The sequence below is a fragment of the Triticum urartu genome, chromosome 7 (assembly GCF_003073215.2).
Source record: "Triticum urartu cultivar G1812 chromosome 7, Tu2.1, whole genome shotgun sequence".
Taxonomy (NCBI): domain Eukaryota; kingdom Viridiplantae; phylum Streptophyta; class Magnoliopsida; order Poales; family Poaceae; genus Triticum; species Triticum urartu.
This window is the reverse complement of record NC_053028.1, coordinates 624,092,535-624,164,623: the sequence shown is the minus strand read 5'-3', so window position 1 is coordinate 624,164,623 and position 72,089 is coordinate 624,092,535. Positions and strand designations below refer to the sequence as shown.

At 45.0% G+C, this 72,089-nt stretch overlaps 1 protein-coding gene and 2 pseudogenes across 1 annotated transcript; all 3 read right to left on the bottom strand.

Annotated features, from left to right (window-relative positions):
• Window positions 1-39,360: 39,360 nt before the first annotated feature.
• LOC125522582 lies at window positions 39,361-41,727 on the bottom strand. The gene has a single exon (XM_048687632.1). It carries the CDS (start codon window positions 41,648-41,650, stop codon window positions 41,171-41,173), a length of 480 nt encoding a protein of 159 aa, XP_048543589.1. The 5' UTR covers window positions 41,651-41,727; the 3' UTR covers window positions 39,361-41,170.
• Window positions 41,728-48,062: 6,335 nt separating this feature from the next.
• LOC125519220 lies at window positions 48,063-51,013 on the bottom strand (annotated as a pseudogene).
• Window positions 51,014-61,961: 10,948 nt separating this feature from the next.
• LOC125519219 lies at window positions 61,962-64,591 on the bottom strand (annotated as a pseudogene).
• Between the last annotated feature and the right edge of the window lie 7,498 nt (window positions 64,592-72,089).

Below are 72,089 nucleotides of genomic sequence, written 5' to 3'. Positions count from 1 at the left end.
AAGCACGAAATGATGAACTATGCTTGAAAATTGGTTCAAACATTGATGTTCATACTAAAGATCTTTCCACCTTGAAAAAGGATAAGGACTCTTGGGGAGAGTTGATAAATGATAAAAGTAAGCTTGTGAAGTCTCATCCTTGAGACGCTCAAGCTTACTTATCTTGAAACTCTAGCCAAGGCTTACTCTTCTCCTATTATCAATGTTGATGCTTTTACTACTAACTCTATAGTGATCTAGCATCTATTCTTGAGGAGAATCACTTTCTCAAGGCTCAAATCGATAAAGGTATCATGACATGTGCTCAAGGACAAAGAACCTTAATGAGGTTTTGAGCCAACACAATGAGGTGTTTGCCAAAGAGGGGCCCGGGTTTGATCCAAGCACAAGCAAGAAGAAGCCGTCTTCTCAAAAGTGTGCCACCCCTCTAAAAGAAACATTTGTGCGACAAGAGCATAAGGAGAAAGGTAAGGTTGTTAGTGGGAAGGCCACAAGGGGCATGCCCACTCTCAACAAACCAAAAGAGTTCATGCCTCCATCCTATGTACTTCATAAGACTAAGGATGGAGAAGTTTATGCAAAATTTGTTGGTCATCGGAATGCATTCTGATTCTATGCTATTTGGGTCCCTAAGACTCTTGTGACTAACTTGAGAGGTCCCATTGCAAAATGGGTGCCTCTAACCAAGTCATAATTGTGTGCAGGTTGCTTTCTTTGGTGGAGTAAAATGGGTAATTGATAGTGGATGTACCAATCATATGACCGGAGATAGTGAATTGCTCTATGATGTCTACTACACAACCTTCTTCTTGTAGACGTTGTTGGGCCTCCAAGTGCAGAGGTTTGTAGGACAGTAGCAAACTTCCCTCAAGTGGATGACCTAAGGTTTATCAATCCGTGGGAGGTGTAGGATGAAGATGGTCTCTCTCAAACAACCCTGCAACCAAATAACAAAGAGTCTCTTGTGTCCCCAACACACCCAATACAATGGTAAATTGTATAGGTGCACTAGTTCGGCGAAGAGATGGTGATACAAGTGCAATATGGATAGTAGATAATGGTTTTTGTAATCTGAAAATATAAAAACAGAAAAGTAACTAATGATAAATTTGAGCACAAATGGTATTGCAATGCTAGGAAACAAGGCCTAGGGGTTCATACTTTCACTAGTGCAAGTTCTCTCAACAATAATAACATAATTGGATCATATAACTATCCCTTAACCTGCAACAAAGAGTCACTCCAAAGTCACTAATAGCGGAGAACAAACGAAGAGATTATTGTAGGGTACGAAACCACCTCAAAGTTATTCTTTCTGATCGATCTATTCAAGAGTTCGTACTAGAATAACACCTTAAGACACAAATCAACCAAAACCCTAATGTCACCTAGATACTCCAATGTCACCTCAAGTATCCATGGGTATGATTATACGATATGCATCACACAATCTCAGATTCATCTATTCAACCAACACAAAGAACTTCAAAGAGTGCCCCAAAGTTTCTACCGGAGAGTCAAGATGAAAACGTGTGCCAACCCCAATGCATAAGTTCACGAGGTCACGGAACTCGCAAGTTGATCACCAAAACATACGTCAAGTGGATCACATGATATCCCATTGTCACCACAGATAAGCACATGCAAGACGTAAATCAAGTGTTCTCAAATCCTTAAAGACTCAATCTGATAAGATAAAGTCAAAGGGAAAACTCAACTCATCATAAGAGAGTAGAGGGGGAGAAACATCATAAGATCCAAATATAATAGCAAAGCTCGCGATACATCACTCTCTAACATTTAAGAATTTCAGATCTTGGTATTTTATTCAAACAACAAGCAAAAGAAAAGAAAATAAAATGACGCTCTAAGCAAAACACATATCATGTGGCGAATAAAAATATAGCTCCAAGTAAAGTTATCGATGAATGAAGACGAAAGAGGGGATGCCATCCGGGGCATTGTAACACCCACAATGCGGCTATATCTCGCACGTGTCGGGGCATGACTTAGAGGCATAGCCGCATGGTAGGCTTGTTGCAAGAGGGGTAATCTCCATACATCACATGTACTGAATAAGAAAGGGGTAAAGAGTCGGCTTACAATCGCCACTTCACACAAATATAAGTTAAACATACATCATCCAGATTACAATCAAGGTCCGACTACGGAACCAAAGTAAAAGAAGAAAACCCCAAATGCTAGATCCCCGATCGTTCCAACTGGGCTCCACTACTGATCAACCGGACAAGACAAATAACAACGACAAAGATCTTCATCGAGCTCCCACTTGAGCTCGCTTGCGTCACCTGCACTGGTACCATCGGCACCTGCAACTGTTTGGAAGTATCTGTGAGCAACGAGGACTCAGCAATCTCACACCCGCGAGATCAAGACTATTTAAGCTTAAGGGTAGGAAAGGGTAGTGAGGTGGAGCTGCAGCAAGCACTAAGCATATATGGTGGCTAACTTACGCAAATAAGAGCGAGAAGAGAAGCAACGCAATGGTTGTGAACTAGAAGTGATCAAGAAGTGATCCTGAAACTACTTACGTTCAAGCATAACACAAGAAACTGTGTTCACCTCCCGGACTCCGCCGAGAAGAGACCATCATGGCTACACACGTGGTTGATTCATTTTAATTAAGTCGAGTGTCAAGTTCTCTACAACCGGATATTAACAAATTCCCATCTGCCACATAACCGCGGGCACGGATTTCAAAAGTTCAAACCCTGCAGGGGTGTCCCATCTTAGCCCATCACAAGCTCTCATGGTCAACGAAGGATATTCCTTCTCCCAGGAAGACCCGATCAGTCTCGGAATCCCGGTTACAAGACATTTCGACAATGGTAAAACAAGACCAGCAAGACCGCCCGATGCGCCGACATCCCGATAGGAGCTGCACATATCTCATTCTCAGGGCAACACCGGATGAACACTATGTATAGATAAAACCAGCCCTCAAGTTTCCCCGAGGTGGCGCCGCAAGTGGCTCTGGATCGGACCAACACTTAGAGAAGCACTGGCCCGGGGGGTTAAATAAAGATGACCCTCGGGTTAATTACTCCCAAGGGAAAGGTATAGATTGTTAGGAAAATGTAAAACCAAGGTTGGGCCTTGCTGGAGGAGTTTTATTCAAAGCGAATTGTCAAGGGGTTCCCATAACACCCAACCGTGTAAGGAACACCAAATCAAGGAACATAACACCGGTATGACGGAAACTAGGGTGGCAAGAGTGGAACAAAACACCAGGCATAAGGCCGAGCCTTCCACCCTTTACCAAGTATATAGATGCATTAAAGTAAATAAGATATATTGTGATATCCCAAACATATCCATGTTCCAAAATGGAACAAACTTCAGCTTCACCTGCAACTAACAACGCTATAAGAGGGGCTGAGCAAAAGTGGTAACATAGCCAAACAACGGTTTGCTAGGAAAGGTGGGTTAGAGGCTTGACATGGCAATATGGGAGGCATGATATAACAAGTGGTAGGTAGCACGACATAGCGGTAGAGCGGACAACTAGCAAGCAACTATAGAAGTGATTTCGAGGGTATGGTCATCTTGCCTGAGATCCCCCAAGGAAGAAGAACGAGTCCATGAAGAAGACAAACAGACAAAGTCGAATCAATCCTCACAAACGCGACGTTATCGGAACTAACCCGAAGAAGCAACAGCGGAAAGAAGCAAAAAACATGGTAAACACACAAGCATAAACATGGCATGATGCACAATCAAGTATGATGCATGTCCATTTTAATGAGGCATAAAATTGCAAAGTGCACAAACAATACTACAAATTAAGTGGAGCTCAATATGCAACAAGTTGCATATTGACAAAACACCACATTCGATTATTTAGTTCTGTCTCTTTTAGGTACCCAACAATATTAAATGTTATTAAACATGGAAAGAGATGAAGCATAATAAAACTACCTATCTAGGCAAGTTTAAATGAGGCCGGAACAACAAGCAACAAGTCCGGAAAAATCCTCATGTGCAATTTATGGATTTGGTACTGTTCTGCCCTAAACCATATTTTAGAGTTGTTAAACATGAAAAAGTAAAGCCACCATGTTAAACTAGGCATTATTCCACCCCATTTACGTATAAAGTTTGTTAAGTTTGGGGCTATGGTTATTTAGTTATGAAATAAATCATTTTAACATGGCATTTAAGCAAAATATATGCAAACATCATTTTAAACATTTTTAACATGGATGAAAGTTGGATATTATTAAACTAGGTGAAATTCTAAGCATTTTTCATATATGAAGTTTTTACATGTGATGCACGGTTTGTGAGTTACGATATGCATGAACTTGAGGGGCTATTCTGTAAAAACTGCAGTCTCTGGTTAATTGCGAAAATCACAGCTGTGACGCCCCCAATTCAATCGTACACTAATCATACATGCAAACGTGTACGATCAAGATTAGGGACTCATGGGAAGATATCACAACACAACTCTACAAATAAAATAAGTCATACAAGCACCATATTACAAGCCAGGGGCCTCGAGGGCTCGAATACAAGAGCTCGATCATAGACGAGTCAGCGGAAGCAACAATATATGAGTACAGACATAATTTAAACAAGTTTTCCTTAAGAAGGCTAGCACAAACTGGGATACCAATCGAAAGAGGCGCAGGCCTCCTGCCTGGGATCCTCCTAAACTACTCTTTGTCGTCGTCAGCGGGCTGCACGTAGTAGTAGGCACCTCCCGAGTAGTAGTAGTAGTCGTCATCGACAGTGGCGTCTGGCTCCTTGGCTCCAACGTCTGGTCGCAGCAATCGAGTATAGAAAGGGGGAAAAGGGGGAGCAAAGCAACCGTGAGTACTCATCCAAAGTACTCGCAAGCAAGGAGCTACACTACATATGTATGCATTGGTATCAAATGGGAAAGGCTATCATATGTGGACTAAACTGCAGAATGCCGGAATAAGAGGGGGATAGCTAGGCCTTTCGAAGACTACGCTTCTGGTAACCTCCATCTTGCAGCAGGAGAAGAGAGTAGAAGGTAAGTTCACCAAGTAACATAGCATAGCATAATCCTAACCGATGATCCTCCCTTCGTCGCCCTGTGAGAGAGCGATCACCGGTTGTATCTGGCACTTGGAAGGGTGTGTTTTATTAAGTATCCGGTTCTAGTTGTCATAAGGTCAAGGTACAACTCCGGGTCGTCCTTTTACCGAGGGACACGGCTATTCGAATATATCAACTTCCCTCCAGGGCTGCACCACATTTCCCAACACGCTCGATCCCCTTTGTCCGGACACACTTTTCTGGGTCATGCCCGACCTCGGAAGATCAACACGTCGCAGCCCTACCTAGGCACAACAGAGAGGTCAGCACGTCGGTCTAAATCCTATGGCGCAGGGGTTTGGGCCCATCGCCCATTGCACACATGCACGTTGCGTACGCGGTCGGTGAGCAGACCTAGCCTCCCTTATACAAGAGCAGGCGTTCCAGTCCAACCCGGCGCGCGCCGCTCAGTCGCTGATGTCACAAAGGCTTCGGCTGATACCACGACGTCGAGTGCCCATAACTGTCCCCGCTTAGATGGTTAGTGCGTATAGGCCAGTGGCCAGACTCAGATCAAATACCAAGATCTTGTTAAACGTGTTAAGTATCCGCGAACGCCGACCAGGGCCAGGCCCACCTCTCTCCTAGGTGGTCTCAACCTGCCCTATCACTCCGCCTCAAAGTAACAGTCGGGGGCCGTCGGGAACCCAGGCCCACCTCTACCAGGATGGAGCCACCTGCCCCTTCAGCCCCCATCTCCGAACAGTATCATAAGTAATGTAACAGTATAAAGTGTATAACATATGCCCGTGATCACCTCCTGAAGTGATCACAGCCCGGTAGTATAGCATGGCAGACGGACAATGGTGTAGGGCCACTGATGGAACACTAGCATCCTATACTAAGCATCTAGGATTGCGGGTAAGGTATCAACAGCTGTAGCAACAATGACAGGCTATGCATCAGGATAGGATTAACGGAAAGCAGTAACATGCTACACTACTCTAATGCAAGCAGTATAGAGAAGAGTAGGCGATATCTGGTGATCAAGGGGGGGTTGGCTGGTTGCTCTGGCAAGAGAGTGGGGTCGTCAACACCATAGTCGTACTGGGTAGCAGCGGCGTCAGTCTCGGTGTCTAGCGAGAGAAGAGGTGGAAGAAACAATAAATATAATGCAAAAAAATGCATGACGATGCATGACATGACAAAGTGTGATGCTAGGTGTGCCCTATCGCGGTACGAGGTGGTACCGGTGAAGGGGGAAAACATCCAGGAAAGTATCCCCGGTGTTTCGCGTTTTCACGCAGAGGAGCCGGAGGGGGAAAGTTGCGAGTTTGATATGTTAGGGGTGTGTGGTGGACGAACGGGATGTGTATCCGGATCCGTCTCGTCGTTTTGAGCAACTTTCATGTATAAACCTTTTTCATCCGAGTTACGGTTAAATTTCTATGATTTTCAAAGTTTTATTAATATTCTAAAATTAATTTAATTCGAAAATAAATGCTAAAATGCTAGGCGTACCCAGCATAGTGTACACAAAAGTGTACCCAGTGGCTGACAGGTGGGCCAGGGGGTCCCAGTTGACTAGTCAACGTTTGACTGGTCAACAGGGGTGGGGCCCCCCTGTCATTGTCTCAGCTCTCTAATTACTGATTTAACTAACTAATCTAGTTCATTAGATTAATTAATTAAGTTAATTAACCATTTAATTAGTTAATGAATTAATTATTTTTATGTTTTCTTTTCTCTCCTCTTTTTTTTCAGGGGCAGGCCTGGCGGTCAGTGGCCTACTAGGGCCAACCGGGCGACGGGCGAAACAGGTGCGGGCGCCCGCCCGCATGGCCACGGGCGTGCGGGCGCTGGAGCACACCGACGGCCACGGCAGGGCTTGCCGCCCGGCCGTTTCCAGTGACGGAAACCAGTGCGGCGGGGTGCGTTGGGTAGCGGGCGGGGAGGCAGTTGCGGTGCAGTCGAAAGCGGCGCCGGAGGAAAGCAGCGGGCGGCACAGCCATCGGTGGGCTCGAGCAGGAGCGGACAGAGGCGCGGGTGACAGCGGGTGCGCACCTGGGCACGTCCAGGGAGCGGCGTGCGCGGCCGGGGTGCGTCCGGGGCACGAGCATAGCCACCGGGCACGTGCGGGGCGGTGACTGTGAGAGGTGGCCAGAGCGGGGGGATTCGGGAGGTGACCTACGGCGACGAGGGAAAAGGGAAGCGGGACGTGGGAGCTCACTGTGTGGGTGCACGGGGGCCCGGTGACGGATTAGTAGCAGCAGCGGCGCGACGTAGATGGGATGGTGGCGGTGGCCGGAGTCGAAGGCGGCAGCGGCGACCCGAGGAAGACGACGACGGGGATCCAGCGCTGTAGAGCTCCCCGGATCCAAATCGTCGGCGTGGAGGACGTAGAGGAGGAAGACGGTGCTCGGGGACTAGTCGGAGGGGCTCGGGGACGACGGTGGCCGAGGGGGCGCGGCATCGACGTCCTTTTCCTCTCCAGGGCCTGTAGCGGCGCAGGGCAGCGAGCTGGTCCGTCGGCGACAGCGGGCGCGGTCGGACGTACAGTGGGGGGCGTGGGGAGAAGACGATAACGATGGGGAGGTGGCAGCTGGGCCACCTGGGCCGGCCGGGTGCGATGGAATGGGCCGAAGCCCAGGGGGAGCCAGGGGGTCTTTTGTTTCCTTTTTCTTTTTCTTTTTGCCTTTTTCTTTTAAAATTCTCTGTTTTCTAATTTCTTTTCATATAGCTTTAGCTTTATAAAAATACCATTCCTGCACCTAAATTAGCAATACTATTTGTAACTCTTCCACAAAAAGTTTGGTACTCAAAATAAAAATTAGTTGTATTTGTTTATTAGTTAAAAGTCTTCTATAATTGTTTTTAGCCACTCCTTTGATTATTTAAGGGCACTTAAACCCTTTATAAAATATAGTTTCAACATGACAAATTAACGAGAGATTATTTGCCACCATTTGAACATTTTAGTTTTCATGTTTGAGAAATCTGAATTTTGGACTTTACTTTAAATTTGAACTAGATTGAATCAAAGGGGAATTTAGCAATAGTGAAAATGATGACATGGCACAATTAGAGGGAATTACTGTAGCTTGATTATCCGGGCGTCACAATTCTCCTCCACTACAAGAAATCTCATCCCGAGATTTAAGAGGGGACTAAGGGGGAAAGCTCTGGTTACGAAATTCTAACGGATCTTCCTGGTCTTATTGGCTCTTCTCGAAGAGGTCGATCCATTACATCGATGTCTTTATTCCTCTGCTTCAGGTGTTCTTGATGCAGTAGTCATCCTTTCTTCGGGAACTCCATCGTACTTACGATTAGGTAAGGGGCAGCTTGACAATGATAGGATGCTATAAGGGGTAATCATCTGAGGGCTGTCCCGTGAATGAGCACATGACCATCTCTCAAGTTGAACAAATAAAACACATCGAGAGCAAAGTAAGAAGGCACCATATGAAGTTTCGAATGGATAGACAATCGTTCGAGGTCGGAGACAAACTGTGAAAAGGGGGTCCAGCAATGAGAATAAGTTCTGTGTTTGATGCCAGAATAGATCACCAGGCAGGTGGCCCATGAATTACATACGAAGTCAAGCGCGAGGAATAACTTTGACAACAGGGTGTATAGGAGAGTCAGGTTTCGATCCTGTGGAACTGTGGGTTATGGGCCCACCATGTGGGTTAAAAGTAGGAAGGGTGATGACATCTTGCATGATCAGGTAATCAAGGCATGTCAGAGGATAGCCTATCAGTTATGTCGGCAACAACATCGATACCAAGGGCGAGGGACGAAGAGAACCATCTTCCTGCTCGTTGAACGAGGCGGACCAATAGGCAAAGTTGTCGTCCATCGGTGGTTACCGGAATGTCAACAACAATAGTAACAGGGTCTTACTGACAGAGCTATACACTGAGGTTCTTATAAAAGTAGTGACGTATTACTGCTTAGATCATATAAACCTCAAGAAGGTTAAACAGAACAACGAAAAGGAAAATGTGTTTAAACACATATTTCAGGGGTATATCCTTTCCAAGGACAAGCGGATCATGATATCCATGACAGGATAGAAAGTAGAAAATCATTTAGGTAAGGGGGGAGGAATCTCATGATATTACCCATACAACAGTGTTAGGATAAATGCTAAAGAAAATTTAGCATTGTGCTTCAAATGCTCTTATTGAAAATCGGATTACCACAGACATGCTTCGAGATAGCATTGACATTGTCTTCAGGCAAATGTCAGACTTTGGATACGCGAAGGACTCATCAGGAACAACTTGTAGAATAAGTCTTACAGTTTCCTCACAGAAGAATGGATAGCCTTGATGAAAAGGAAACTATAACAATAGGGCCTCCGGCCAGGTGTGCTAGGCATGACATCATCTTACCGGGTCATATAAAGACCAATGTTATAACTATTGGAAATATGTCCCAATCATCATATCTGACCGAGATTCAGATCTGATTGGTGCCAGGATGCCTCAGACTCAGGAAATGAACTATGGGAGTGGGTTCCTGAAACAATGGTTCATCATTAAACCAAGGAGGGGATGAGAAGGTGGCTGATGGGCTCAGCGACAATTCATCGAGAATTCCAAACGGATGGCTTTCCACAATAATGTAAACAAGAAGATGACACTTGTCAATTCAAATGATATAATGTTGTATGCTCTAGGAAAACATACACCATAAATCATTAGTTGAAAGGTGTGCCCGAAGTATGACCTTAGGCAGCAAGATCAATGTTAGAGTGACGATTCAATAACCAACAGTCTAAGAACGAACTGTCGATCGTTAACTTCAAAGCAATAGGGTTGCTAGAAGTACAGAACTCAAACAACATCGTTAGCATATTGGTATCCTGGTTAAAAACAACACGGGGACCAAGGAAGAATGGTGATGGTGCGAAGTATCATCATACCGAGAATTTCTAAGAGGTGGAGCAATCCCCACAACATTCTCGACAGAAAAGACAGTAATACTTCAAGGCAGAACACAACACTAGCTGGAGAGCAAGTTGTATTCATAATGTGGACAAGTTTGCGATGAAAGGAAGTCAAGGGCGTTGTTGATGATAATAAAATCATCAAGGGCAAGGAGGGTATTTCTCATCATGAACACAGTTGACATCTCGGAAGAAGTCAAAGTGTTGAAGGTGATCCGACACATTTGTCAGGAGGTTTCAAGAGGATCCAATCAAACAATAACAGCAACAAGCAAGGAAATGACGAAGTGGCAAGTTATAGGATCAATATATAAGATGCAAGCTCAGGACCAAAGTTGGCTTTCAAGACAAGCAACATGATGTTGAAAGCTCGACGTAAGTCGTGCTCACACAGTAAAGAATTCATGCGCCAGAGAAGGACGCAGTAGCACAGTCAAAAGTAGAAAGACCAGGATGGAGCCAATAGTCTAGGAATGACCAGATCGGGTTCAGAATTTCCTAGTAAAAATACTAGGGGTATTTAATTTGTAGTGCGGAATAATTTCACTAGTCGGTGCCCTCGGTTGACAACAACCCAGAACTCATAGAGTGATTACGACAAGGAAAGACATTACTTCAATAGAGTTAGTAAGATGTGGTGCAATGGCAAGGCATCTCCGAGATACCAGGGGGTGATACTCGAAGGTAGAACATGATAGAAGTAGAACCGGGTCATTGAACTATGACAATAGATACTTCAACCTTGCCAAAAATAGACGAGGCACTAGAATGAATTCCCATCAGATATATCAGATCAGGACAGCATGGTCGGAACCATAACTGTAAGGAATCAATTTCAAAAATACCGAAAGAATCATATAACTGGATAATCATTTAGCAAGAAGCTCCCGAGATGGTCTACACCATTTTCATGGGCATGAACACAAAGTTCAAGGTCTACTCCCACTTCTATAATGCATAACATTTCATTCACCTGTCGCTTTGATAAAACTGTAGTGTTGGAATTTATCTGGTAGAACACCGGAAGAGTATGACTTTTGAAAACCTTCGGGTTCTCACGGATTAGGGGAAGACATAGGTTCAACCCATCGAGGCATCTTAGGAGCATATACCACAATTTCAGGAATAAATAACACAAGCTCGATACTAGAGCATGCTGGAGAAAGCAGAGGATACAATTTACCAAAGGCATTATGTATCCGAGGAAAGGCTCTCAAGCTTATAGAATATGAAGGACGCTGTCGGATAAAATCCAACAAAGGATCTGGTGGTCCACAAGGGGTCTAGTGTGAGCATCGGTACTCAACCAGAGGAAGAAGGAATGCAAGGAGATCAGTTTATGGAAACAACTGACTAACTCAAAGCTCCAGTGCAAAGGAATTATGAATTCCAAGACAAGGGATCAGAATGACAATCACAAAGGTTTTTAAAGTACATAGCTAGACAAATGGAATTAACCGGAATGCAAGTATGCAAGAATTCCAAGAACAACAGGCTGTTGAGGATTTTCGAAAGACCAAATAGTATTTCGAAGTCCTTTGCGAAAAGCAAGAACAACTGGGGAGAAACAAATCCTCGGTATGTGTGAGGATTAAGTTGTAGGTGTATTTAGGTGAGAAGGAACTGCAAGGAAGCAGGCACAAGGATTCTCGAAACATCCAAAGTATTTCAGGGTATCTTGTAATAACAAGATCAAATTGGAAATGAAGTTATGGACGACAAGTGTATGTAGCTTTCCATAGGGATTTATCGGTGGTATGGAATTGCAATGGCGAAGGGCACAAGGGTCTCGGGGAAACATCGGAGAGTATCTTCAAAATTTTCTGGTGCAGCAGGCGATCATCTGGACTGAAGGGGCTCTCCGGGAGAAGTATTTTCGACAACCTAAAGTTAGATTTTAGAAAAATCATTTAACCCGAATAGAAGAGAGATCAAAATCCCAGAGTGAAGATCGAGGAGTAAAAGATCCTAATACCACCCCAAATGGCGACGCGAGCCCGTAAGACACACAGCCATGTTAGTAAAAAGTTTTGCAATGTCTAGACTCGACTTCGGCCAAGGTGTGTGGAAGGGGGATTCCTACAGGCAGTCGGCTCTGATACCAACTTGTGATGCCCCCGATTCAGTCATACACTAATCATACACGCAAACGTGTACGATCAAGATCAGGGACTCACGGGAAGATATCACAACACAACTCTACAAATAAAATAAGTCATACAAGCATCATATTACAAGCCAGGGGCCTCGAGGGCTCGAATACAAGAGCTCGATCATAGACGAGTCAGCGGAAGCAACAATATCTTAGTACAGACATAAGTTAAACAAGTTTGCCTTAAGAAGGCTAGCACAAACTGGGATACCGATCGAAAGAGGCGCAGGCCTGCTGCCTGGGATACTCCTAAACTACTCCTGGTCGTCGTCAGCGGGCTGCACGTAGTAGTAGGCACCTCCCGAGTAGTAGGAGTCGTCATCGACAGTGGCGTCTGGCTCCTGGGCTCCAACGTCTGGTCGCAGCAATCGAGTATAGAAAGGGGGAAAAGGGGGAGCAAAGCAACCGTGAGTACTCATCCAAAGTACTCGCAAGCAAGGAGCTACACTACATATGTATGCATTGGTATCAAATGGAAAAGGTTATCATATGTGGACTGAATTGCAGAATGCCGGAATAAGAGGGGGATAGCTAGGCCTTTCGAAGACTATGCTTCTGGTAACCTCCATCTTGCAGCAGGAGAAGAGAGTAGAAGGTAAGTTCACCAAGTAACATCGCATAGCATAATCCTAAACAATGATCCTCCCTTCGTCGCCCTGTGAGAGAGCGATCACTGGTTGTATCTGGCACTTGGAAGGGTGTGTTTTATTAAGTATCCGATTCTTGTTGTCATAAGGTCAATGTACAACTCCGGGTCATCCTTTTACCGAGGGACACGGCTATTCGAATAGATCAACTTCCCTGCAAGGGTGCACCACATTTCCCAACATGCTCGATCCCCTTTGTCCGGACACACTTTTCTGGGTCATGCCTGGCCTCAGAAGTTCAACACATCGCAGCCCTACCTAGGCACAACAGAGAGGTCAGCACGCCGGTCTAAATCCTATGGCGCGGGGGTCTGGGCCCATCGCCCATTGCACACCTGCACGTTGCGTACATGGCCGGTGAGCAGACCTAGCCTCCCTTATACAAGAGCAGGCGTTCCAGTCCAACCCGGCGCGCGCCGCTCAGTCGCCGATGTCATGAAGGCTTCGGCTGATACCACGATGTCGAGTGCCCATAACTATCCCCGCGTAGATTGTTAGTGCGTATAGGCCAGTGGCCAGACTCATATCAAATACCAAGATCTCGTTAAACGTGTTAAGTATCCGCGAACACCGACTAGGGCCAGGCCCACCTCTCTCCTAGGTGGTCTCAACCTGTCATGGGCCGTCGGGAACCCAGGCCCACCTCTACCGGGATGGAGCCACCTGCCCCTTCCGCCCCCATCTCCGAATAGTATCATAAGTAATGTAATAGTATAAAGTGTATAACATATGCCCGTGATCACCTCCCGAAGTGATCACGGCCCAGTAGTATGGCATGGCAGACGGACAAGGGTGTAGGGCCACTGATGGAACACTAGCATCCTATACTAAGCATTTAGGATTGCGGGTAAGGTATCAACAGCTGTAGCAACAATGACAGGCTATGCATCAGGATAGGATTAACGGAAAGCAGTAACATGCTACACTACTCTAATGCAAGCAGTATAGAGAAGAGTAGGCGATATCTGGTGATCAAGGGGGGGTTGTCTGGTTGCTCTGGCAAGAGAGTGGGGTCGTCAACACCATAGTCGTACTGGGTAGCAGCGGCGTCAGTCTCGGTGTCTAGCGAGAGAAGAGCCGGAAGAAACAATAAATATAATGAAAACAAATGCATGATGATGCATGACATGACAAAGTGTGATGCTAGGTGTGCCCTATGGCGGTACGAGGTGGTACTGGTGAAGGGGGAAAACATCCGGGAAAGTATCCCCGGTGTTTCACGTTTTCGGGCAGAGGAGCCGGAGGGGGAAAGTTGCGAGTTTGATATGTTAGGGGTGTGTGTTGGACGAACGGGCTATGTATCGGGATTCGTCTCGTCGTTTTGAGCAACTTTCATGTATAAACCTTTTTCATCCGAGTTATGGTTAATTTTCTATGCTTTTTCAAAGTTTTATGAATATTCTGAAATTAATTTAATTCGAAAATAAATGCTAAAATGCCAGGCGCACCGAGCACGGTGTACACAAAAGTGTACCCGGTGGTTGACAGGTGGGCCAGGGGGTCCCAGTTGACCAGTCAACGTTTGACTGGTCAACAGGGGGTGGGGCCCCCCTGTCATTGTCTCAGCTCTCTAATTACTGATTTAACTAACTAATCTAGTTCATTAGATTAATTAATTAAGTTAATTAACCATTTAATTGATTAATGAATTAATTATTTTTATGTTTTCTTTTCTCTCCTCTTTTTTTAGGGGCAGGCCCAGCGGTCAGTGCCTACTAGGGCCAACCGGGCGATGGGCGAAACAGGTGTGGGCGCCCGCCCGCATGGCCACAGGCGTGCGGGCGCTGGAGCGCACCGACGGCCACGACAGGGCTTGCCGGCTGGCCGTTTCCGGCGACGGAAACCGGTGCGGCGGGGCGCGTTGGGTAGCGGGCGGGGAGGCGGTTGCGGTGCGGTCGAAAGCGGCGCCGGAGGAAAGCAGCGGGCGGCGCAGCCATCGGTGGGCTCGAGCGGGAGCGGACAGAGGCGCGGGTGACGGCGGGCGCGCACCTGGGCACGTCCAGGGAGCGGCGTGCGCGGCCGGGGTGCGTCCGGGGCACGAGCATGGCCACCGGGCGCGTGCGGGGCGATGACCGCGAGAGGTGGCCGGAGCGGGGGGATTCGGGAGGAGACCTACGGCGACGAGGGAAAAGGGAAGCGGGGCGCGGGAGCTCACCATGTGGGCGCACGGGGGCCCGTTGACGGATTAGTAGCAGCAGCGGCACGACGTAGACGGGGGGGTGGCGGTGGCCGGAGTCAAAGGCGACAGCGGCGACCCGAGGAAGACGACGACGGGGATCCAGCGCTGTAGAACTCCCCGGATCCAAATCGTCGGCGTGGAGGACGTAGAGGAGGAAGACGGTGCTCGGGGACTAGTCGGAGGGGCTCGGGGACGACGGTGGCCGTGGTTAGCACGGCGGCGCGGCCATGGGTGCGCTCGGGCGCTGCTGATCTGGAGGGGGGAAGAGAGCGAGTGGGAGAGCGAGGGGAAAGTGGGGAGGGGAGCCCGAGGGGGTGCGGCGTCGACGTCCTTATCCTCTCCGGGGCCTGTAGCGGCGCGGGGTGGCGAGCTGGTCCGTCGGCGACAGCGGGCGCGGTTGGACAAACAGTGGGGGCGTGGGGAGAAGACGATAACGATGGGGACGTGGCAGCTGGCTACCTGGGCCAACCGGGTGCGATGGAATGGGCCGAAGCCCAGGGGGAGCCAGGGGGTCTTTTGTTTCCTTTTTTGTTTTTATTTTTGCCTTTTTCTTTTAAAATTCTCTGTTTTCTAATTTATTTTCATATAGCTTTAGCTTTATAAAAATACCATTCCTGCACCTGAATTAGCAATACTATTTATAACTCTGCCACAAAAAGTTTGGTACTCAAAATAAAAATTAGTTGTATTTGTTTATTAGTTAAAACCCTTTTATAATTATTTTTAGCCACTCCTTTGATTATTTAAGGGCACTTAAACCCTTTATAAAATATAGTTTCAACATGACAAATTTACGAGAGATTATTTGCCACCATTTGAACATTTTAGTTTTCATGTTTGAGAAATCTGAATTTTGGACTTTACTTTGAATTTGAATTTGAACTGGATTGAATCAAAGGGGAATTTAGCAATAGTGAAAATGATGACATGGCACAATTAGAGGGAATTACTGTAGCTTGATTATCCGGGCGTCACAACAGCATTAGGAAAAAAACAACGGGCTGAATCTGGAGGTGCTGGGCACTGCTAACTTTGGGCCAAGCCCAGCTGGAGGAGAGTCTAGGCCGCAGCGCCTTGCTGGGACGAGGCTGGAGACGAGGCCGGCCCACTCGATCGACGGCTGGGCTTCGCGCAGGCGCGGCCCACGTCGGTGGAGGAGGTCGTTCGCCATCTCCCTCGACAGGAGGTCGAGCGAGGCCGCGGCAGGGGCTCGCCGGACTTTGACGGACGGCGGACAGAGCGGGCGGAGGTCAGGGGACAACGGGGATGGGTAGATTTGGTGATGGGGATCCCGGATCCGGACGAAGGACAGGTTGGTGACGCGGCAACGACGACGACTGATACGTCCATTTTGCATCATGCTTTTATATCAATATTTATTGCATTATGGGCTGTTATTACACATTATGTCACAATACTTATGCCTATTCTCTCTTATTTTACAAGGTTTACATAAAGAGGGAGAATGCCGGCAGCTGGGATTCTGGCTGGAAAAGGAGCAAATATTAGAGACCTATTTTGCACAACTCCAAAAGTCCTGAAACTTCACGGATGATGTTTTCCAAATATATAAAAAACATTGAGTGCAAGAACTTCACCAGGGGAGGCCACACCCTGCCCACGAGGGTGGGGGGTGCGCCCTACCCCCCTGGGCGCGCCCCCTACCTTGTGGGCCCCCTGGTGGCACTTTGGTGACCATCTTCTGCTATATGGACTCTTTCAATGTGAAAAAAAAATCATAAGCCATCTTCTCGGACGAAACTCCGCCGCCACGAGGTGGAGCCTTGGGTAGAAGCTATTCCAACTAGTAGTGCTAATCATAACACTTCTATTAAAATGCTTAAAGAAGTTATATTTCCAAGGTTTGGAGTCCCTAGATATTTAATGACTAATGGTGGTTCACATTTTATTCATGGTGCTTTCTGTAAAATGATTGCTAAATATGATGTTAATCATAGAATTGCATCCCCTTATCACCCTCAGTCTAGTGGGCAAGTTGAATGAGTAACAGAGAACTCAAATTAATTTTGCAAAAGACTGTTAATAGGTCCATAAAGAATTGGTCCAAGAAACTTGATGATGCATTATGGGCCTGTAGAACTGCATATAAAAATCCTATGGGTATGTCTCCGTACAAAATGGTCTATGGAAAAGCATGTCACTTACCTCTCGAACTAGAACACAAGGCTTATTGGGCTATTAAAGAACTAAATTATGATTTTAAACTTGCCGGTGAGAAGAGGTTATTTGATATTAACTCACTTGATGAATGGAGAACCCAAGCCTACGAAAATGCCAAGTTGTTTAAAGAAAAAGTTAAAAGGTGGCATGATAAAAGAATACAAAAGCGTGAGTTTAATGTAGGTGATTATGTATTGCTATACAACTCTCGTTTAAGATTTTTTGCAGGAAAGCTTCTCTCTAAATGGGAAGGTCCCTACGTTATCGAGGAGGTCTACCGTTCCGGTGCCATAAAAATCAACAACTTCGAAGGCACAAATCCAAAGGTGGTAAATGGTCAAAGAATCAAACATTATATCTCGGGTAATCCCATAAATGTTGAAACCAATGTTATTGAAACCATAACCCCGGAGGAGTACATAAGGGACACTTTCCGGAACGTTTCAGACTCCGAAAAGGAATAGGTATGTGGTACGGTAAGTAAACCGACTTCAAAACAGTTTTTAAGGCAATATTTCTCCGTTTTGGAATATTTAGAAAAATAGAAAAATAAGCAGCGGTCCGGAAGGGACACGAGAGCTCCACGAGGGTGGAGGGCGTGCCCTATCCCCCTGGGTGCGCCCCCCTACCTCGTGGGCACCTCGTGTGCTCTCCGGACTCCGTTTTCTTACATGACACGTATTTTGGTCGGTAAAAATTCATTATATAACCTCCCGGGGGTTTTGACTCCCGTATCACGCAAATATCTCTTGTCTTTGTTTTGAGCTGTCCTGTTGCAGACAGAGCAACATGTCATCCCAGGATTCGGAAGGAGAAAGCTATGTGGCTGATTACCTTGTAGATCCTAAGGTCTATGGGGATGTAGAGCATTGCGGTTGGACTACGGAAGAAGAAGAGGACTATGAACCCAAGGGAAAGGAGGAGATGAGCTCAGATGAAGATGAAGTCCCGCTACCTCAACCTGTGTACATGCATGTGGAGTTCAAAAAGTCAAGCCTTCCGGATAGGGTAAAGAAACCTAAGATCGAGTTTATCCCTTTTCGCCTCTTGCAGGAGAACAAGCAGGAACTATGCAAAAAGATACTGAGCTTGGAGCAGGAGATCGAGCACCTAAGGGACCAAAATTCTGTCCTCAAGTGCAAATTAAGGAAGAAGCCTACGCCATCAACAAAATCACCACCGTCTCCACCAACAAAGAAGAATTGAGTATCTGGTATGGGCACTCCACTTGGCAACTGCCAAGCTTGGGAGAGTGCCCCGGTATCATATCACCATCACTTTTATCTTTACCATTTTTCTTAATTCAATCCTTTTGGTAATATTTTGATCTAGTAGAATAAAAGTTCTTAGTATGATCTAGTTGTGAGTTTTGCTTTATGATCCTTCTATGTAATCGAGTCCGTGAGCTATATAATAAAGATTAGTGTTGAGTCAAGGGCTTGCTTATTTTTGCCATGATCCCAAAGAAAAGAAAACAGAAAGAAATAAAAAGAAACAAAGAGATCATGTGACTCTTATGGAGAGTAATGAGCTCACATAGAAATAGTATGATGAATAAAAGTTATTAAGGGTTGACAAACATAGTTTTGGTCATCGTTGCAATTAATAGGAAGTAATAAAGAAAGAGAGGTCTTCACATATAAATATACTATCTTGGACATCTTTTATGATTGTGAGCACTCATTAAAATATGACATGCTAAAGAGTTGACATTGGACAAGGAAGACAACATAATGGGTTATGTTTTCTTACATCTAAGATAAATTATATTGTCTTGGATCCTCCAACATGTTGAGCTTTCCTTTCTCCCTCATGCTAGCCAAATTCATTGCACCAAGTAGAGATACTACTTGTGCTTCCAAATACCTTTAAACCAGTTTTGCCATGAGAGTCCACCATACCTACCTATGGATTGAGTAAGACACATCAATTCAGTTGTCATCGGTGCAAGCAATAAAAATTGCTCTCTAAATATGTATGATTGATTGGTGTGGCAGAAATAAGCTTTATACAATCGTGTGATATGGAAGTAATAAAAGCGACAGACTGCATAATAAAGGTCCATATCACAAGTGGCAATATAAAGTGATGTTCTTTCACATTAGGATTTTGTGCATCCAACCATAAAAGCGCATGACAACCTCTGCTTCCCTCAACGAAGGGCCTATCTTTTACTTTTATCTCCTACACTGCAAAAGAGTCATGGTGATCCTCACCCTTCCTTTTTACATTTTATCCTTTGGCAAGCACAATATGTTGGAAAGATCCCGGTATATATGGCTAATTGGATGTGAGTTTTCATGAACTATTACTGTTGACATTACCCTTGAGGTAAAACGTTGGGAGGCAAAAACTATAAGCCCCTATCTTTCTCTGTGTCCGATTAAAACTCCATACCCATAAGTATTGTGTGAGTGTCAGCAATTGTGAAAGACTATATGATAGTTGAGTATGTGGACTTGCTGAAAAGCTCTTATACATTGACTCTTTCCTATGTTATGATAAATTGCAATTGCTTCAATGACTGAGATTATAGTTTGTTAGTTTTCAATGAAGTTTACGATTCATACTTGATATTGTGATTGAATTATTACACTAGCATAAGATATCATATGACAAGAATTATATAAGCTGCTGATCTAAGAATGATCATGATGCCCTCATGTCCGTATTTTATTTTTATCGACACCTTCATCTCTAAACATGTGGACATATTTTTCGATTTCGGCTTTTCGCTTGAGGACAAGCGAGGTCTAAGCTTGGGGGAGTTGATACGTCCATTTTGCATCATGCTTTTATATCAATATTTATTGCATTATGGGCTGTTATTACACATTATGTCACAATACGTATGCCTATTCTCTCTTATTTTACAAGGTTTACATAAAGAGGGAGAATGCCGGCAGCTGGGATTCTGGCTGGAAAAGGAGCAAATATTAGAGACCTATTCTACACAGCTCCAAAAGTCCTGAAACTTCACGGATGATGTTTTCCAAATATATAAAAAAACATTGAGCGCAAGAACTTCACCAGGGGGGCCACACCCTGCCCACGAGTGTGGGGGCGCGCCCCCCCTACCTTGTGGGCCCCCTGGTGGTCCTCCGGTGACCATCTTCTGCTATATGGACTCTTTCGATGGGAAAAAAATCATAAGCCATCTTCTCGGATGAAACTTCGCCGCCATGAGGCGGAGCCAATCTAGGGTTCTGGCGGGGCTGTTCTGCCGGGGAAACTTCCCTCCCAGAGGGGGAAATCATCGCCATCGTCATCACCAACGCTCCTCTCATCGGGAGAGGGCAATCTCCATCAACATCTTCATCAGCACCATCTCATCTCTAAACCCTAGTTCATCTCTTGTATCCAATTCTTGTCTCCAAGTCCGGGATTGGTGCTAGTAGGTTGCTACTAGTGTTAATTACTCCTTGTAGTTGATGCTAGTTGGTTTAATTGGCGGAAGATCATATGTTCAGATCCTATACGCACATTAATACCCCTTTGATTATGAACATGTTTATGCTTTGTGAGTAGTTACTTCTTTTCCTAAGGACATGGGAGAAGTCTTGCTATTAGTAGTCATGTGAATTTGGTATTCGTTCGATATTTTGATGTGATGTATGTTGTCTCTCCTCTGGTGGTGTTGTCTGAACGTCGACTACATGACACTTCACCATTGTTTGGGCCTAGAGGAAGGCATTGGGAAGTAATAAGTAGAGATGGGTTGCTAGAGTGACAGAAGCTTAAACCCTAGTTTATGCATTGCTTCATAAGGGGCTGATTTGGATCCATATGTTTCATGCTATGGTTAGGTTTACCTTAATACTTTTGTTGTATTTTCGGATGCTTGCAATAGAGGTTAATCATAAGTGGGGTGTTTGTCCAAGTAAGGGCAGCACCCAAGCACCGGTCCATCCACGTACCAAATTATCAAAGTACCGAACGTGAATCATATGGGCGTGATGAAAACTAGCTTGACGATATTCCCATGTGTCCTCGGGAGCACTTTACATCATATAAGAGTTTGTCCAGGCTTGTCCTTTGCTACAAAAAGGATTGGGCCACCTTGCTGCACCTTATTTACTTTTGTTACTTGTTGCTCGTTACAAATTATCTTATCACAAAACTATCTGTTACCACTTATTCCAGTACTTGCAGAGAATACCTTGATGGAAACTGCTTATCATTTCCTTCTGCTCCTCGTTGGGTTCGACACTCTTACTTATCGAAAGGACAACGATAGATCCCCTACACTTGTGGGTCATCAACGACTGCGAGCACGGCGGCGACGTTCATGGAGACAGCGGCGTGCTGCGAGAGAGAGAGAGAGAGCTAGTGAGGCAGGGGAGAAGAAGGGCGTCAAGGTCGGGGATCACCAGAGTTGGTCGCTGGTGGCGGTGCGCGCGCGACCTCCGGCGAGATGGCGGGGTCGGGCAGGCGGCACGGGGAGACGGGGTCGAGCGGGAGATCGGTTCCTGGCAAAGCGCTCGTGTGCGGGAGCAGCGACAGCGAGCGGACTGGCTCGGCCTGGTTCGGGCCCGGGACGGCCTCGCGACGGGCCTCCAGGGCCGCGGCGGCGGGGAGCGGGCAGGAGAACGCGTGGAGGCACGGGAGTGGTGGAGGCCAGCGCTGCGGCGACGCCAGCCAGTGGGGATGCACCAAGTGGTGGCAGCGGGGTGGATTGGCGCTGAAAACGAGGAGGAAGCGGCGGCTGGAGGTTAGGGGAGAGGGTAGGGGCTAGGTTTAGACAAATATGTAAGGGGAAGGTCGTCCATTTATAGGCGGGGGTCTAGGAGAGGGGGGTTTTGCTCTGTTTTGGACCATTCGATCGCCATCGGACGGTCTGGAGCGGAGGGGCTTAGATAGATGGGCTAGAAGGGCTGTGTAGAGGGTTGGGCTGAGAGGAGAGGGAAGAAATGCAGCCCGGCACGGTTTCCGGAGACCGAAAACGTCCGACATTTGACCGACTATAATGCCGCTATAGTTATCCGTTGGGGCATCAAACGGACTCCGAATGCGATGAAACTTGGCAGGCGGCCTACCTACAACATAACAAGACCACACGCCAACTCTCATCCCATTCCGAGAACATTTTCCAGCCACTTATAAAATAATATTTCGGACGTGCCGCAGGCTCGTGCAAGTGTGTCTAGGCTCAGAACGGACAATGGAAAAAAACGAGGAGACCAGGACGGATGCAAGTTTTGAAAACATGATGATGCAATGCAGATGATGACATGGCAAGATGCAACACGCAATCGAATGACAAGGCAACAACAGCGAATAACTGGAAGACACCTGGCGCATCGGTCTCGGGGTGTTACAGGCAACCTCAAGCTTAGGCTCTTGGTTGTCCTTGAATATTACCTTGGGGTGACTTGGGCATCCCCAAGCTTAGGCTCTTGCCACTCCTTGTTCCATAATCCATCAAATCCTTACCCAAAACTTGAAAACTTCACAACACAAAACTTAACAGAAAATCTCGTGAGCTCCGTTAGTGAAAGAAAACAAAACACCACTTCAAGGTACTGTAATTAACTCATTCTTTATTTATATTGGTGTTAAACCTACTGTATTCCAACTTCTCTATGGTTTATAAACTCCATTACTATCCATAGATTCATCAAAATAAGCAAACAACACACGAAAAATAGAATCTGTCAAAAACAGAACAGCCTGTAGTAATCTGTAACTAACGCAAACTTCTGGAACCCCAAAAATTCTAAGATAAATTGTTGGACGTGAGGAATTTATCTATTAATCATCTGCAAAAATAATTAACTAAATATCACTCTCCAGTAAAAAATGGCAGCAATTCTCGTGAGCGCTAAAGTTTCTGTTTTTTACAGCATGATCGCAAAGACTTTCCCCAAGTCTTCCCAAAGGTTCTACTTGGCACAAACACTAATTAAAACAATAAAACCACATCTAAACAGAGGCTAGATGAATTATTTATTACTAAAAAGGAGCAAAAAGCAAGGAAGAAAAATAAATTTGGGTTGCCTCCCAACAAGCGCTATCGTTTAACGCCCCTAGCTAGGCATGATGATTTCAATGATGCTCACATAAAAGATAAGAATTGAAAAATAAAGAGAGCATCATGTATAATATTACTAGCACATTTAAGTCTAACCCACTTCCTATGCACAGGTATTTTGTGAGCAAACAATTTATGGGAACAATAATCAACTAGCATAGGAAAGCAAAACAAGCATAACTTCAAAACTTTAAGCACATAGAGAGGAAACTTGGTATTATTCCAATTCTTACAAGCATATATTCCTCCCTCATAATAATTTTCAGTAGCTTCATGAATGAATTCAACAATATAACTATCACATAAAGCATTCTTTTCATGATCTACAAGCATAGAAATTTTATTACTCTCCGCATAAGTAAAATTCTTCTCATTCGGAATAGTGGGAGTATCATAAGAAACTCGAATACTATAAATTCTTTCCATATTAAAATAGTGATGTTCAGAAAAGGGGTAATCATAATCATGACAAGGTTTATAAATATAATCATCACTACTTTTTATAGCATAAGTATCATCACAATAATCATCATAATTAGCGACTTTGTTCTCATCATAATCAATTGAAACCTCTTCCAAGATAGTGGAATCATTACTAAATAAAGTCATGACCTCTCCAAATCCACTTTCATAATTATCACAATAAGATTCGACATCCTCCAAAATAGTGGGATCAATACTTCCTAAAGTTGACACTCTTCCAAACCCACTTTCATCAATATAATCATCATAATTAGGAGGCATGCTATCATCATAATAAATTTGCATATCAAAACTTGGGAGGCTAGAAATATCATCTTCATTAAACATAGCTTTCCCAAGCTTGGGACTAACATTAATTGCAGCAAATACATTCTCAAACATGTCATTCTCATCAGACATAGCATCCCCAAGCTTGGGCCTTTTCATATTATAAGCATAATCACTCTCATCATTAATAGTATGGATAGCACCGATAGTGTAGCAATTATCATCATCACAATGAGTAGTAGGAGCAACATCATTTGGGAGGGATACCTTTATACCTTTGCTTCTCCATATTTTCTTTTTCTTCTTCACATCATGTGTGGGTTTAACCCTCTTTTTTGAGCTCCTTATTAATGAGATTGGTTGAATAGAAGGCTCCTCCTCATTACCTGATTCATCATAAGAAATAATACGAGGATATTGGGAAGCCTCTTCCCTTTCATTAGTATTCTCTTCATCCTCTATTTGTTTTATTTTCTTTATATACTTGGCAATATAAGGATTTTCAATGCAATTCACCGCACAATACATATAAATTTCCTCTAGATCAAAATTAAGAACTCTATAAAGGGCAAATTCTAGAATAACCTTAGATATACGTTTCATTTCTTCATAACCCAAGAGCAAAGTAAGTTCATTATGATGTGCAAGGGAAATCAAGTCATCACAATTTTTGGACACGATACAATGATGAAACAATTTGCATTGGGTACTGAAATGATCACGTTCATTGCAAAGTTCACAAGTATGGCTAAGAAAGTTTAAATTTTGAGCACAAACATCTAGCCTTTCTTGCAACCATTTAGTTTCCAAATACTTATGCCTCTTGCAGAATCTATCTTCCCTGTTTGGTATGTACTTGCAAACTCTATGCACTCCACAAAAATCATTATGCTTATAAGAGATATTTTCATCATGACTAGTGCAATCATCATTAGTACTATGGTTATTCAAAGAGTTCATACTAATAACATCGCAATCATGCTCATCATTCAAAGATTTAGTGCCAAACATTTTATAGACTTCTTCTTCTAGCATTTGAGCACAATTTTCCTTTCCATCATTCTCACGAAAGATATTAAAAAGATGAAGCGTATGAGGCAAACTCAATTCCATTTTTTTGTAGTTTTCTTTTATAACTAAACTAGTGCTAAAACAAGAAACAAAAAGATTCCATTGCAAGATCTAAAGATATACCTTCAAGCACTAACCTCCCCGGCAACGGCGCCCGAAAAGAGCTTGATGTCTACTACACAACCTTCTTCTTGTAGACGTTGTTGGGCCTCCAAGTGCAGAGGTTTGTAGGACAGTAGCAAATTTCCCTCAAGTGGATGACCTAAGGTTTATCAATCCGTGGGAGGTGTAGGATGAAGATGGTCTCTCTCAAACAACCCTGCAACCAAATAACAAAGAGTCTCTTGTGTCCCCAACACACCCAATACAATGGTAAATTGTATAGGTGCACTAGTTCGGCGAAGAGATGGCGATACAAGTGCAATATGGGTAGTAGATAATGGTTTTTGTAATCTGAAAATATAAAAACAGCAAGGTAACTAATGATAAAAGTGAGCACAAACGGTATTGCAATGCTAGGAAACAAGGCCTAGGGTTCATACTTTCACTAGTGCAAGTTCGCTCAACAATAATAACATAATTGGATCATATAACTATCCCTTAACATGCAACAAAGAGTCACTCCAAAGTCACTAATAGCGGAGAACAAACAAAGAGATTATTGTAGGGTACGAAACCACCTCAAAGTTATTCTTTCTGATCGATCTATTCAAGAGTTCGTACTAGAATAACACCTTAAGACACAAATCAACCAAAACCCTAATGTCACCTAGATACTCCAATGTCACCTCAAGTATCCGTGGGTATGATTATACGATATGCATCACACAATCTCAGATTCATCTATTCAACCAACACAAATAACTTCAAAGAGTGCCCCAAAGTTTCTACCGGAGAGTCAAGACGAAAACGTGTGCCAACCCCTATGCATAAGTTCACGAGGTCACGGAACTCGCAAGTTGATCACTAAGACATACATCAAGTGGATCACATGATATCCCATTGTCACCATAGATAAGCTCGTGCAAGACATACATCAAGTGTTCTCAAATCCTTAAAGACTCAATCCGATAAGATAACTTCAACGGGAAAACTCAATTCATCACAAGAGAGTAGAGGGGGAGAAACATCATAAGATCCAAATATAATAGCAAAGCTCGCGATACATCAAGATCGTGCTGACTCAAGAACACGAGAGAGAGAGAGAGAGAGATCAAACACATAGCTACTGGTACATACCCTCAGCCCCGAGGGTGAACTACTCCCTCCTCATCATGGAGAGCGCCGGGATGATGAAGATGGCCACTGGAGAGGGATTCCCCCTCCGGCAGGGTGCCGGAACGGGTCTAGATTGGTTTTGGTGGCTACGGAGGCTTCTGGCGATGGAACTCCTAATCTAATCTCTTCCGTGATGTTTTAAGGGTATATGGACATATATAGGCGAAGGAAGTCCGTTAGGGGAGCCATGCGGGGCCCACGAGGGTGGGGGCGCACCCAGGGGGCAAGCGCGCCTCCCTGCCCCGTGACCCCCTCGAAGCTTCCTTGACTTCAACTCCAAGTCTCATGGATCACGTTCGTTCCAAAAATCACGCTCCCAAAGGTTTCATTCCGTTTGGACTCCGTTTGATATTCCTTTTCTGTGAAACACTGAAACAAGGGAAAAACAGAAACTGGCACTGGGCTCTGGGTTAATAGGTTAGTCCCAAAAGTAATATAAAAGTGTTTAATAAAGCCCATAAACATCCAAAACAGATAATATAATAGCATGGAACAATAAAAAATTATAGATACATTGGAGACGTATCACTCTACGATTTCATGGAAGCTATTTAACCATTTATGAGCATTATGTTTGGTGGAAGATCAAAAGGACAGGTACTCGGGGTGGGCAAGGTGGCTATCACGAATGACATGTCTCTTGCAAATGTCATGCTTGTTCAATCCATTAAATATCATTTGCTTTCTGTTCGCCAATTGGCTTATGTTGGTTATGATACACTCTTTGGACTAACGGATGTGAAATTCTTTAAGATAGATACTCTCGAAGTGGCCTTTGTTGGAGAGTTGGATGGCAACCTTTACACGGTTGATTTCTCGAAAGAGAGCACATTCCATGCAACTTGTTTAATGGCCAAGGCCGACAAGGGGTGGCTATGGCATCGCCGGCTAGCCCATGTCGGCATGAGAAATCTTCAATATCTCTTAAAGGATAATCACATCCTTGGACTAAACAATGTCTCTTTTGAGAAAGATCGTGTATGTAGTGCATGCATAGCCGGGAAGCATCACCAATCAAAGAACCCACCCAAGAATATTGTGTCTACTTCAAGGCCTTTGGAGCTTATTCATGTGGATCTTTTTGGGCCTCCTTCATGGGATAGTCTTGGTGGGAAAAAGTATGGACTTGTCATTGTTTATGATTACTCAAGATATACATGGGTGTTTTTTTTCTCAAATCCAAGGACGAGACAAAGATCACCTTCATCGATTTTGCCAAGCAAGCACAATGCAAGTTTGAAAAAGAAATCTTGGCAATAAGGAGTGATAATGGCTCTGAGTTCAAGAACTACACCTTGGAAGAATTTCTTAGTGATGAAGGGATTGAGCATCAATATTCAGCTCCATACACTCCTCAGCAAAATGGTGTAGCCGAAAGGAAGAACCGTACACTTATGGAGATGGCAAGGTCCATGTTGGATGAATACAAGTCGCCACATAGTTTTTGGGCCATGGTTGTCAACACTGCATGCCATGCATCAAACTGGCTCTTTCTCCGCACAATATTGGAAAAGACTCCATATGAGCACTTAACTGGGAACAAGCCAAATGTCAAGTACTTTCGAGTATTTGGGTGCAAATGTTTCATCTTCAACAAAAGGGAACAGTTAGGAAAATTTCAATCCAAAACAATTGAGGGCATATTTGTTGGCTATGGATCAAACTCTCGCGCCTATAGAGTCCACAACAAATCCAATGGATGTGTTGTAGAAACTTGTGACGTGATGTTTGATGAATTTAATGACTCCCATGGGGAGAAAGTTGATCTAAGTGATGTAGGTGAAGATGATTCTTCTCAAGATATTCTCACCATGGGTGTTGGGGCACTTCTTCCAATGGAACAAGAACCTCATGATGATGATGAAGAAGATGGAAGCTTCACACATCACCAAACTACTTCAACACCCATACCACCTCAAGCTCCTATTGCTCAATCAATGCCCTTAGTCCAAGTACAAGAAGATGATCATATTCCTCTTCATGATAATCCTCAAGAACAAGATCATCATCAAGGGCAAGAACAAGAAAGTGCAATCATTAATGATGAACCTCAACAAATGCAATATGAAGAAGAAGATCTTCCACCACACATCAATGATCCATATGTTGAGGGCGTGGATGATGGACATGAAGTTGAACCTCGCGAAACCTTAACCTCCATCATGCCTCGAGTGGCCGGTCGTGTTGATGTTGACAAAATTCTCACCGGCATATCGGAAGGTAGAGTCACTCGTAAACAGTTGACAAATTTTTGTGCTCACTTCTCATTTGTGTCTAGTGTTGAGCCTCTCAAGGTACACGATGCATTGATGGACAACGATTGGCTAGTTGCTATGCAAGAAGAGTTGAAAAAATTTGAATGCAACCAAGTGTGGTCATTAGTCGAGAGGCTAACTACAGAGCACAATGTCATTGGAACAAAATGGATTTTCAAGAACAAGCAAGATGAGAATGGTGTAATCATCCGTAACAAGGCAAGGTTAGTGGCGCACGGGTGCTCACAAGTTGAAGGTTTGGACTTTGGTGATACCTTTGCCCCTGTTGCCCGTCTTGAATCTATTCACATCTTACTTGCTTATGCGGCCTTCAATGGTTTTACATTACATCAAATGGATGTGAAGAGTGCTTTCCTTAACGGTCCTCTACAAGAAGTTTATGTATCACAAACACCTGGGTTCGTTGGTCCCGATCACAAAGACCATGTGTATAAACTTCATAAGGCCTTCTATGGCCTCAAACAAGCACCTCGTGCTTGGTATGATCATCTTAAGAAGTTTTTACTCGATGATGGTTTTGTGAGAGGGGCGATCGATCCCACGCTAAGGGTGATTTAATCTTATGCCAAATCTATGTAGATGATATCATTTTTGGTTCTCCTAACATTCATTTGTGCAAGAAGTTTGCGGCCTCCATGACCAAGAATTTTGAAATGTCACTCAATGCGGATTTGAAGTTCTTTCTCGGATTCCAAATTCAACAATTTAAAAAAGGAACTTTCTTGTCTCAAGCTAAATATCTCAAGGATATCCTAGAGAAGTTTGGCATGTATGATGCTAGTCCATGTAAGACACCCATGCCAACCAAAAGTGTACTCACTGAAGACACAAATGGTATCCCTTTCGACCCATCTATTTACCGCTATATGATTGGTTCATTGCTTTATCTTTGTGCATCTAGACCAGACATCATGTTTAGTGTATGCATGTGTGCTAGATTTCAAGCTTCCCCTAGGGAAAGTCATCATAAGGCGGTTAAGAATATTCTTAGATACTTTGTTCACTCCCCAAAGTTGGGTCTATGGTACCACAAGGATGCTAAGTTTGATCTTATTGGGTACACGGATGCGGATTGGGATGGAGACAAAGTGGATCGTAAGTCCACCTCTAGTGCATGTCAATTTCTTGGACGCTCCTTGGTAAGCTGGTCCTCAAAGAAACAAAATTGTGTTGCTCTTTCCACCACCGAAGCTGAATACATTGCAACAGCCAGTTGTGCAACTCAATTACTATGGATGAGGCAAACTTTGAAGGATTACGATATCACCTATAGACATGTGCCTCTTCTATGTGATAATGAAAGTGCCATCAATATTTCTGAGAATCCCAAAGATCATACTCGCACCAAGCACATTGATATTAGATATCATTTCTTGCGAGATCATGTGGAGAAGGGTGACATTTATATTTGCTCATGTGGGTATGGATATGCAACTTGCAGACATTTTCACTAAGCCATTGTATGAAGCAAGGTTCTGTCAACTTAGGCATGAACTTGGTATCTTGGATCTTAACAACATTATGTGAAATCTAGTACCCATGCATCCATTTTCATCATGTCTTGTCTTGATGTAGGCATATATTTAGGGGGAGACACTCAACTCATGAGTATTCTCACCCTATGTAATGCATAAAAAGAACAAACAGTCTCAAAGATACCATGTTATTCTAACTATGGTGCTTTCAATGATGGATTAGTGATTATGCACCCAAAGTTCAAATCCTTGCGGTGCCATGTCACATATACTCACACATGGTAGCTTCGGCCACCGCTCTTATCGGTTAGAACTTCTATCTGAGCGGTGTGTTTATTTGGCATAGGATATTCACTGCCTATCATTATATTTTTTATCATACTTCATACTGGAATCATCATCTCACTGCCATTCTCATTGGCATCCTAAAATATCACCTTGTCCTTCTCAAAATTTTCTGAGAACTTCCGGACGTCTGGCAAACTCCAGACTTCCGTAAAATTCCTTTTGTTCTCCTCCTACCGGACGTCCGGTTTTACCAGACTTCTGTTAATTTCAAATCTTCCTCTGTGCATCGGATGTCCGGTTTCTCTGGTCGTCCGGTACCTGGCTTATCCGACAGCTCCTATCAGGCATCGGACGTTCGTTAAGCACCGTTCGTCCGGTCATTTCCTGGCCCGCATAGATAAGGCAGGGTGTGTTTTGTGTAGTTACCTAAACCTAACTCACCCGATCCCCTTTCTCTTATCTGCTCCACTCCGCCGCCGCCGCTTACCCTCCTCACTACGATCGTGCGCCGGTCGTGCACCTCGTCGTCTCAGCGCCGCCTGGGTCGACCCGGTCGCCGTCGCACCTCCGACGCCGCCCCGTGGATCTCCCCCCATCTTGTTCGTACCTCCAAGGTAGCACCTCTTCTTCTCCTCATCTCATCCACCGAACTCTTCTTCGATCTATGAAGGTGGATAGTTGATTTGGGTCTCCCTCCTCCTCTAGGTCGGGATGCCAAGAACCAAGCGCTCTGCACGCAAGCAGGTCACCGGTGGGCCATCTCGTCCGTCCCGCCGTGGTGGTTCCGATGATTCACAAGAGCGGGATCATCCTCGAAAGCGTTCCGCTAAGCCTCGCAGCTCTACTAGTGACTCCTCAACGGAAGAATCTGACTATGAGGATGAGATGGAAGATATGGAGCAGGCCGAGTATGTTGCGGTTCGCACCACTGCTCCCAAGTCGGGAACTCGTCAGTCCACCTTCAAGCCTCCTCCTCCGGTGCAACCTCAAGGTGATTCCCATCGCATCTCTCTTGAACCTCCACTACCTCTCGGTCACAACATTAAAAGATTCAACGAGGTCCCCATTGCTTCCTATCTTAAGCTTCATCGTGATGTTGACCAGTTTTCTGTTGTTAGCGACTCCCAAGACGCTGTCTTTCGCACTAATGTCCAAGCAGACATTTTTACCATTGTCATCATTCCTAAGGGTTTGTTTCTGCATGTGTGCGTTGACTTAGAACACATTCGTGCTCATCCGGTGAAATATCCGGGGCCTATTGAGCTCATCGAGTCGTCTAATCTTGCTGCTCCATTTGCATTTCAGCATGATTTTAACCAAGTTGCCATTCATTAATTCTATGCCACTTGTTTCTTTGGTCCAAATAACACTGTCAATTGGATGACCTCCGACACTGTGCTCACGGCCTCTTACTCACAATTTGTTGATGCCCTTGGTTTTCCTGACACTGGGTTCAAAATCCATAGGGATGACCCCAACCATAGGCCCAAGGGCATCAAGGTTTGTGCGGATCTTCTAAAACCTATAGATGAAATGACTAATGAGGAGAAACAGAAGGGTCTGAACCAAGTCTCCATTTGGCGCTCTCCTTTCTACATTATCTTTTAGTGTGTCATTCGCACCATTTATCCCAAAATGGGTGACAAGGGATCTTGCAATAGCTACTGCATCGATCTCATGCATCGCCTCTATACGTCTCCAAAAGGGAAGATCAATGTCCCTCATTTTCTGTGGCATGAGATCCATCTCGCTTGTCTTCAGCACAAGTTGGGCCTTTCCTCATGCCCCCTTTCTTCAGGCATTCATTGAGAGTGTGGCTCCATTTCCCATTGTCCGCACTCACTGGCATGAGCGGTGGGTCATTCCTGCACACATGGCGGATGATTGGGTCCCCAAGGACTCTTCTGCTAATGCTCGTCGAACTTCTGCTGGTGTTCCTCCTATTGCTCGTTCTACTCCTTCCGGATCTGCATCCTTTGGGCGCATTGCTCGCTTTCTTGGGAAGGCTCACTCTGCCATGATGAAGGTTTTTACCTTTCACTGCTCCCAAAATCATGATGTTGTCACTCGCATGGTCACTTCCAAGAATGCTCTGAAGGCTCGTCTGAGAGACACCGGAGTTTTCGATGTGAGTGATGATGAACGTCTTCCTGACGAACCACCTTCTGACTTTGGCTTTCTCTCGGGTCCTGAGTGGGCTGATTTCCTTGACGAGGCTAGTGGTAGTGGTGCTCATGATGATGATGATGATGATGATGATGATGCTATTTGATGATGTTATGACCCCCTTTTGGGTACTTGATGCCAAGGGGGAGTAGGCACTTATCTATTATGTAATGTTGTGATATTAGCTTGTATCGAACCAATGTTATGGTTATTGTCGGTTTATGTACTATGCTATGAGTGATGAACCATTATGGGTTGTGTAATGCACCTATCTGTGGAGCTTATTATGGTATTTTGTTAACTTGTCTACTCTATGAGATTTGGTTGTGTTGGTATTATATTGAGGGGGAGCTCTCTTCATGCTTATTTTATCTATGCACATGTTTAGGGGGAGCTCCGCAACAAATCCCTTCGGTATTCAGAGTTTTATTTTACATATTGAGAAGTGCATGTATGTTGTCATCAACTACCAAAAAGGGGGAGATTGAAAGTGCAATCATGCCAAACAAATATTCAGTATATATTTATGTCGCAGTGAGCTGAAATGCTTATTATTTTTGCCGAGGACACATAGATGCATATTTTGACAATCCCTCCGTTGGATCATCTTATTACATTAGAGAGATGCTCCCATATTTATTTCATATTTTTTGATAACTTTTGAACCGTTAGAAGTTTAGGGAAACTTAACTAGTTCTATGGCAAGCTATGGTAGACATAGTTTTACCTATATATATATATATATATATATATATATATATCACTCAAGAGCAGAGATACAAGACAAATAGCTTTGGCTCCTTTTTGGTTTGTTCTTGAGTATAGGGATCCTGCACTATTAAGAGGGGATCCTCGGATTTCGTGAAAGACTTGCTCAAAACCCACAAAGTATCCTATCATAATATCTCTGTTTCACCCCTAGCTCTTCCACTAACTTGTGCACAAAGTTCCTTGTGCACATGAGCTAGTGTTCTCTGTTTTCACCAGACGTTCGGAAATCTATGGACGTCCGGTTCCTCACAGCCGACCAGGCATCTGGCTCTCTCCAGATGTCCGGTGCATCCTCATAGAAAGTTTTTAGCGGATGTCTGGTCCATTCCGAACGACCGGTCACTGAACGTCCGTCTCTCTTTGGAAACCCGGGACTACCCCAATAGAATACTTATTAACGGATTCCCGGTCCGCTTTGGACGGCTAGTCACCGGACAACCAGCGCCTTCCGGACGTCCGATGGCTGTGTACCTCGTGCTTCTTTTGTGTCCTAGTAGGATTCCCAGCGACCAGACGACCGGCCGCCCGGCCAGACGTCCGGTCCAATCTGTGCCACCGGACATCTGGTACTCACTGGACGTCCGACAGCTTCAGTGCACTAAATGGCTCAACGGTCAGTTTTACACTATCACTATATATAGCCTCCTTCCTCCCACGTGATAAGGTTGACCATTCACTTTGAGCTGTCCAAGAACACATCTCACTCCCTCTCTTGATCCCCTACACCAAATCCTAGATCCCCAAGGGATTTGGGAACATTTGAGAGAAGTTCTCCAATCAAGTAATAGATCCACTCCTTCCTCTTCTTCTCACCAAAGGAATTCACGATTTGAGCAAGTTCTTGAGCATTTCCCATCGTTCTTGTTACTCTTGGAGGTTGGAGACTCCTAGGCGGTAGGAGTCTTTCGGAGAGGAATCAACCATTGTGATTACGCCCGGAAAAGTTTGTGAGGGTTTGTGTACCACCCCAAGGTCTACCACTAGTGGTTGAGAAACGCCTTTGTCATGTTGTCTCAAAGGGAGAACAGGGCGAGCCTTCGTGGCGTTGGTGTGACTTCGTGGTAACATCCACCTCTCTAACGGTGACTAGCTTCCCTCCAAGGAAGTGAACATTGGCATACATCCTCGTCTCCCGGAGTTGCGGTTACCCCTAACCCTAACTCTCTACTTGTGGTTACTTGTCTCTTAGCTCTTACTTATCATATTGTACTTGCTTACTCACTTTTTATCTTGCTTAGCCCTTAGCATCATACTTGCAATTGTTAGGCTCACTTTCATATTCCTTACTATTGCTTAAAATTGCTAAGTAATTAAAATTTGTAATTGTACCTATTCACCCCCCCCCCCTCTAGGTCCATCTCGATCCTTTCAACAAGCCCCGCACAGCTCTGCCTCCACGGCGGGCATTCGCTCTATGGCATCCATGAGAGGTGGCTTCAGCCGCCATGGTGTCGATCTGGTCCTTGCTGCTGGAGGCGGCCCTCTCCACCTCTCCTCCTGGTTCGATCCAATGGTGACCGCACGACGTCGACCTCCCGGATGGCGTGAGGTCCTAGCGGCAACATCAAGCCCATTGCGATTGGATCGATTTTATGTGGCTCCGGTGGAAACATGGAACACGTCCCACTGTTACATGGGCTCTTGAGGCCAAGTCGGCAACATCCAATTGCTCCGTGCGCGGGGGTTATTTCCATCTATGTTTGCTTTTGCGTTCATTTTGCGTGCCAAAAACAGGTGAGCGAATCGGGATACAGCCGTGTTTTTTTTTTGCGATGATGTTGCTCCATGTTCTTTTTGCGATTCAAGTGTTTGTTTTGTACATGTTCATAGTGGTCGTTTTTTTTACGATTTCTGTGGTTTTCATCGTAAATGTTTGAACACATGCAGCTAGGTTTTCCATTTTAATTTTAGAGGCGACAAGCAACTTTGTTTTTCAAAATAGAAATTCAGCGATGATCATGTTTTATTAGCATAGGTTCAGAGAGATAACTTTAGTGAGTAAATAAATTAATTTTTTGTAGGTCAGTTCTGATGTATGTTCAATAGCTCAATTTTGTTTTGATCTACTACGTTTAGTCAATGATAGCTCTAGCATCAACACTAACTGTCACTCTCATGCCACCCTATGGACACCGCTGACCAAGGTGCTTGTCGTGGGTACATCCACCAGATTTTCGTATCTTGTGTGGTCACACTTAATGTTTGGTAAAACATGAAACTCCAGTGTCTATAGATATCGTCTGTAGATTGAATGTATCTATAATTTTCGATTATTTCATGCTATTAGATATTTATATTATCCATCTTGGATGTTTTATATGCATTATTATGCTATTTTATATTATTATTTGGGACTAATCTATTAACCTAGTGTCTAGTGCTAGTTGTTGTTTTTCCTTATTTTTGTCTTTTACAGAAAACCAATACCAAACAGAGTCCAAACATATCAAAACTTTTGACGATTTTTCTTGGACAAGAAGACACCCACGAAGCTTCGGGAGTAGGCCAGAAGAGCCACGGGTGAGCCACAAGCTCCCCAGGCGCGCCCTGCGGGGTAGTGTGGCCTATGAGCTTGTGGGCCCCATGGGACTCCTCCACCCCTAATCTCAGCTCCATAAATACCCAAATATTCCCTGTATACCATAGGGCACACCAAAAATACTTTTTCGCCGCCGCAAGTTTATGTCCTCCTGAGATCCCATCTGGAGACCTGATCCGGTACTCTGCCAGATTCGATCGTCGGTATCTCTATACCGAGTTCAATCTCGTTACCAGAAAGTCTCTTTACTCATTACGGAATACATCACCTCGTGACTAACTCCTTAGTCATTTGCTTGCAAGCTTATGATGTGTATTACCGAGAGGGCCTAGAGATACCTCTCCGATACTCGGAATGACAAATCCTAATCTCCATCTATGCCAACTCAGCAAACACCTTCGGAGATACATGTAGAGCATCTTTATGATCACTCAGTTACGTTGTGACATTTGATAGCACACAAGGCATCCCTCCAGTATCCGAGAGTTGCATAATCTCATAGTCGAAGGAATATGTATTTGACATCAAGAAAGCAATAGCAATAAAACTGAACGATCGTTATGCTAAGTGATACGTCTCCAACGTATCTATAATTTTTGATTGTTCCATGCTATTATATATCTATCTTGGATGTTTTATATGCATTTATATACTATTTTATATGATTTTTGGGACTAACCTATTAACCTGGAGCCCAGTGCAAGTTTCTGTTCTTTCCTTGTTTCTGAGCTTCGCAGAAAAGGAATATCAAACGGAGTCCAATTGATCTGAAACTTCACGACGATTGTTTTTGGACCAAAATAAGCCCACAGAGTACCGGAGATGCATCAGAAGAGTCCCGAGGCCACCACAAGGGTGGAGGGCGCCCCCACCCCCTAGGGCGCACCCTCTGACCTTGTGGGCCCCTCGTGGACTCCCCTGACTTGTTCTCGACGTCAACACCTATTATATATATATATATCCCCAAACCTCTAGAACAGAACCTAGACCAGGAGTTCCGCCACCACAAGCCTCTGTAGCAACCAAAAACCAATCGGGACCCTGTTCCGGCACCCTCCCGGAGGGGGAAATCATCACCGGTGGCCATCTTCATCATCTCGGCGCTCTCCATGACGAGGAGGAAGTAGTTCACCCTCGGGGCTGAGGGTATGTACCAATAGCTATGTGTTTGATCTCTCTCTCTCTCTCTCTCTCTCTCTCTCTCGTGTTCTTGATTTGGCATGATCTTGATGTTCCGTGAGCTTTGCTATTATAGTTGGATCTTATGATGTTTCTCCCCCTCTACCTTCTTGTAATGGATTGAGTTTTCCCTTTGAAGTTGTCTTATCGTATTGAGTCTTTAAGGATTTGACAACACTTGATGTATGTCTTGCATGTGCTTATCTGTGGTGACAATGGGATATTCACATGATCTACTTGATGTATGTTTTGGTGATCAACTTGCGGGTTCTGTGACCTTGTGAACTTATGCATAGGGGTTGGCACACGTTTTCGTCTTGACTCTTCGGTAGAAATTTTGGGGCACTCTTTGAAGTTCTTTGTGTTGGTTTGAATAGGTGAATTTGAGATTGTGTGATGCATATCTTATAATCAAACCCGCGGATACTTGTGGTGACATTGGAGTATCTAGGTGATATTAGGGTTTTGGTTGATGTGTGTCTTAAGGTGTTATTTTAGTTCGAACTCTAGGGTTGTTTGTGACACTTATAGGAATAGCCCAATAGATCAATCAGAAAGAATAACTTTGAGGTGGTTTCATACCCTACAATAATCTCTTCGTTTGTTCTCCGCTATTAGTGACTTTGGAGTGACTCTTTGTTGCATGTTGAGGGATTGTTATATGATCTAATTATGTTATCATTGTTGAGAGAACTTGCACTAGTGAAAGTATGAACCCTAGGCCTTGTTTCGAAGCATTGCAATACCGTTTTCGATCACTTTTATGACTTGCTACTTTGCTGTTTTTATAATTTCAGATTACAAAAACCTATGTCTACCATCCATATTGCACTTGTATCACCATCTCTTCGCCGAACTAGTGCACCCATACAATTTACCATTGTATTGGGTGAGTTGGGGACACAAGAGACTCTTTGTTATTTGGTTGCAGGGTTGTTTGAGAGAGATCATCTTCATCCTACGCCTCCCACAAATTGATAAACCTTAGGTCATCCACTTAAGGGAAATTTGTTGCTATCCTACAAAACTCTGCACTTGGAGGCCCAACAACGTCTACAAGGATAAAGTCGCGTAGTAGACATTACTAAGCTAACAGATGGGTCTTGTCCATCACATCATTCTCCTAATGATGTGATCCCATTATCAAATGACAACTCATGTGTATGGTTAGGAAACCTTAACCATCTTTGATCAACGAGCTAGTCTAGTAGAGGCTTACTAGGGACACGGTGTTTGTTTATGTATTCACACATGTATTAAGGTTTCCGATCAATGTAATTCTAGCATGAATAATAAACCTTTATCATGAATAAGAAAATATAAAATAACAACTTTATTATTGCCTCTAGGGCATATTTCCTTCAGAAAATATGACAAATTTCATTTCATTAGAGATGGCTTTGCAGAAAAATGCATGAGCGAGCGGTTCATATTTTATTCTTCATCAAGTCAGTACAATTTTTTGGTTAGGATAGAAGGGTAAATGCATTGGTTGGTTGGTTGAAGAGTTAATAATAAACACGATGGCGTATGAGTTGCATGTCCAACAACGGACATCATACTTCCGTTTCGTGGTAATGCACGACATTCAATTGTATGCTACACCATAACAATGACTTGGTAGACACCGGATCTGCCTCCTTGGCTGGAGGGGGGGCACACGCCTCACCCCCCCCCCCCCTCTTGATGGCGGTGGTGGATCGACACGAACAGGGGGGAGGGGGTTGGCGAGGGACTCCTTATCGATGGTTCATGGAGAAGTATGGTGTGAACGAGGGAGGACACCATGGCGAAGGTGAGGTGGACGTCATCTAGTTTTAAAGGGGAGGATTCGACAGGAAAAAGGAGGGTGCATCGTGAGGTGCGGTTTTTGTATTGGGGCCGCACGTTGAAAATAGCATGGTGGATAGTTTGGACAACCATATTTCTTCCTCACGTATGGGTTGAATTTGAGACAATCCAGACTGTCTTGGATTTTGGGTAGCCCGTTGGGCGCCTTTTGATGTGTGAACATGTCCAGACGTTCTGGATCTTGGAGACGATTTTAATATTTTAGTTTATTTATCTATATGCATTATAGCCCGTAGCAACGTGCGGGCATTTTACTAGTGTTTATTTATCGAGGGAGTATGATATATAGCCGAATAACTATTCGTTTGCAAAATGACTCTCGTACATCGAACTATTTGTATCGGCAGACTCAGTTTTGATTATTTTCATGCACCAACACATACAGAGTGGTGGACTGAAAATACTAAAAAACAAAAAGGAAAGCCATAAAAAGGTTATTGAAACACAAAGCGATCATAATGCATGCATTACGACTAGGAAGAAAAAGTCCATCATCCAAGTATCAACAACGGCACAATATAAATATTTGGGAAAATATTTTAGATGGGCATATTAATCTTGCGCTCCACGACGACTCTGTTTTCACCATCATTATCATCTTCTTCAGCGTTTTCTTCCTTGGTTTCGAGATACTCTGACTTCTGAAACCTGTCGGCCAATGTCTCCATCCCCATGGATATTAAGAAGAACCATACACGGGTGAGAAGCTCCGTAACTTCACTCATGTTCTTGGCGTGCAAGTATCCTCTGCACCTGCTGGCAGAGTAGCACAACATCTCCACCCATACCCCCTGGACCACCTCCCACATCTCCAGTTCATCTTGTAGCTCCATCAACATTTTAGCAAGCCTGCATGCTGTTCCTATTATGCTGGTGTTATCTAATAAAGAAGGTTGCTGCGCCCTGGAAAGAATTCCCTGCGCAAGTCCTCTTTCGTCATGCAGTGCAGAATTGTCGCCTAGCATGAGCTCGATATCTTCACATGCAATGGTGAAGATGCCAATCCTGGACCCGGGTATAAGCATTTCTGGACGAATGGAGAGCAAGTATGTCATGTAGTTCGATATCACCCTGCTCCGGGCGGCGCACTCTCTGCCGCGAGGGGTTGTGCTCTGGTGGTGAAAGCATATGTCTATGGCGATGCGCCAGAGAAGGACACTTCTGTCAAATGGCATATTCAAGCTCCACCGAAGATGACGTTGATGCCTTAGAGCCCACTGCCCCCTGTGGAGGTTGAATCTCTTGTAGCTAGCAGCGTCATGGATGTATCCTTTCCAACCATCCGTAACATATCCATGAACCAACTCTACAACTTGGAGTGAGGACGTTGTTGGTGCATGTTCTATATAACAATGCATGTTAACATAGTCTTTGTAGCAGACAAGTGTGGCAAGCTTCATAAGAAAAGTGGGTCGCTTCTTACGAGCACAAAATGACAAGAGGTTATGTTGCGAAACCTTTTCTGTTTCCATCTCCATGATGAAAACACTGATGAAGAGGAATAGGAAATCCAGCAACGCGGTCGACCAAAACAAGATGTAAGTTACCTTGACATCTGTTGCGTTGTATTCATGATATTTGTGGTATGTGGAGAAGAGGACGGCAGAAGCTAAGGTCAAGAATGGAAGCCAAAGATGACAACAGAAAAAGCAAACCACTATGTTAGGTAGTTTTGTGTAGAGGAACAAAAACAACTCAGTAAGCTGTTCTCTCGACATACTATGGGCATGTTGGTAATCAAGGGCCATAAAATGTTGTAGGTTTTTTATCCGGTCAGAGTATAGAGCTGATATGTCTACCAGCGGCTGGGAGACATTAACCGCCCACGGATCACATGATGTTATGAGTTCAGCTTGGTCTTGATCACTGGCCAACTTGGCAAACTCCTGATTGCTTCTTGTACAAATTCTTCAAGCGAGATGTCCTCCTGTTTAGCTTTTTCTTCTTCTGTAGTTATGTATAAAATTCCCGGGAATGAGCAATAGCATAATTTTTCGCAGACCCATGCGAGCTCGTTTTGCTCCCTCGGGGATAGTGACAAAGAAGAGACTATGTTACTAATACTGGCGCTCTTCATAGCCAATGGCTTCTGGATGGATCTAAAAATCCCGACGACGAACAACAAGATCGCGGCCTGCAGTAACCTCTTCTGCCCGCCAGGCCATGACTTGCAAAAGACGTAGAGGGCGACCACGACCTGTGACCATAGTTTTAGAAATATTTCAGCGGTTGCCACTTTAGTCACAGGCTTGGTTCTCACTTTCACAGAAATTCAGTAATTTTTGGTTTTCTTTTCGGCCAAAAGACTGAAATTTTCAATTGAGTTTGACTAAGCAAATATTATGATTTTTTTAGAAAACTACCTGAATTCGGTGTACTACCAAAGTCGCTAAAATAACAATTATTTCAGTGTGTAACAAAATTAATGAAACTTTCGAAATTCGACGAGATAACACTGAAAGTGAGAACCATGCCTGTGACACCATGGTGATGGCTTGTCGCCTCCATAGCTCGTTGTCTTCGATACTGTAGGCGGTCATCAGGTGCTGCCCCCCGAGGTGGATGAGGAGGACAGGCGCCCACAGCACCTCCAGGCCAGCGGCGAGCTGCTCCTGCTGCTTGTGGCGGTTGAAGAGCGTGGCCAGGGCGTATATCGCCAGAGCGTCACCGCCTAGGTAGGCGAGCCAGAATACCAGCCTGAGCCAAGACGGAGGAGCACGCCTGCGCACCACGGAGGAGAAGAAGAGCAGGTACTGGACGAAGAGGCTGCCCAGCACGAGAACGCGCAGCTGCCACTCATCCCACCACTGCACGGCGCCTGATAGACCCATCCTCCTCGGCCGGCGCCCCTCCTCCCTCGCTCCTTATCGGCGACGGTGTACGTATGAATGCAGTGTTGTTCACCTTGTCTTCTCTCGTCCCCTGGCCGTCTATATAAGAGATGCGTGGGCTTAATAACAACAAGAAGAAGAGGAGGAAAATATATAGAGTAAGATAATAAAAAGGTTTTTGTTCCTTGCGTCCCCGTGATGGCATCCCTTGTGCAAACATGCATGCTCGACGCTGATCTTCATTTCTTTTGTGTTCTTTGGAGGATTCCTGTCGTCCCTTGAGCAATTGCCTTTTCACCTTCTACGTATCCCTCGCTTGCTCGCGCTGGTCACTAAATTGTTCCCTATACTTACTTAAAACAACACGCTGCGCGCGGACACACGCAACAATCAACCGATCCAAGGCGAGCATACTAGTATACTACTAGGTACTAAGGCTGGTCGTAACAATAGTATCATAAATGTCAAGTAGACTTTTTTTATGATATGACACACAATTAAATGAGAAAAGGGAGGATGTTGTATCATATTATAATACCGTATCATATTAAATGTCGTACTATTTTGAGTATTAATTTATGATACTATGCATTACAAAAGTAATACTTCCTCTGTTTTTATTTACTTTACATATTAGAGTTGACTAAAGTCAAACTTCGTAAAGTTTGATTTAGTTTATAAAAAACAATATAAACATTTATCATAACAAATCTATATGATATGAAACTACATTCAATAAATAAATCTAATGGTGTTCATTTATTCTTGTATCTGTTAGTAATTTTATTTATAAACTTTATCAGAGTTTACAAAGCTTGACTTTGACCAAAACTAACACGCGGACAAAATAGAAACGGAGGAAGTATCACACACTAGTATCATGATACTAGTACTCCCTCCATTTCACAATGTAGTGCGCCTGCGCTTTCCAGGATCTAAGTTTGACCATACATTTAAACAACGAGACCGACTGCGGCGGGAGCAAACGAGATCGACTGCGACAAGAGCAAAAATTATACCACAATCGGTCTTGTTGTTTAAATTTATGGTCAAATTTAGATTTCAGGATACTTGAAAAGGGAAGGCTGTCCTGGAGTGCTACCGAGCCAAGGGCCACTCGGTAGACACGTCCATATATATTTGTGCAAAAAAGCTAGACTTACGGATTGGTTACGGAATTATTTTATGGACCCCTCCAACTAACCAATCTCTTCTCCCCTTGAATTCAACTGTGGGCCTTGTTTCTAATTTCCCATCCAACCAAATACCACCACACATGTCCGTAACTTAAAGTATGTAAGATATGGTCCGTAGGTGTAGCAAAGCTCATATTTGTGTGATAGAATTATAGTTAGCACGTAATGCTAGTAGTATTTCGTGTCCTATCAGAGTCCTGCACGAACTATGCATGCTGTATGCATGCAACGTACTAGTTGTGTACGAGTCAGCTTAGGTTTGCCTAGCAATCAAGGTCGGCGGCTGATTAGATTAGGAAGTAGTACGTACTAGTGTCCGAGTCTAGTACGAGTCCACAGCAGGATCGGTCTAGTCTACCCGGATCGTGTATATATATGTGCACGAGGCTGCGTGAGTTCTGTACTTTTGTATCACGGTGAGAACAGCAGAAAAGAAATAAAGAGAAAATAAGGACACGACAAGGGCCCTTGGCTATTGGCCATTGCCGGTTGCCACTGCCAGTTGACACCGGCGGCCTTCAATCACGGCGAGCAGCCCAGCCGGCCAGTCGTCGCGCCTCCTGATCATAGCTCAATGGTACGTGTCAGGCTCGTACTTCGTACCCGCGCCCTAATCTTCTGCTTGTGCCCTTTCTTTTCGACGCATGCGTGCTAAATTGCTAGTAATTCAGTGGCTTGAAATTCTTGGCATGCGTTGGACTCACGCCGTGTGCATGCGCTGCAATGCAGTCTCTGCTACCGCTGTTCCTGAGGCCGGCGGCGCGGTTCCTGGGGCCGTTCCTGGGGCCGTTCCTGGCGGGCCGGCCGGCGGAGGCGGCGGCCACGCTGCTGCACCGCGCCGGCGTGCTCCCGATGAACAGGGCTCTGGAGCGGCTCGTCAGGGACGACGGCGGCGCCGAGGACTGCATCGCGCGTCTCGTCGTCAGCGTGCTCAGCTGCCTCCGCTAGGGAACCGGTTTAGCATGTTGATACACTGTGGTTTGGGGATTGATGTTCTCCACTACTACTACAGGTTTAGCATGAAGGACTGAAGCTAGCGAGGGAAACAGGATGCCATAATGTGGTAGTAAGATCGAACAATATCACGGTGATGGAGGCACTCAAATTCAATGGTGGCTACTCCATGGTGGCAGCACCGTTATTTGATGAATGTCGTAGTTTTCTCGAAGACTTTAGGAGGTTTATTATCGAGCATTGCCGGGCCTACCCCAATACACAAATGGAACAACAAAATGCGTGCATTACGTAAGTTCCTTCGTGGTTGGGCTAGGCACACTACGGGTATCCTCAAAAAGGAGAAGCTTCGTCTTTCATCCATTATTGATGATTTAGAAGCTTTGGCAGAGATTAGAGCTCTCTCTGACCTCGAATTAGAGATCAAGAGTCAATCGAATGCCAAGTTAGCTCGCATGTTGCGCGAGGAGGAACTCAAGTGGTACCAACATTCAAACTCTCAGTTTATCCTCAAAGGTGATTCGAATACGAGATATTTCCATGGTGTCGCCAATGGTAGACACCGGAAGAAACTTATTCATTCCCTACAACAGGAGGAGGGCATGATTGAAGGGCATGAGCAACTTAAGTCTTATATCACTAGTTATTATAAAAATCTATTCGGGACTCCTCAGGAAGGAAACTTCTCGATGGATGAGTCTCGAACAGATGACATCCCCCAGGTTTCTGATGCGGAAAATAGCCTTCTAACAGCTCCATTTTCTGAGGAGGAAGTTAGAAAGGCAGTTTTCCTAATGGAGCATAACAAAGCACCGGGTCCAGATGGTTTTCCCGCTGAGTTCTACCAGAACTTGTGGGAGGTTATCAAACATGATCTCCTACTCTTGTTTGGCTGCCTTCATGCTGGTCAACTAGAGTTGTTTCGCTTAAACTTCGGTGAAATTATTTTAATACCTAAGGTTAATGAGGCTGAAAGGATACAACAATATCATCCAATATGCCTCCTTAATGTTAGCTTTAAAATCTTCACTAAGGTAGCGACTATTAGGCTCAATTCGGTTGCTGAACATGTGGTTCGTCCATCTCAAACTGCTTTTATGCAAGGCAGGAACATCCTAGATGGGGTTGTTGTCCTTCACGAAACAGTTCATGAATTGCATCGAAAAAAACTGAATGGGGTGGTTCTTAAAATTGACTTTGAAAAGGCTTATGACAAAGTCAAGTGGTCTTTTCTTCAACAGACTCTCAGAATGAAATGATTTTCTGCAGAGTGGCGCGCAATGATCCATAGTTTTGTGGCTGGAGGTAGTGTTGCCATTAAAGTCAATGATGACGTTGGCAACTATTTCCAACCAAAGAAAGGATTGCGACAAGGTGACTCAATATCGCCCATGCTATTCAATATAGTGGCGGATATGTTAGCGGTCATGATTGAGCGTGCCAAGGTTGATGGCCAAATTGATGGGGTAGTAAATCATCTAGTGGATGGTGGTCTTTCTATCCTTCAATATGCCGATGATACGATTCTCTTTATGGATCATGACCTCGAGAAAGCAAGAAATCTGAAATTAATTTTATCAGCATTCGAGCAACTCTCAGGGCTTAAGATAAATTTCCATAAAAGTGAATTGTTTTCTTTTGGCGAGGCTCAAGACGAGGTCCATCTGTATGCCGACCTGTTCGGATGCGGGTTGGGCCAGTTTCCGATCACTTATTTGGGTATACCGATACATTATCGAAAACTCACAAATGCTGAATGAAAACACGTCGAGGAGAGACTACAAAAAAGGCTTAGCAGTTGGAAAGGTAAACTGCTATCTCTAGGTGGGAGGTTGGTCCTCATAAATTCAGTACTAAGTAACATGGTACTGTATATGATTTCCTTCTTCCAATTGCCGAAAGGAGTTTTACATAGATTGGATTACTTCCGATCAAGATTCTTTTGGCAAGGAGATAGCAAGAGAAAGAAATATCCGCTGGCTAAATGGAGTGTGGTTTGCCGTCCCAAGGACCAAGGCGGGTTGGGAATTCATGACCTTGAGGTTAAGAATAGAGCCCTCCTTGGCAAATGGTTATTTAAGTTGTTGACCGAAGATGGTGTATGGCAAACCCTCCTTAGGAGAAAATATGTGGGTTCAAAGGCGATATCCCAGGTATACTGGAAGCCTGGGGACTCTCATTTTTGGGTGGGATTAATGGCAACGAAGAAATATTTCTTCTACTATGGGTCCTTCTCAATTAAGAATGGCTCGGAAATTAGATTCTGGGAGGATAAGTGGTTAGGTAATGCTACTCTCCGGGAACAATATCCAGCTCTATACAATATTGTACGTCACAAGGGTGATACTATTGCCAAGGTTTTGGAATCATTTCCGCCCAATGTGACGTTCAGAAGGGATTTAATTGGATCTAGACTCCAATCGTGGAACATATTACTTCAACGATTATCCACGGTACAGTTGTCACAGGGGTCCGATTTATTTCGTTGGAACCTACATGGGAATGGGCAATTCTCAGTGGAGTCTATGTATAGAGCTTTGATCCAGTCTGACGTGCCAGTTGATAATAATAAGAAGATCTGGAAGATGAAGATACCTCTTAAGAATAAAATCTTTGCATGGTATCTTCGTCGCGGAGTCATTCTTACTAAAGATAACCTTATTAAGAGGAATTGGCATGGAAGTACGCAATGTGTATTTTGTCCGCATGATGAGACAATAAAACATTTGTTCTTCCAATGTAAATTGGCTCGTTCTATATGGTCAGTCATCCAAATAGCTTCTGGCTTGTACCCTCCTTGTAGTGTTGCTAATATATTTGGCAACTGGTTACATGGGATTGATCACAAGTTTAGAATTCTACTTAGGGTGGGAGCGGTTGCCGTGATTTGGTCGCTTTGGCTATGTAGAAATAATAAGATTTTTAACGATAAAAGTACTTCGCTTATGCAGGTTATCTACAGATGTACTGGGACGCTTCGTTTATGGTCCTCTCTACAACGAGTGGAGAATCGAGACCTGTTTACGGAGGTGTGTACACGATTGGAGACTACGGCGAGGGATACTTTTACCCAACATGGGTGGCAGCATGATCTTAGGATTGGGCCACCGACGGTTTAGGCGCTATACAAATATACATTTTTCTTTGTATTTCGCCTTCCTTTTTTATTTTATTTTTCGCTTGTCGTGAGGACTCTGTTGGCTGTGTGCATCTTAGTTATGCAGAGGCCGGGTGTTACTTAAACCTTTTAAGTAATAAAGCGCCCCTTTTTAAAAAAATTAGAGAGTTAAATAGCGTAGCTCATGAGCTAGCAAGATGGGGTAGTGCTATTAATCCATCTCGCTGGATTGATTTCATTGTAAATCTTTTGGCGGACGATGTTTCTATTCTTTGATTAATAAAGTAAACTTTCCTGTAAAAAAAACAGGTTTAGCATGAAGCAAGTTTCTTGCAGATTTAATGCAACTTCATTGGTTAAGAGTGACTGACGCCTTTTTTTGACATATATGTTTGATAATTTCAAGAGCAGTGCCTTCATTTCTAACTCAGCACTCCAAAATATATTCTCATGATCCATAATTTATAGAGAAAACAAGTAACCAGAAAGGAAAAAATAAATAAAAGCTCATATTTCCAAATTAAGAGAGATAAGACAGAAGGCTAGTTAGAAAACAGGCACATGTGCTGATACCATTTCAAGGATCCACCGATTAGCAGCAAGTTACAACAACAATAACTAATTAAAGCCAGTAACCATATGGCAGTGAAAATGAATGTGTCGGCGTTATAAAATCACTAACCGAATTGTGCCGGGCTCTCCTTGAGCCTTCTGTCTAAAACCAAATTGTATTATTTTACAGACACGGCTGGAATTAATAGGCGATATCTCATCAAATGGAAGTATGAAAAGGAATCATGTACTGCAAAAATTAGTGCGATTTGCGAATATGAAAACACAGCTCACTCGCGGTCTTACAGCAAGTGTCATGTTACTAAAGAGCAAAGACACAGCCCAAATCGATATTATCACACCTCACAAGCAATCACACAAAGTCACGAACAGTAGTTCTAGCACTAGCAGTAGTAAACACAGGCAGTAGTAGTAGAAAACAGTGTGCCCATCAGGCAGTTGTATCAGTGGTACGTCTTGAAAAGGCAGAGAAAACCAAGACGGTGCGCACATCAGGTGTAGCACGAACGTACAGAGGCACTGGATATACTCATCTTGAGATTCATTGACGCCTTATCACATGCGGCCCAAATTATAAAGCATCTTCCTTAGGGCGGGTGACCTACATGAGACCAGCATCACATGAGCCTTTTTTTTATGGAAGCATCATATGAGCATCTTGAGTTAGTGAGATTAGAGGGAGGAACAAGTAGGCACTGGTTGATAGGTGAGTGGCTACAACTTACGCATGTACGCATTTCCCGACCAGTGCGGCAGGTCAAAGCCGGAGAGTATGATGTCACTGCTTCCCTTGAATCGCAGAGCATTTGGCGCAGCAATGTCAAGAAGTCACCGGTGATTTCGTGGAAGACCAGATACTGGAGGGACACGAGGAACTCAATGCCATGTGGGACCTCCGTCATGCTGTTGAGGTTGACTAGGGATAATCTTTCCAGGCCCGCCATGGCACCTTGCTATATCTCTAGCTGGTTCAGATTAGGCAGGTCTCTTAAAAAGAGAATCTTTAGCTTGGGAAACCGCCCCGTGAGAAATGTCAGCTGCTCTCCGTTGTACGCTCTGGTGAAGTGTAGAAGTGTCAAGTTCGACAACAAAGAAAGCGATGGCAGTGGGTCTTTTCTCAGTTGTGACCAAGACAGAGCCAATGCACACAAGTTCTGTCCTCCATCAGATTGGAAGAGAGGAGACTCATCCAACAGACTCATCCAACGACCCTTGTTCTAATCGTCCTCTCAACGATAGCGTTTGCAGATTTGGCGGGAGGACGTTCAACAAGAGAACCTCGTTCTCATCACTTGCATTCACAGATAGCTTGGACAAATACTGCATATGAACTAGAGACTCGCGGATGCGTCCACAGTAGATTCCCTTTACATTTGATAACCTCAAGCTTCTCAGTTGCCTCAGCTCCCCCAAATGTCTAACTGACTCACCCTGCACTTCCAATGTTCGTAGGGTTTGCAGGTTTGTCAGATTCCCAAGACCAATGGGGATAGTCATACCACTGTGAGAATGAATATCCCTCCAATCTAGATAATTCATTTGCTCAGCAAATAAGTGCCTAAGCTTCTTCAGGTTGACAACCCCACTAGGCAAATAATGTATATCTGACCTATAAAGGTCCAGTGTCAACAAATTTGAAAGCTTTTCAATAGACCTCGGGAGCATCTTCACTTTTGAATTACGCAAACCTAAATGGCAGAGACTAAAAAGATCTCCAATGGCATCTGGAATCTTCTCAATGGGTAAGCCATTTAATTCTAGCATTGTCATATATCTTGACTTCTTACATAACAGAGGTAGTAGAGTGAATGATAGCATGTTATCATCCACTACAATGACGGTTCGAAGTTGGTGTATACTAGAAAACGAGTGCTGAATATCCTTCTTTAGCTTATGCATTACCAATCGACGCCCGTCCATGTCAAGGGAACCCCCACATTTATCCTCATATGTAACACCAAAACAATCCTTTTGACACAAATCAACGGCCAATTCTCGTAAGATATCATGCATTCTGAATTCCTTCGTCCTACCAAATGAGTTCCTTTTAACAAGTTGTAGCATGTTTCTATCAATTAACTCCTTTAGATAGCCTTTTGTCACTTCTTCTAATGTGCTTTCACCCCTCTCCTCAATGAATCCCTCTGCTATCCATAACCGTACAAGTTGTTTCCTTTTGAAAAGATAGTCTTCTGGGAATAAACTGCAGTATAGGAAACAACTTTTCAAGTGTGTTGGAAGGTAGATGAAGCTCAGATGCAAAATATTCCTTATCTGATCAAGCCTCAAGTTATTAATTAGCTCCCAACTCAGTTGGTCATTTATTCTTCTCCATTCTTCCACAGTTTTCTCACGCACACGCAAGAGGCTACCAACTGACACAATAATGAGAGGCAAGCCTTTGCACTTGCTAACTATTTCGTCACAAAGACTTCAACTCCACAGGACATTCATGATTTTATCTATTGGAAAGGCTTTCTTATGAAAGAGATCACATGCCTTGTCTTCTGGCAAAGCTTCTAGCTTTAAGATATGTTCCGGAGAGGCAAGTGCAGCAACATCACCTTCCCTTGTGGTAATTATCAATCTGCTGCCGTTGTCATTATGAATAAGCACTCTAGACAAGTCATCAAATGCTTGTGGAGTCCAAACATCATCCAGTATGATCAAATACTTAAGTTGCTCCAGAAATCTTTTCAGTGTCTCTTCAAGGCATGTGATGTCCATCGCCGCGGTGTTAGACAGAACACTGACATTATCTTTGAAAAGTTCGTTGATTGTATTCCTCAGGACATCCTCTCTAGAATAAGTTTGAGAAATGGAGACCCACGCATGGCACTGGAGTTGCTCTCTCTGCTTCCTATAGACATTTGCAGCTAAAGTTGTTTTACCAAGTCCTCCCATTCCAAGCAGTGCTATCACGGGGCACTCCAAAACAGCACGTGCCAACCACTGCTCAAGTATCTCTCTGTTTTTATCCACCCCCACTAAATCTTCTTCATTAAGGGAACGTGAAATGTTTGCTATATCTTGGGACCTCTTGACAATGTAATTCGAGCTGCTAGTATCCTCGTTCTGTATCATGGGGACCCAGCGATTTTTCATCTCTGACAGGTGTGCAAGGTCTTTCTCTATTTCCTTCGTCTTGAAAGCTATCTGGTTCAAATAAAGCAGAGATTCTGGTTTTATGAACCCTTGCTTCAGGTAAAAGCAACACCCTAAATCATGTTCCTGATCAATTAGATACAAGTACTCATCCACTATGTCTTCCATCACATGTGCTACCTTCCGTACTTCCTCCAACCAGCCCTCATATACTTGATTGTTGCTGTTTCGAATGTCCATTTGACAAACAACATCATGTATGACGCGAAGCTCCCTTGCAACACGACCCATGTTGCCCTGTAGCTCTACTTTTTACTTCCTGTACTTCGCAAGTTTCATGCTCACCTGGTCTACCGCTCCATTTGCCAAGGCATTTCCGATCTTTTTAATGGCTAAAAGAATCACAATCTCCGCCATTATTTTCTGAGAATTACTAATATCTGTCTGTTGGGTGGTAGCCTAGTTGTATATTTTCCTCAGTATCAATAGAATGGCCACTGCAAATTGAGGTGATGTATTAATTAAGGACTGTGCTAACGACCAGTCGACTGGTTGTTAGCGACAGATCCGGACGATCTCGTGTATACTTCTTTGCTCGATTCCACGTCTCAGTGCAATCTCGCATGCAGTGTTGCGCTGCAATCTCACATGCACATCTTCTTTTGTTTGCATAGAGCGCACGTAGATAAAAAGAAAAGATGACGTCAGCAAAGAGTTCATTAGAAACGAAACTTCAAAATGTTTTGTAGCTCAAACCGTTGGTCCGATTGAAAAACCGTTTTCACATAAAAAATTCGTTGCGACGAGAACTCCGAAACTAGATCCCATGTTGGTATGTTTCGATGACTTGTTTTTGGGGGTCAAAAGTTATCAGACCTATGCTAAATAAGTTATCACCTGTGTGGTACTCTAGTTACCCTCCTGTTTATATGAAAATTACCGGGGCATAAAAATGACTCCTCTAATATTCTCTCCACATGCAAATGCAGTAGCGCATAGGAAATCTGATGTCATTATAAATTCTCGCTCTTTCGAAAATGTAAAATGTTTTATAGCTCAAACTGTCGTTTTTGATTGAAAATTTGTTTTCACATAAAAAATTCATCTCGATGAGAACTTCGAAACTAGATCTCATGTTGACATGTTTTGATCACTTTTTTGAAAAAAGTTACCGCAAAGTTATCAGTTATGTTATATGTATATTAACATGTTATTATGTAGAAGTGACCGGAGATGTGTTTTCAATGACTTCTTTCCCCTAGGTCAAATTTACCGTGGTATTTATACCTAAGTTATCAGCTCCGAATGCATACATTACCATGCTATTTGCACTGAAGTAACCGGGTATGTTTCAATAAATTTTTATTCGGATCTAAAGTTACCGCGTTGTTTATACATAAGTTATCAGGTCTATGATGTGTGAGTTACCATTCTATTGACAAAAAAGTTATTGAAGGTATATTTCATCAACAACCCTCCCCCACCCCTCACCACTGTCGCCAAAGTTACTAAGACTAAGGTGAGTTATCATGTTATTCACACAAAAAAGTTACCAAGGGTATATGAAATTTCATCAACCACCCTCCCCCCACCCGGTCACCAAATTTACCAAGAGTGGGGTACATTAGTTATCAAGTCTACAATGTGTGAGCTACCGTGCTATTCACATAAAAAGTTATCGGGGTATATTTCATCACCCCTCCCTCAAGAAAAAGTACCAGGACCTGGGTGCATAAGTTATCGGGTCTCCGATGTGTGAGTTACTATACTATTCACACGAAAGTTACCGAGGGGATACTTGATCACCCTCCCCCCCCACCCCCCCGGCCAAAGTTATTAGGACCAGGGTACATAAATTATCAGCTCTGCGATGTGTGAATTATCAGGGTGTTTGTATGTAAGTTATCAGATCCGTGATGCTTTAATGACCATGTTATTCACACAACATTATTGGGGGGTGTTTGAACAAAAAACTCACGGTGTTTCTACGTGGGTTATCAACTTTGTTTTGCATGTATTATATGTTGTTTACATAGAAAATACATGTGGTATATTTTGAACAACTTTTTCCCACTTCAAAAAAGTTGCCGTGATGTTTGTACGTCAGTTACCAGCTTGGTTGTGCGTATATTACCAAGTTATCTACAAAGAAGATATCAGGTTTTTTATCAAAAAGAAATTCTGATAACAGTTATCGCGGTGTTTGTACATAAGTTATCAGGTCTATGGTGCGTTTATTACCATGTTATTTACACATATCGGGCCACATTTCATTAACTCCCCCACCTCATGTCAAAGTTAGCAAGATGGTGGTATAAGAAAGATCTGAACACTATTGAGAACAACTAATGTTGGGTGAGTTGGCTAGCTCCATGCACCTCATTCCAAGTGGTTGTGTCTTTATCCTCCTTCTTGCACCTTTATTTTTCTCGACCTGACGACGATGAGATTGTTCAGATCTGTTGCAAAAATGAGGTGGTTCGGATTTTAGCTTGTCGATTATCATAAGTATAGTAAACTTAGCCACTCAAATTGATGTGTCTTGTCCAAACCGACAACAACCAACAAAAGTTGAGTTGGTTATAAGACATGCTAGTGTGTGCGTTGCCTCACACCATGCCCATGCAAAAAAGTATTTTTCTAGTAGAGTTAAAAAAATTGCAGCTTGATATGCAAGGGAAGGTGCTGCATGCATTGGAGACAGGTGTTAAACACAATATGCACTATGTCACGTATGGAGTGCATTGTCACGCATGGAGGAGTCCAAGACTTGGCGCAAGATCTAGGATAGATAGTTGGTTCGGTTTACATGTAATTCTATCTCCTTATCTTCTGTAACTACTTCTATCTCTTGTTCTTCAAGTTGTACACCTCCTGTAAAATCTCTAACGATGTATGCGCTTCCAGGGAGGTGCGCCCCTGCATATAACACGTAGCACGTCGCCTCAGGTCGAGGTAAGACGTTTCCGCCTATCGCACATGGTATCAGAGCCAAGAGGTCTTGAGTTCAAGACCCGGCTGGCGCAATTAAATTGCAGCCCACTTTTGGTCCACGTTTAGGCCTGAGGAAGCCACACGTGAGGGGGAGTGTTGAAGTATAATGTGTCGCCTAGTCTCTTCCATCAGATCGGTCTTTTGGTTGCATTGGCTAGAGCATGCACTTCTACATGGTATCAGAGCCTCCTCTTCCAAACCATAGCTTTCGATCTCCACCAGTGCCAGCCATGTCTTCCTCCAGTGCCACCCAATCCAATCTGAGCGGTCAGGTCACGGAGAAGCTCTCCCGGATGAACTACGTCCTGTGGCGTACCCAAATCACGCCGCAGTTGAGGGGAGCCGGCCTCTATGGCTACGTCGACGGCACCCAGCCGGAGCCGTCTCGCCTTCTCATCACCAAGGACAAGGACGGGAAGGAGTCGTCCGAGCTCAATCCTCTCCATCCCATCTGGGTAAAAGAGGACCAGCAGGTTCTAGGCTACCTGCTCAACAACCTCACCAAAGAGGTGCTCATCGCGGTCACCGTGGTCACCACCACACACGCTCTCTGGACAACACTCTCAGGTATGTTCTCGTCGCAGTCCTTGAGCCGCGTCAACAACATCCGCACTGCCTTGATCAATGCGCAGAAAGGGAACCAATCGGTGGCCGCCTACTTCGCCGCCATGCGTGGCCTTGCTGATGAGCTCGCCGCGGCCGGCAAGCCCATCCAGGACGATGAGCTGATCTCGTATCTGCTTCACGGACTGGACATGGACTACCAGCCGCTCGTGTCTGCCCTGGATGCCCGCGTCACACTGGTGTCCCTCGATGAACTCTACGCCATGCTGAGCAACTTCGACCAACGCGTCGCCCAGTACCACAGTGCTGGCGGCGGGTTCAAGTCTTCGGTGAACGCAGCAACCCGCGGGCGTGGTGGGTACTCCTCCCGTCACCGCGGTCCTCCTCGTGCCAAGGGCAAGCACAGCAGCGGCAACACCAACAACTCTGGCTCCCGCGGCGGTCGCCCCAACTCCACCAACAACAGGGGTCGCCGCGGCGGCTCCAGCCGTTCGCGGCCCGACGCAGTCCGCTGCCAAATCTGTGGCAAACCAGGTCACACTGCCAAAGATTGTTGGTATTGTTTTGACGAAGATGATGCCTCCTCTGAAGATGATGACAAAGTTGTTGCTGCCGCTGAAGGATCCTATGGTGTTGACACAAACTGGTACCTTAATAGTAGCGCAACCAATTCTCTCACGGGTGAGCTGGAGAAGGTGACTCTCCATGAAAAATATCACGGGAAGGACCAGATTCATACGGCCAGTGGTGCAGGTATGAACATACGTCACATTGGTCACTCGGTTATACGTACCCCTTCTCGTAAAATTCATCTTCGCAAAATTTTGCATGTTCCTAGTGCCAACAAAAATCTCCTATCCGTTCATCGCATTACCATTGACAATCATGTCTTTATTGAATTCCATCATTTTTTCTTTTTGATAAAGGATCAGGCCATGAAGAAGGTACTATATCGAGGTAGATGCGTTCGAGGGCTTTACCCATTGATTCCGGAGCTTAGGAGATTCAATAAACAAGCCTATGGTGTTGTCAAACTTTCTTCAACATGTTGGCACGATCGTTTAGGGCATGCTTCTTTTTCTCTTGTTGAACGTTTGCTTAGGAAAAATAAGCTCCCGTTTGTTGGTGAGCGGAATGTTGAAACTATTTGTGATTCTTGCCAAAGAGCAAAATGTCATCAATTACCTTATCCTATTTCTACAAGTGTCTCTACTCAACCATTGCAATTATTTTTCTCCAATGTTTGGGGCCCTGTCCCTAGCTCTGTTGGTAGCCACACGTACTATGTCAGTTTCATTGATGACTATAGTAAGTTTTCTTGGATCTATCTTCTTAAGAAACGATCCGATGTTTTTCAAGTGTTCAAAAACTTTCAAGCACTTGTTGAACGCAAGTTTGATAGCAAGATCATTGCTGTCCAATCTGACTGGGGAGGGGAATACGAGAAATTAAATTCCTTCTTCTAAACACTTGGCATTTCACATCATGTGTCATGCCCTCATGCTCACCAAACAAACGGCTCTGTCGAACGCAAGCATAGGCATATAGTTGAAGTTGGTCAAGCTCTCTTAGCCGGTGCTTCCATGCCTCTCAAGTTTTGGGATGAAGCGTTTCTCACCGCTGTTCATATCATCAATATGCTCCCAATCCGTGTCATAAACAATGAAACCCCCATAGAACGGCTTCTTCATGTCAAGCCCAACTACACATCTCTACGTGTCTTCGATTGTGCATGTTGGCCCAACCTCCGTCCTTACAACTCACGCAAACTCATGTTCCGATCTAAACAATGTGTTTTCCTTGGCTATAGTACCCAACACAAAGGGGTTAAGTGCCTAGATGTTTCCACCGGGCGCGTTTATATTTCCCGTGATGTTGTGTTTGATGAGAACAAATTTCCCTTTGCCGATCTCCATCCTAATGCCGGTGCTTTACTCCGTAAAGAAATCCTCCTTCTCCCATCTTCTCTCACCGGTCTCGATGAAGGGGAACGAAACCATGATGATTATATGTTGACTAACCCTCAAACCACTGTGCATGAGTTGTGTGATGTTGCAGAAGAAAACGGAATGCAAAATGATGAAGAAAATGACGAGCATGGGCCATATTTCATGTGCCCCGAACCAGGGAACAAATCCTCCTCGGGATCAGTTCCCGTGGCAGAGGCAGAACTGCCCAGCCGATCGCCCTAGGGATCCACCACTGGCAGGGGGGCAGAATCCCCTCAGGAATCCACGCCAGCAGTTGCGCTTGGAGTTGCCGACAGCGCGCGCCCGGCGAGCGAGCCAGCATCTGCCACGCGGCCATCAGCGATTCGCGGCGGTGCCTCCATCAACCCGAGCGAATCACGCAGCGCCGCCTGTCCGCCTCAGATTGGGTCTTCGGGGGCCGGTTCCCGGTCCAACCCCTGTGCTACAAAAGGCGCGACCCGCGTCGGCCGATAGGTGCGGGGCCCGCCTCTGGCGCAGCGGACGCTGCCTCTCCATCAAGGCGTCATGATGAGCCCCGTCCGCTGGGATCCTCCGCGGAGCCGCGCCGTTGCACACCGCCGTCTACCGCCACAGAAGATCCACTGGCGGGATCTGCTGCCGAATCTGCTGCTGCTTCGTCGGGATCTGCCTCGGGATCGATTCCTGCTGCACCTGCAGGTTGCATGGGATCTTCTGTGCCACCCGTGACAGCCACTTCAGCGCCAAAACGTACACGGTTGCAACAGGGGGAAATTCAACCAATTAATTATAAGCATATTACAAAATATGGTATGGTGTGCTCCACAGGTGAACCAGGTGAACCCTACACACTTGATGAAGCCCTAGCTGATGAAAATTGGAAGAAGGCCATGCGTGAAGAGTACATGGCATTGAAGAGAAATAAAACATGGCATTTGGTCCCTCCACAGCAAGGTAAAAATCTCATTGATTGCAAGTGGGTGTTTAGGATCAAGAGAAAATCTGATGGCACCATTGATCGCTACAAGGCGAGACTTGTGGCAAAAGGCTTCAAGCAACGCTATGGTATTGACTATGAGGACACGTTTAGTCCAGTGGTAAAAGTTGCAACCATTCGTCTTGTTTTGTCCATTGCTGTGTCCAGGGGCTGGAGTCTTAGACAGCTAGACGTTCAGAACGCGTTCCTTCATGGTGTTCTGGAAGAGGAAGTGTACATGAAACAACCTCCTGGGTTTGAGAACAAACGTGCACCATTGCACGTGTGCAGACTTGACAAAGCATTGTATGGGTTGAAGCAGGCTCCAAGGGCGTGGTATTCACGTCTCAGTCAAAAGATGCAAACTCTTGGCTTTGTTCCTTCCAAGTCTGACACTTCACTGTTCATTTATAACAAGTGCAACACTCATATCTTTGTTCTCATCTATGTTGATGATATTATTGTTACAAGCTCATCTAATGAAGCTATAACAGGATTGTTGAAAGATCTCAGTGCAGAGTTTGCTCTTAAGGATCTTGGAGACTTGCATTATTTCTTAGGGATAGAAGTGAAGAAACATGATGATGGACTTCACTTGTCTCAAGAAAAATATGCAACTGATCTGGTAAGAAAGGCTGGTCTGCAAGGCTTTAAACCTTCACCCACTCCATTATCAAGTTCAAAAAATTATCTCTCACAGAAGGACAAGCCTTGAGTCAGGAAGACAGCACTAAGTACAGAAGTCTTGTAGGTGCACTTCAATATCTCACTCTTACAAGACCTGATATATCATTTGCTGTTAACAAAGTCTGCCAATTTCTTCATGCACCCACTACTGTTCATTTGACTGCTGTCAAGAGAATAGTTAGATATGTCAAGAACACCCTTAATATTGGTCTCAACTTCAGCAAGTCATCATCCACACTTCTTAGTGCTTTCTCAGATTCTGACTGGGCAGGTTGTTTGGATGATAGACGTTCTACTGGAGGATTTGCAGTGTTCTTTGGCCCTAACTTGATCTCATGGTGTGCAAGGAAGCAGGCCACTGTGTTTAGGTCCAGTACTGAGGCAGAATACAAAGCATTAGCAAATGCTACAGCTGAGATCATATGGGTGCAGTATTTATTGAGAGAGCTTGGTGTGAAAAGTAAACAAGTTCCATGCTTATGGCGTGACAATTTGGGTGCAACGTATTTGTCTGCCAATCTTGTTTTTCATGCCAGAATGAAACACATTGAAATTGATTTTCACTTTGTCAGAGAACGAGTGGCTCAAAAACAACTTGATATTCGCTTTGTGCATTCCAAGGATTAGATTGCAGATGGATTCACCAAGGCTTTACCCACTAGAAGTTTTGAGGACTTCAAACATAATCTCAACTTGATGAAGTTGTGATTAAGGGAGGGTGTTAAACACAATATGCACTATGTCACGTATGGAGTGCATTGTCACGCATGGAGGAGTCCAAGACTTGGCGCAGGATCTAGGATAGATAGTTGGTTCGGTTTACGTGTAATTCTATCTCCTTATCTCCTGTAACTACTTCTATCTCTTGTTCTCCAAGTTGTACACCTCCTGTAAAATCTCCAACGATGTATGCGCTTCCAGGGAGGTGCGCCCCTGCATATAACACGTAGCACGTCGCCTCAGGTCGAGGTAAGACGTTTCCGCCTATCGCACAATAGGAACTGGATCATGTGCAGGATGCTACAGTATATTCCATTGTGAAAACTCTACAGTAAAAAATGCAGAAGGCATGGCAGGGTGCACTATAGCACTCGTACTGTGCCCAAGCCATCTGATGATTGATACGTAGCACCCTCTTGCGCCTTAATCATGGGAGAAGCCGGTTGCATGTGTGCACTGCATGTGGGAAGGACCATGGGGTGTGCAGCCTTAATCATGACAGAACATGTGTGCACTGCATGTGGGAAGGACCATGGGATATGCAGCCTTAATCATGGCACATAAACCGGTTGCATGTGTGCACTGCATGTGAAAAGGACCATGGGGTGTAGAGGAGGGCGCTGAGAGGACCACCGCTTTTGTTTCCGAGATTAAAATAAGGCAGCCCAAAGATAGTCTTCAAGCGCCTAGATGAATCGTGACCACGCGATGGGAATCGGACGAGGCGCAAATCGTCCGTGCCTGTTGCTAAATTCCTGCTGGCAGGAAATTAGCTTTCCCGATTAATTAAACCATTAGTGCGTTCTGCTAGTATCACACATTTGTCAGAAAACTTTTAAACCCTCCAATCAGAATAGAAAAGTGTAATAAGCAAAAAAAAATCAAGGTAATTCTCCTAAACTCATATTTGATACTGTTAATCTTTGTACCTCTAACCCACAGAATCAAACAAAAAGGTACTTAAAACAGACAGATCCATGAGAATTTTAGAAAGCTTGGGACTCTTATATCAAGTGTGGCAAACTTAATGTTATCAGCTGACAAGAACAAGTTTCAGGATTTAAAAATCATGTTGCAATCCATTCAGGCTAATGCCAACTCAGAAACCTGGAGCTATCCTTGGAAATCACCTGGATATTGTACTAGTAAAGTTTACAGAATTATTGTTGGGTACCAAGAGATCCCTGCTCAATTCAACTGGCTTTGAAAATCATGATCTTAACTGAGGCATAAGGTGTTCTTCTGGCTTTGGGTAATGAACATGCTTAACCATAGAGAAATACTACAAAGGAAGAACATTTTTATCCTATCTTATGGATGTGTCACGTGTGATCAGAATGCACTTGAATCTGAGGAACATAAATTATCTAATTGCCAGTTTGCTAAAGCCTGCTGGAATTGCTTATGCCCAGGAGTCACTCTGCAAGGATAAAAATGAAGGTAAGTTCTCCTAGCTCCTAAGAAGGCTTTGGGAGTTCCTTTCTTTATAGAGTTCATCAGTGCAATTACTTGGGAGCAATGAGGATGTCGAAATAGCTTCATCTTCAATAAAATTTCACCTAATCAATACAGGTGGTGACAAACTTTCAAGGAGGGGATGCACCTGATCTTTCACATAACAGAAACAAAACTTTTTTTTCTCTAAAAAAACAGAAACAAAAATCTTAATATGGCATGTACAACTTGCTGAAAAGATTTAGGTAGTGTTTTTTCTTTCCTTTTTTACCCTCCATGTATTTGTACGTGTTCTCACTTTTTATAAAATTGTAGTAGGCAATCACCTATTGTTTTCATCAAAAAAAGAAGAAGACAACAACGGGTGACACCAGACAAAAACAACTGACTGTGCATCCTTTGCTTCACATAGGGACACCTGCGGTTAAAATCTCCCAAATATTGAAGTCAAATCTGAATACCAAGCCAACTCGCCAATATGTATAATATTCTACTTTCAGATAGTTGGCTAATGAGATAATTTTGGTAACTTAATTCCATGGTTTTCTCAATATCTACATAAAGTATCTCCACATGTATGGAGAAACAAATAGCCAGAGTTGTTTATTAAGTTGCAAGAAATATGTACAGCAATCGAGAAAAGGAATAAGAAAATAAAGCTATAATACCATATAGTCATTAAGAGATATCGATATATTATTGGATACAATTCAAAATGTCTTCAATTAAAAGGAGCCACCATATTCACTTTAGGATGTCCACACGCAACAAGAATGTTGACTTAAGTAGCCTAGAAATTCCAACATTACTGTAATTTCAGTGCAAGAGGATATGCGCATCATGTTTAACTATGCCGGCAGTAACGACTAACAAGGATGATCAACAACTATGCTACAGATTAATTCCAGATTATTTTTCAATCCAAGGGGAACAATGATAGCAACTAAAACCGGACCATTACTTGGCGTCACAAATGAAGAAGCGGCATCTGATCTATCTTGGTGACCTCCTTGTGCGTCCCTGAAGCTGACACCATCAGAACAGTCTCATGGATTCTTGAAATTCTGAGCCTCATGGCTTGGCTGGTCTTGTTGTCATTGAAACTTACTCGTGGAGATCCTAAACTTTCATGAACTCATGGGTTATGGGTATGACTGAGTGTGCTGGCCTGCTGTTGATGACAAAGAGCTGGATTTGATCTTCAACTTGAGGTATCCTCGTTCCTTTTACCCACCAAAACCAGAGAACAACCACCCACCTGGCTTGTAATGGTAAGAACTGCTTGTTTTCACATCAACCTAGCTAGGATAATTATAAAAGAGCCAGATCCAAATTAAGGGCAGCGCACCTGGCTTAAAATCAATGCAGATCCGGCCAGGTATGGACCTGTGGCGACCTTCTTGTGCACTTCAAAATCTGAAATCATCAAAAGACTGTCATGACTGAGTGGGGAACACTAGTCTTCTTGTTGAAGCCATCAAGAACCAGCCAAAGAGCCTGCAAGTCAAGTCAATGCTATTATTATTGTGCTTCCGATTGAAGCTCAATTGTTTGAGGTAATAGAAACAGGAGTCCTGGAACTTGTCCAGGATGTGATGTGATGATTTAGTCAAAAACTTAAAAAAGCAAACTATTACATCCTACAACTTGCACCCAATGTGCAGATTTGGTCCTCAGCCAATCAGACGAAGTCAGCAGAGCGGGTGAGCGGCGAACTTTTTGCAATTACCCCCTGACCTTAGCACTAATGAACCCGCACTACACCACCCGAGTTTAACTGAGTGGAGGTATTCGGTAGCTAAAACATAATGTATTTTGATTCTAGGTGAACATTGTCATCATGACCTCTTTCTGGCAACAATAAAAATAAATCATCGTGGCCTCATAATAAACTGAGAAAAATATGCACAGTGCCAGGTGAAAATCTAGGTGACCTTTGCCGTCTCTCACCAGTCACCACCATGGGAGTACCATGGCAGAGAATATTTTACTACAATATTTGTGATTGGCTTATCATTAGCTACAGCTCTTCGTCGAACTTTTTAACCTCCGGGTAATCATCATGAGCAAGTATTATCCGAAATAATTTTGCTTGAGAAATCGGTTTCAAATACGAATTGCCCGATTTTGAAACCTGAATTGAATTTTCTCCAAATAGAGCCGAACAGTTGAAAATTTGAAGAAACAGTTCTTACCTCAAGGTAGATGTCCAGTGCTCTGTACACGCCGTCAGAGCATCTCCAACAGGTGCCGAACGTGTCGCGCGTAAAAAACAGCTTTAGCGCGCGCCCATCGCCTGGTTTGGCGCGGCGCGCAGCGCTGGCTCCAGCAGTCGCGCTAAAATGCAGCGCGCGCGCCGCTTCAGCAGCGCGCAAAAATACAGCGCGCGACTCTCGCACAAACAACATATGCATTCGAAAACAGAAGAAAAAAGATCAAAACAAACAAAAATAAATAATTCAATTTCGTTTATTACAACTCAAACAAACAGTTTATCATTCAATACGTGCAGACACTGTTCCTCGGAGGACCAGCGCGCGCGCGGGACGGCGGGACTAGAGGGGGGGGGCGGAGAAAGCGCGCGCAGGGCGGGGATAGGCCGGGGAAGCGCCGGAACGGTCGCCGGCTGGCGCGGTCAGCGGCGCGGCTGGATGGGGGTGGGAGGTGCGAGCGAGCGCGCGAGAGTCCAGCGCGCGGGAGCGGGCGCAGCAAATAAGCGGCGCGCGATTGCGTTTCGGCCCGCGCGTTGGACTACGTATGCCGCGCGCGTTGTTTTCGCGCGCCTGCTGGAGCACCTATTAAGGTTGCGCGCGCGCTAAAACAGGGAATTTTGTGATGCGGTCCTAGTTTGGCGCGTCTATTGGAGATGCTCTCATAGCAGTCCCTGGCGGAGTTCGGCATGCTCTCGGCGACGGCGAGGAACCTGGACACGCGCAGCCCCTGGTCCGACGAGATCTCCGCCAGGTACTTGTCCACCAGCCTCCCCGCCTTCCTCATCCTCTGCGACGACGATGGCGAGCCGTCCTCCTCGACGGAGCTCACGAACACCCTGACGAGCCGCATGACCAGGCTCACGTCGTACACGCCGTCACCGTCGCTGGACACGAGCAGGTCGTCGAGCGTCGCCTGGTCCAACATCCTCCCCACGAGCGTCTCCAGCCTGTGCCTGCACTCCCAGCTAAGCCCCGCCGCCAACACGGTCCGCAGCGCCGAGAAGAGGCCCGGGCACGAGAACGCCGCGCCGCCGCCGGCGAGCGCCACGCCGTGCACGGCCGTGTCGGCCAGGCCGGCGAGGACGCTGCCGCCTGAGTCGCCGTCCGCGTGGCGGTGCGTCGGAGGTAGTGCAGCAGGAACCGGGTCAGCATCAGGTTCCTGTTGTCGGCGCCGTAGCAGCCGAGCGCTTTCATGGCCTTCTCCAGTGGCGGAGCCAAGATTGAAGTAAGCCCCGGGCCCAAAAGAAAGTTTTCACTGCAAGAGAAAAACTTAACGTCCATAAAAGTTTTAGCTACCACCAAATTTACTCCACACAAAATAATATGTCTCAGTTGCACGAAAATTTTAAAATTTAAACCCAATGCTTAACGATACAACAAAATAGATAAAACATGACAAAAACTACAAAGAACAGTATGTGATAAAAAAGAGTACCAAATCAGTGGTTTGCTTCATCAACGCCTCACATAACCTCATCAATCGTGGAAGAAGAGGCAACACCTTCAAGACATGAAAAGCAAAATTTCATAAGAGAAAACATAAACATCAAATGAAACAATTATTATTGATGAAAATCTAAAAACTTACCACTTCATCGGTAAAAGCCCTTTGTGTGACTTATATGATTGAGCTCGATTCCCTCCATCTGAAAGGATATTTTAGAAACCCCCGTTGCAGACATGGGTGAGAAAAAAATTCTTCTTCCTTTTCTACATATATGAAATGAAATTGGCAACTACATCAGTTTGAGTTCAACAACACCCTCTACATATATGACTATATAGATACATTGATACACACACACATACATTATTTCAATTAAATTTCAGTTCACATTGACATTGTAGAACATGGTACATGACTACAAGTAGAAAGCATGAGGGAAAACCGGGAAATCATCAAGAAAAACTGCCAAGATGCGGCAATCAAGCAGCCAGCACACAGGAGGGCGGTGGCCAGGAGCCCGGGAGCAGGAGAGTGGGAGGGGCGGAGGCGGCCGGTGGACGACGCCGCGGCGGCGGAGGGCGGCACGGGCGCTGGAGTCTGAACTCTAGAGATCGATCGTGTGTGATGTGAGATAGGTCGTGGGCGGCCGCTAGTGTGAAACGTCTCCTGTGCCTAGGCAGCTACGTACTTTACGTCTCTGGGTTAGATCGATCGTGGCGTCGTAGGTGTTGCCTGGTGCGTCCGTTTCAGCGTTTCAAGTGAGACAGCCCATCGGGTTTTTGGCCTTCTTCTTTTCCACGCTCCGGGCCTGCAGAAAAACATATATGTATAACAGGATGTTCAAATTTCCACGCCCCGGGCCTGGGCCCTGGGTGCCTGGGGCCCAGCTCTGCCCCTGGCCTTCTCGACGGTCGGTGGGGACAGCGACGCCACGTCGTCGAATCACCACTCCCTACCGCCGCTCAGGCACGACGGCTTCACCGACTCCATCGTCTTGGCCGCCGACGAGGCCCGGCCGCCAACGTGTCCTGCGACGAGGACGAGCACGTCGACGATGATGAGCAGTTAAACTCAAGTGGTGTAGTGCGGGTTCATTAGTGCTAAGGTCAGGGGGTAATTGCAAAAAGTTTGCCGCTGACCCGCTCTGCTGACATGGCTCCAGTTGGCGTCATCTGATTGGCTAAGGACCAAATCTGCACATTGGATGCAAGTTGTAGGAGGAGATGGTTTGCTTTTTCAAGCTATGGACTAGATCATCACATCCTGAACAAGTTACAGGACTCGTGGTGCTATTACCTCCAATTATTTCCATCAAGCTGCATTGTCTGAAAGCACCGTGCATGTGTGCACATCCGATCACTTTCAGTGTTCATGGCCCCACACGCAATCACTTTGATATTTTTCTTGTGGTCTTGCAGCCCTGCTTCAGTATTTCTGCTTGGAGCGGAGCCATATGATGCTCAACTTTTCCTATGGAGCATTGCGTTATCAACTGGAGTAGTATAGATATGGGGTTGTGGTATAAAAATAGAAAAAAAAATCAATCTGGGCCATTAGATCAACCAACGACGGTACAGATTCTAGTGGAGGCATCTCAAACCACTTAGGCCTTGTTTCGATGTGAGGGCAGTTATTTCATGGAGAAGATGCCCCGGGCAGAATATTCTGGGCAAATCAGAAGTCTCGTGGAAAAGCAACATGGCCCTTTGGAAGGTCCACGAGGTTAGCGGACGAGAGAAGTGCTCAAAGCAACGCGAGCTGCACTTCGCGAGAAGAAACAGGGAGAGTTCTCCCGATGTTAGAAGGCGAGGGTTTCCTACCCAGGGAATCGGGGTGGGTCGGGGACGGAAACACCTCTTCGGCTTGGCATGAAACGGGCCATTGAGAAAACTGGGGCGAAATTTACTCGGGTTGTTCCCACCCGGGAAAGGACGGGGATCCCGGGAGGATCCCCTGCTATCAAATGAGGCCTTAGTGTACATTTAATGAAACCTCCCTTGGTATTTGTTACTAGATATAAAACTTGACTTTTGGAATAAGCACCTCGACTTTCACATATTCAATAGTTTTGTCGTTGGTAATGTCGTTCTACCAGAGCATCCCGCCTAGGTAGGCGAGCCAGTTGAAGAGCCTGGCCTAGACTGGAACAACACACCTACGTATCCCGGAGGAGAGGAAGAGCAGGTACTGGAGGAAGAGGCTACTCAGCACGAGGACACACAGTTGCCACTCATCCCACTATTGCATGTGAAAGAACATGCGGTGCCCCCATGTTTGGTTTTGGTAATTGATGACAATCTCTATGGACTAATGGTTGCCTTGAGTTATATTTGAAGGTTTTGTCCATAGGCTTTTCTTGGAGTACATGTGTTGGTTTCAAGGAGAGTTGGTGTCGACCAAGGTGCTATTCAAGGAATTATCCAAATATTGGTCATGTGAGTGTTGAGCTTATTGAAAGCATGTCTTAAAGAAGAAGATTGTGTGGTCACTCATGTCTACCTTCAAGACATCATCCAGATGAAGAGAATTGGAAAGATTCAAGGTTGATCAAGATTAAGTCAAGAATGAATCAAGGTGATCAACACAAAAATCATACAAGATGTACTGAGGGATCAAGTGATCTCATGGTATGGTAAGCATTGTCCATTACACTTTGTTTGCTAACCCATGGTTTTCGTGAGAGTTCTTTGTGGGGTTAGGTTGAGATGTGCAAGTTCAAATGGAGCATCACGAAGAGATAAAATGCTTGAAGCTTGCCGTCCATTATGGTAACAATGGATTTATGAAGATGTGCCAAAGAGTGGCTCGCCCATAGTGGAGTATGGGGGAGCAATCAACTAGTTTTTATCGAGCCAACACAATGAAGAAAGATGGTCCAACTTAAGAAAGTCAAGATCGTCATCATCTAGCTCAAGTGGACTATGTGCAAGACAAAGGTTTGCCCTTGATAGGTTTTCTATTTTACCGGTCTCATAGTGGTGGTTGGGAGACCGGGTTATAGGATCGATTTCCCTACTATCAAGGGGGCTCTCGATGAGTAGCTTGATCGTATCGTTCATAGAGAGCTCAAACCATTGCATCCTTGCATCATCTTTCTTGGTTCTTGTTTGGTTCTCTTTGTGAGTCTTAGAGCTTATGGTCATATTGATGACAAGCTCGAGTTCATCCAACAAGCTTGAGTTTGCTCAATTCGGAGCTCTTATGAAGAAGTTATGGCTGTTTTGGTTTCCTCCCTGCGCTAGTATCGCGGTCAGCAGCGGTAGTACCGCTTGTAGCGTCAAGCGGTAGTACCGCTCCAGTACCGCCTCGATTTTGGGTCCTGCTCTTTTTGTGTCGAGTTTAGCAGTAATTGCACGACAGTAAGGCATGGTAGTTCTGCCTACCTCCTATAAGCGGTAGTACCGCTCCGGTCGGGCGGTAGTACCGCTACTGCATTACTGCCGCCGTACTCTGCTCTGCCCTGCCTCTTTTGGTCCTGTGTTCTGCTCCTCCAGCGGTAGTACCGCTGGGGTGAGCGGTAGTACCGCTTATATGCGGTACTACTGCCCCAAGGTTCATATTTGTTGCTCCTTTTCCCTGCTTCTTCCGCCCGAGCGGTAGTACCGCTCGTGTGCGGGCTGAGCACATAACGGTTGGTTTTTCCCCTCCTATAAAAGGGGGTCTTCTTCCCCAATGGACCTTATCTCTTGAGCTCGTGTTCTTCCCCCATTGTTAACCTTCTTTGAGCTTGCTAACTCTCAATCCCTCCATGGTTTCTTGCTAGTTTTTGAGGGGAAAGAGAGAGGAGATCTAGATCCACATTTCCACCAATCACTTTCTCCTCTATGTGAGGGGAACCCCTTGGATCTACACCTTGGAGTTCTTCGTGTTCTCTTCTTCGTTCTTCCTATCATTTTCCTCCCTAGCATTTGTTGCTTCGGTGGGATTTGGGAGCGAAGGCTTGGGCACTCTGTGTGCCCTTGCCATTGCATTTGGTGCATCGGTTTGAGTTCTCCACGGTGATACGTGGAAGTTACAAATTGAGAAGCTTATTACTCTTGGGTGCTTGGTACCCTTGAGCTTGTTCCTCTTGGGTGCTTGGGCGCCCTAGACGGTTGAGATCACCTCGGAGCCATATTCCATTGTGGTGAAGCTTCGTGGTGTCGTTGGGGAGTTAACCCCAACCTTGTGGTGTTCGGAGCTCAATCATTGTGGTGTAAAGCTCTGAGCAAGCGTCGGGGTCTCCAATTAGGTTGTGGAGATCGCCCAAAGCAATTTGACGGGTACCGGTGACCGCCCCCAAGGGTTGCCAAAGTGTACGGGATCGGTAACCGCCCCCAAGGGTTGCCATTTGTACGGGTTCGGTGACCGCCCTCAAGGGTTCCTTAGTGGAATCACGGCATCTTGCATTGTGCGAGGGCGTGAGGAGATTACGGTGGCCCTAGTGGCTTCTTGGGGAGCATTGTGCCTCCACACCGCTCCAAACGGAGATTAGCATCTGCAAGGGTGTGAACTTCGGGATACATCATCGTCTCCACGTGCCTCGGTTATCTCTTACCCGAGCCCTTTACTTATGCACTTTACTTTGTGATAGCCATATTGTTTCTTGTCATATATCTTGCTATCATAGTTGCTTATCTTGCTTAGCTTAAGTTGTTGGTGCACATAGGTGAGCGTAGTTGTTTTAGGTTTTGTGCTTGAAAAATTAACCGCTAGGTTTATTCCGCATTTGTTCAAGCCTAAACCGTAATTATTTTAAAACACCTATTCACCCCCCTCTAGGCGACATCCTCGATCTTTCAGCATGGCACCTGGAAAGTCCATCGCCGGCTCCCCTCATTCCTCTCCCTCTCTTTCTCCCTCCTCGGTGATGACGTTGTACGTACGCATGCAATGTTCACCTTCTCCTCTCCCATCTACATTAGGGCAACTCTAACTGATCCCCTAAAAATAACGGAGGATCCAGCAGAGTAAACCCTTAGTGGAGTATTTTTACTTCACTAAGATTTGGGTGAACCTAACTGATCCCCTATATATAACATAGTAAAATATCAAATATGCGTAAGTTCAACCTAGTTTCAACTGAAATTTGCATAAATTTGAACATAATTTCAACCTAGTCGAACACGTTGTCTTGACAATCGAACTTTAAACATAAATTCAAACTTAAACTACACTAAACCCTAAACTAGACTACTCATCATCATCATCCTTGCCATAGTAGAGGTCGAGCCAATCTTGTCTTGACATGCCACCGGGCACCTGCCATTGGGTCCGGACCGGTGTCGTCATCGCTAGAGTCGGGAAAGATGCACCGCCACTCCTCGGCGTCGAACTCCTTCTCTGTGTCGTCGTCACCGCCGCCTTGCTCCTCATTGTTGGAGATGATGATGACCTCGCCATTGACCACTCGCTCCGCGAAGATGGCCCGTTCCGCCTCCACGAGCTCGGGGTACTAGCGGCGGAGGTCAGCCATGTCCCTCCTTGTCGGCGGCCTCAGCTACGAGGCGCTCCCTTGCCTCCCGGTCCTCCCGGGCCATCGCCGAGGTCACCGCACCCGGCGCCGAGGGACGAGGTGGACCAGCGCAATCCCAAACGAAAAGTTGAGGCGGGTCGCCGCGGCGTGGAGCCGGACTTGACACCTGTTGTATTCGAGCGCGGCGAGCTCTTCTGTGTGGAACGACCCGATCCACTTTTTGGTGTGGGTCTCACGGTTGGTGATCTCTGTAACCCAAGTCTCCCATGCTCGTTGGCGGACGTCGAGGTATTTCCTCCACGGCTCCCGCGATGGAGGGAGCTCGAGGAAGTCGGTGATACGACGGGCGGTGGCCGCATCGGAGGGATGGCGACGCTTGGGGACGCGATGTTTGAAGATGAACCACGGGCGTGGTGGCGCGGATTTGTGCTGCGGATCGGCGACGGGGAGCACCGACGATGGGATCCGGCCATTGGAAGGTGGTGGGGAATGGCGGGGGGAGTCACCGGTGGCGGGGATGGGGAGCAGAAGAGGTGAAGTGCCTTTTTTTTACTCGGCCGCCGGGCGATAGAGTAAAAATAGGGATGTGAGACTTGGTTGAGGATAATTTATCCTCCACTAACACCGACTTAGGATCGGCTAGGTGGTTTTTACTCCTCTAACCGGTTATTGGGTACCAATTAGAGTTGCATGGGTGTGTCTAGGGCACATCTAGATGTGCTCTAGTTATTGCACATCTAAGTGAGTGAATCAAGCATAAATAAAAAAAGAGAAAGAAAATATTCGCACGAATCTCATTCTAAGATCAATGATATATGACTTAGATGTGCAATACTTAGGCCCTGTTTGGTTCAGCTGTGGATTTCTAAAAGCAGCTGTGAAAAATCTGCTGTGGAAAATCTGATGTGAAAAATATGTAGGTCATTTGACAAACCAACTGATACAGCTTTTTCAGATTTTGACCCGCAGCGGAATCAGATTTTGGAAAGCACGTCCTGGGCTGCTTCCGCTTTTGGTTCAAATTTTGGCAGCGGATTTCTGAAATCGGATTCTGCTAGGTTCGCCCTTCGGTTCAGATTCTTCTGCGCGGTAGCGGAATCCATTGAAAAAAGTTGAACCAAACAGGGCCTTATGGCACATCTAGATGTGCTTTAGCAAAACTGAGGATGGATATATGCGGTCAGCAAGAAGAGGAGAACGAATAAAATAGCAAAAATGTTTGAACTTTGTTCCTTGCGTGCTCGTGATAGTGGAAAAAAATTCTGTGCATACCGGTTGCAAACTCCATCTCGTGCATACCCTCTCCCAGATGCTCCCATGTGTCCCACCTCCTCATCTGACGATATCTATTCCTCCGCTTCGTTCGTGGCTTCTCTCGGCTTGTATTGGAAACGAACGCTCGGCTCCAAACATACGATCCCGGCTCATCGTGGTACAACCACGGCTCCTGTGAATTATGCATCTGTGATCGCTTCCGATCAGATAAACGTCTGTAATTGCTAGCTGCTGCTTCGTCCAGTCGTGATCCGATCAAGTTTTATCATGGCCGAGCGACCGGGGTACTCTCCCCGTCCATGGTCGAGCGTTCGTTGCACCGAGCGAAACTACAGCCATGTCCGTCGCACGCCCAAATGACGTCCATTCCTTCCCATGGCCACATGGGGTTGGAAGGACATCCATGGCCGTCGTGGACCGTTCTGCCGCAGGTAGGATTGCCGAGAAGGACGGGAGGGGCCATGCCTGAATCTGACATTGTCTCTTACAAGGACGAACATGGTGGCTCTGCCGCTGGCTTGGATCACATAAACCTGACTACATGCCGCCATGATAGGAAAAGGGGTGCAGCAGTCATCCAAATGGATTTCTGTAAAATTACATTGATAGTGTGACCGAATGTAGTGTTACATCTTGATCAAATTGAGTAGATCAAGTGTTGTAGATGTTTTGGTGAGCTATATAAATTTGTCTACATTAATCATCAATTACAAGCTATAGTTAGAACAATTGTAAAGGTTTCAGAACTTCTGGACTACTGATTTAAAATATAATTATTATCAAAATTGGCGGTCCTAAAAGGATGTCACATTCATAGTCGAAATTGAGTTTTGTGGTTGGCCATCTTAATGAGGTTTCTTCAAGACAAAAATATTTACAGAGTTAGGATGAAAAGATCCTTGCTCCAGTGGAATTTCATGAATTATGTTCTTCTGCTTTAGAAGCATCAAGAAAAGAAGAATTAAATGACTGAATTTGTAGACATATTGTGTTGTCTGACTTTAATTGAAGTTTAGTCCAGTTAATGACAAGGCAAACAAAAATAACATCTTTGCTACAGTGTATAGCAAATCAGAGAAATTAGAGAAACAGTCACATTTTGGAAACACATCCATCAAGTTGAAGATTTCAAATCATCCATATGTATTTCAAATGAAAAGGTACACTGTACACAAGTTATTGTACATTGTCAAGGAGAGCATGCTGAAATTTGAGATGGGCTCTAGGCCCATATAGCAATTTTTGAAAAATCTCTAAGGGCCCATGTGGGTTATATGGAACTAGGTGTAGTGGGAAGTTTAGTCCCACCCCGGAAGTGGAAGAGGAGTTGGACCTCCTTATAAGGGTTTCTCTTCTACATGATATTGGAGCTTGAGAAGAGAAGAGGCCCTCACGCACTCCTCCTCCGCCGCCCGCCTCGTCACGCCGCGCCGCAGGTTTCGGGATTGAGCCGAGCCGAGCTCACACCTACGCGGTTATTTTTGCCAGTCACTAACGGAGAGTTCTCTGACAGCTGGGCCACGATCTGAGACGTCAGATCGTGGGCTGTCACGGACTCGGACGTGGGTCGAGCCCACGTCTCTCCACACGGCTGCGCCTATATAAGTGTGCGATGCCTCCTAACCCTAGCCGCCACGAACAGATCACATCTGCTCCACGTGCACGCCCACCGTCGTTCCTTTGCTGCTGTTGCCGCCGGTGACTCCATCCCATCCGCCGCGTACACGGTCGACGGGAGAGCAGGTCTCCGAAACCACG

Excerpts from the sequence above, each read along its gene's own strand:
- LOC125522582 (XM_048687632.1), bottom strand. The coding sequence starts at position 41,650 with ATGGGTCTATCAGGCGCCGTGCAGTGGTGGGATGAGTGGCAGCTGCGC.